Source organism: Perognathus longimembris, chromosome 6 (assembly GCF_023159225.1).
Source record: "Perognathus longimembris pacificus isolate PPM17 chromosome 6, ASM2315922v1, whole genome shotgun sequence".
Taxonomy (NCBI): Eukaryota; Metazoa; Chordata; class Mammalia; order Rodentia; family Heteromyidae; genus Perognathus; species Perognathus longimembris.
Window position 1 is genome coordinate 76111584 of NC_063166.1, and position 71680 is coordinate 76183263.

At 49.2% G+C, this 71680-nt stretch overlaps 1 protein-coding gene across 1 annotated transcript; it reads right to left on the reverse strand.

Annotated features, from left to right (window-relative positions):
* Positions 1-1862: 1862 nt before the first annotated feature.
* Positions 1863-59660, reverse strand: Rims4 (regulating synaptic membrane exocytosis 4). Its single transcript, XM_048349483.1, has 6 exons — positions 59319-59660; positions 21130-21268; positions 8853-8965; positions 8527-8628; positions 7904-8043; positions 1863-5159 (listed from the first exon to the last, which is right to left on the reverse strand). Exons 1-6 carry the CDS (start codon positions 59413-59415, stop codon positions 4941-4943), a joined length of 810 nt encoding a protein of 269 aa, XP_048205440.1. The 5' UTR covers positions 59416-59660; the 3' UTR covers positions 1863-4940.
* Between the last annotated feature and the right edge of the window lie 12020 nt (positions 59661-71680).

Genomic DNA, 71680 nt, shown 5'->3' on the forward strand with positions numbered 1-71680 from the left:
GAGAAACTAAGGTATGTGGAGGTGATCAGACTCCAGTCACCTTTAGAGGTACAAGTCCTCAAGTCCAAACTGCTTTAGGAAGATGTGGGCACGTCAGCTTAGGAAAAGTACTGCCCAGGTCCATGTCACGAGCTGGGCCACCACAGCTGAATCAAGTGGCTGTATTTCTTTTGAGGTGTTTCTACCTTGCAGGGAAATATACAGCTTCCAGCACTGGAGTCTGATGGCGACAGAAGCTCACACTGGAAGCCTGAGGCCAGAAATGGACCAAGCGGTCTACCTACCGTCTGCTCTTCATGGTGGACCATCACAGCATTATTGAAAAGACATTTCCTCTCTGCACAGCCTGTACTGCCTGGAACGGGTCCCCTCTCCTGCGAATCTGTCCCCACCCAGAAAGCTGATAGTTTGTCCCTAACCACGCCCACTTCCTGATGAAGAGGCCTGGCTGAAAGCCACTCCGGAGACCTGCACACCCATCCTGCTGTGGGCTAAACCTCATGAGGCAACCTGCCAACCACCAGCCATGTGACCCCACAATCCTCACCTGGGCTTCAGTTTCCGCATCAGTAATAGGACGATGTGGTTTGTTTGGAACTCTGCTCTCTCCTGGGTATCTCTAGCAGGGCTTTCCAGGACAGGCCTCTTCCTCCTAAGGGGTACTAACAAAGCCTCAGCTGGGGCATCCAGGGGCCCTCACCCCGGAAAACACCAGTATCCCTATGTCCCCAGGTAGACCTGTCTCGGCACCAAGCAAAAGCAAGCCAGGTTAGAAAAGCCAAAAACTTTAATTTTCAACATGAGCTACAAGGTCATGAACACGATGTGACCCACAATGCAATGCGACCCACTCCAACCCAGGGGGCCCCAGAAACCCTCCCTCCCTGAAGGCCCAGGGTGGGATCCTACTCCTGGAGAGGACCTAATGGAAAGGTGGGGTGGGTGGAAGGAGGCCCCGGCCTGAGGACCCTCCTGCCACCTTGCAGGAGGCAGTCTAGGGCAAGAGGGCGCCGAGGTAACGTGCAAGCCCTCTTCCAGCCTCCACTCGGCCCTCACAGGTACCCTGGGTAAAACGGGCAGCAGCAGCCGGGCCCTCGAGGGGGCTTCTCAGGTGAGCTTGTGGACACGACATGACACGTTCCATCCACAGAGGGCTGCTCTGTAGACATGGCCCTCCCAGAGGGCAGAGGAACCGTTACAGGGGCAGGAGGGGGACTCGGGCCCCTGGGCCGGCACAGCAGTGCTGCTCAATAAATAAATGCAGGTGGCCTTGCCTGATGCAACAGCTGTGCCTTGGGAGGGCGTGGGGCTCTGTGCCGCTTCTGAACCCCAAAAGCACACCAGGAGCTCCTGCCGTGAAGAACTGGGTGGGGAGGTGCAGGAAGCACGTGACCACCCTGCTGAACTGGGTCACCTTCCAGGCGGAAGAGCGATGGGCTCTGGGTTGCCGGAGACTCAAGTGGGGTCCTGGTGCAGCCACGCTGACGGGGCCTTTGCAAGTGCGTTCTTGTCCTGCACCTCCGCTTCCCGCTCCTGACAACAGGGCCGACAAGAACAGAACCCACACTCCCTCCACCTCCTTCCCGGGGGCTCCTGTGATGGTCAGGACACGGCCTGGCAAAAGCACGGGGAAACACAACGTGTGGGAAACACTGCTGGTGGCAGGGCCTCACTTCTGAAGGGGAGATGAGAATTTTCCTAGGTGGGGCCATACCCCAGACCGCCCCCCCCCACCCTCCACCTGTTCCTAGTTGAGTTGTGCCTCTAGGATGAGACTCCACCCACCTGTGATGCCCTAGAGCAAGTCCCACTGCCACAAACCACTGAGGAGACCCCAGCCCCCCTGGCAACTCTCCTCTCCAAGTCTCAACAGACACTGGTCTGGTAGATGGACCCAGGCAGGGCTGTGGAGCCCAGAAACACTGATGGTGGCAGAGAGAGAGGGCCCAGGCACAGAGAACGCACTGCAGGAAAGAAGCACAATGGAGCCCTTTGCTCTGCTCCCAGGGGCTCAAGTGCGGGAGGGCCTTGAGCACATCACTTCCTGCGCTGAGCTCTTAACCTCTCAGGGGGGTACAACTTGTTCTGCTCATACTTGGCGGGCGGGGGGGCGGGGAACTAGGAGACTCTAGCAGGCTCTGAAGAGATGAAAGAAGTACAAGATGCAGTTCTACTTGGCCCACCCCGGCTCCAGCTCAGTCAGATGCAAAGAGACTCAGGCTGGGGTGCCGCTGTATCCCCAGGTGACCCCAGGGTGGCTCTTCCCAGGCCTGGCATCTGTAAAATGGTAGTGGACTAAAGGTTCCCCAGTAAAGAACAAGTGCTCTGGGGGACAGAAAGTAGAGCAAGCCGGCCTCCACCCTCCCACACCAGCAGGATCTCTACCCAGGGACAAGAAAGAATCCCACCTAGAGACCCCAACCTCCCCTGGACCCTCTCTGCCCCTTTCCCAATGGTGGAATCTGGTTCGCAATGGGCCAAACAGCAGCAGAGAGAGGCTGAGCATAAAGGCTCCCCAAAGCCAGAGATGAAAATAATCGCTTCCCTCCCCGACACCCCTCCCTCGGTGAGGACAGAAATGGTTCCCACACCCAATGGTCACAGCCCCTTGGAAAGGGGGGCACATGCTTACGATGATGATACAAAGAATCAGGGCTCCAGCCCCCACCCCACCCCTCCAGGAGGTGAGGGAGATTTCACAGAACAAACACAAAAATCAGTGAGGGGATCCTCGGTGACCACCCCCGGGGTGTTGTTATTGCTTTGGAGCTCTCTCAGTCTCTGTCTCTCCGAGCTCTGCGCGGATGCAGACGGTCCAGGGAGGGCTCAGGCTGAGAGGACCACGTCAGAGCTGAGCTCCCCACCCCTGACCCTGCTTGGGATGCCCAGGCTCTGCCCCACCCCTGAACAACCATAGCAACGATGCTGGAGAGAGAAGGCACTCTCTCTCCTGGCCAGAAAGATTCCAATTAGTGAGTACTAAACAAGCAGCAGTCACATGGGTTAAAAAATAATAATAAGTAGGGGAGGTACTGACTATGGGCCTTGGATGGGAGCCTACTGGAGCCCTGCTCCCTCGTCCGGGCCCCGGGCATGGCGGAGCTCTGATGCCCAGCTGGCTGAGAAGAGCCCATCTCGACCTCCCCTTCCCTAGGTACCCAAGAGGCTGCATGGAGGTGACAAAACTCCATCAGAACATGTTAAAGGTCACCCAGGGCTTAACCAAGCTAAGGGACAGGGAGAATTTCTAAGGGGCAAGAATCCCTGGTGGACCAGGAATGAAGGGCCAGAACAGCCCGGGCCTCCTCTGTAGAAAAACGGCCCCCTCTAAAGCAGTCCAGGCCCCTCCTCCGGGCCCAGCAACCCTCAGAGGCGCCTTGTCAGGAAAATCAGGGCCAAGGATAACACATCAGAACACTGAGTATCACGGGGAGGTGGGGGGCTGGGGAGGGGTGTATAACCCTACAGGAAAGGGAGAAGGAAGGGGAGGAGGAAGGGCTAGCCTCCCCAGGCTGTCTGGTCCAGCCCGGGCCAGCCAGACATCTCCTGGAATGTATGGGGCTTCCTCTCCCCACCCCTGGCCTGGGACTTGGGAAAGACTACTTCTGAGCTAAGGATAGGCCCCAGGATGTGAACTCTAACTACCTAGCTAACCTGGACTACGCCCTACACAGCAGGGACTAGGTGAAGAGGATGGCAGGCTGTTGGTGCCTCCCAGGGGAGGTGGCAGAAATGTGCTTCTATAAAGAGGGGCCAGCCTGCCACCTCCTGCATGCAATAAGGGTTCCCACAGGCCCCGGCAAGGGGAGAGCCATGGGAAAGGCAGCTACCCAGGCCTCCCAATGCTCAGCTCTGCTTTCCCACTCCTTCCCCAACACCATCTCTCCTTGAGCCAAGGTGACTGAGGCCCAGGCAGTGGGTTCTGCCCTTAGTACAGAATGAGTTATTTAAAAAGACTAAAATGGGAGGGGGGGCTCTAATGGCCCCCCACTTCCCTTGGCCTGAAGGCCCAGGGATAGACAAATGACCTTTGACCTCATTCAAAAGGAGAGGCTCTCCCATTTGGAGAGCCTTACCTTGGCACCACCAATCCCAGCCTCAGTTTTCCTCAGCCTCCCCTGTGTACCCTAGTGTGCCCTCTATGCCCAGACAGTGAGCTCCCTGGGTGTGGGGTTCTGGAAACTCAGAGTCCCACACCTCTTTTCTACCAAAGCACAGGTGACAGTGTCCTCTCCAGTTCCCAGACCAGCAGAGCAAGGCACCCTGGGAGTCTACCAGCTTCAGACATCTCCTTTCCTTTGGTCCCTGCTGGCCCCTGGCTCCTACAGCCACCAGAAGAGGGGCAGGCAGGAGGGGATGGACAGATGGACTCAGACAGGCTGCGGCAAAGCTCCTTCCATGGGCAGGCAGAGGGAAGCCAGAGCTCCTCTTCAAGTAGGGGGCTCTGGACCCCCGGGAGCTGGCTCCGGATCCTTGCAAAGCTGCCCCATCAGCTCTAGGGCAGGAGTAGCTGCCTGAACCCGGTGCCGCAGGAAAGACACTTGCTGGTAATTGGCACCATGGAGATGGCCGGCTGGGTTCTGGACTTGGCTCCGGGCAGCAAGCTTCCGAGGAGGCGAGAGGGGGACGCGTGGAACGGTATTGGGGAGGGTGAGCGATGTGCTCACCCGCCTCAGTCTTTCTCCATGTACAGCCACATCCACCAGGTCTACACTGGCCAAGTCAAAAGTGCAGCCAACCCATCGGGAGAGGGAAGGTGTCAGGGGTACGAGGCAAAGGGGTGAGGAGGGGCCCAAGGGGGGCAGGTCTCCCCATTTCATTTCCCCACAGTGGGGGAGAACCCCATCCTCCTCTGTCCAGTGTGCCCCTGGGCCTGGGGTCCCAGGTAAGGGCTGGGCAGTCTCCAGGCCATCTTGGGGAGCCCTTCCCCATCCCTGGCACTAAGATCGCTCGCCACAGGGCCCTACGGTACTCTCGAGGGACAACTGGGATGCCTGCCGGAGCAGGGGACCTGTGGCTGGGTCCACCATGGAGGAGGTGGGGAAGAGCTTGTACCAGCCCACGGCCAGGGTGGTCAAGTCCAGCTCCTCCAGCAGCACGCGGGCCACACCCATGAACTGCTTCCTTTCCATCCGCCCGTAGTTTCCCCACACGATCACCTGCGAGGCAAGCAAGAGACACCGAGTTCAAAGCCTGTCCCTGTCTCCCACAACCCAAGGCCAGTCAGTACCTGAGGTCCCCTTGGCCAATTTGCCTGAATGCTGTAGAACCTACCTCCTTAAAATCACTCAAGTCCACTGGTATTCTTCCTGGCTCCTATGTGCCTATGCTAGCTGTGATGTCTGATTTGTATCTCCAGGCTTGTCCTCTTGATTCCATCCTCCATGCACCTTATCTTTGAGCCTAGCCCTAAATCAGGAGTCCCCTAACAGTTTCCCCATTGGTCCACTGCTTCTAAAAGCCCCCAACTGCATGAGGAACAAAGTTTCACCAAGTAGCTGACATGTTAAGCCTCCTTTCTCAATCTAATCAACCTTTTTCTGCAGGGCCATTCAATATCTTGGTTAAGACTTACCAGGAGACAGCCTGGCTGGCTGCAGGACCCTCATTTTCCATCTTGTGCCTCAGCTTCTAGCTCTGGCTCCCTTTACAAAGGTAGGCTGGCTCAGCCACTCGACAGGGCCTGTGGCTTAAAGCACGGCCCCCAGTCTCAGAATCTGACACAAGACTCTTAACGGACTCTGGCTCTTCTGTGTTTTCTTGGTTTTGAATATAACTCATGTAACTCAGCTCTTGAATTTCAGATCCTCCTTCCTGTCTCTGCCTCCCAAGTGCTGGAATTATAGGCACACACTACCATACCCAGCTCTCTGCCTGTTTTTTTCTTTTAATATGTATTTTCATTATATTTAAGTAGTTGTACAAAGGAGTTACCCTCCAACAAGTCAGTTTATGAATACAATGCATCCGGATCAATGTCAGCCCTTTCATCATTCGCCTACTTCCCTCCCAACCCAACACCTCCACTCAACCTTGCTCATCTCATGCATTGAATATGGTGATGTCACTTAGCCTCAGTGTTTATGGCTGTAAATGCAATGATATCAGCTCAGCTTATCTGAAAGGATCAAAGGAGGGAGAGGATGCCAAACTCCTGGTAGGCTGTCTGGTGCTCTTTATCCACAAAGGGGGCTGGCTAGGATCTACTGTAAGCCTCCCATGGACACAACTCTACATGGAATGAGCTCATGTCACAGCTGTCACTGTCTAAACTAAGGCTCAGAGAAGTGACATCATCAGCTCAGGCTACTCGGTTAAGTCCTCAGTGCTCCTCAGGTAGCTAGTGAGCAGCAGATTCTGGCATGTACACGTGTGTTTTCACTGGTGACATGGGCTAAACTGTGTCCCCCATAATTCATAAGCACCAAGGCCTCCAACTGTGACTGTATTTGGAGACTGGGCTTTTAAAGAGGTGATTATGTTAAAATGAGGCTATTAGGGTAGGCTCCAGTCAGATCTGATTGGTGTCCCCATACAAGGAGGAGATTGAGAGAGACAGACAGACAGACAGATGTGCCACACATGGCAGGTCTGTCCTGCATCTATCCATGTCCGTGTTCTGTTTCCAGGTCCCCTCCACATCCCAGCCAGGGATGTGTACCAAAGGCCAGAAACTTCCATCCAGCAGGCAGCACCAGCCCCTGGTGGTCTTCTGGCCATTTTCCCTGGTGTTGGACTACCTCCAGGCTAGCAGCTGTTTTCAGGAAGTTTTAATAGCAATAGAAATTAATTCACCACCACCACCCCCCGGCCCCGAGTGCACACATAGAACACATTCCACGAAATCATACTGACCTTATGAAGAGCGATAAACATCTCATTTTTAACGCCTTCCCGCCATGGGGGTGGGGATGGAACCCAGGGCCTCACGTACACTATTCTGAGAAAGCACTCCACCTGAGCCATATGCTCAAACACCCATTTAAAAAATGCTTCTTGAGATCTACTAAAGTTGACTTTACAAGTCACAGTGGTTCTCAAGCCACAGGCCAAAAATCTTTGCCCTAGGTAGAATCTGGGTTTCCCACATTCGGTCTCTGTGGTGGCAACTTTAACCCCCTGGCTCCACCCGCACTGCCTTTCCTGGGTTGAATGTAATGACAGAAGCAGGCAGAGGTGCCTAGGTAGCAAGTGAGAGCAGGCGCAGGGCTCCCGTGGGCTTCACCTGTTGGACCCACAATGTATCACTCTTCAGCTCCAGCCAGAGTGACCATCAACATCTTCGTGACAGCTGGAAACAGACCTTTCTCTGCAGTCCTCAACAGATTCCTGCCCTTACCCTGGGGGCCCAGGCCAAACCCCTTGCTCCAGACTTTGTTGATGACAATGATCATGACAGCTATTTGTAGAACATCACTGCAGGTCAAGCTTGTGGGAACTCTTTTTTTTTTTTTTTTTTTTGCCAGTCCTGGGGCTTGAACTCGGGGCCTGAGCACTGTCCCTGGCTCCTTTCTGCTCAGCACTCTACCACTTGAGCCACAGCGCCACTTCCAGCTTTTTCTGTTTATGTGGTGCTGAGGAACCGAACCCAAGGCTTCATGCATGCTAGGCAAACATTCTACCACTAAGCCACATTCCCAGCTCCAGTGGGAACTCTTCTTACACCAGCACACACACATTGCCATGTAATGCCATCAGGCAAATACTACCTGTGCCCCATTTTCGAGATGAAAAAGCAAAGGCTCAGGAGGGAGCTTGCTCACTCAGAAAGGGGCTTGCTCACAGTGGCACAGGAAGATGTGAGCTTCGCTTCCTCCAGGTGAGGCCCTCAGACCCCCCTACCTTGATGTCACACACACACACACACACACACACACACACACACACACACACTACCCCTTACCTGCAAGACTTTGCCCTGGGGACTCTCAGGAAACAGCAGCACCTGGTTGTACAGCGGGTCCAGCGACTTGCGAGCGACTTTGGTTTTCTTCTTGGCAATGCAGACGCCATTCTCCAATAGGTACGCCTTGATGTAGGCCGCTGGGGAGAGAGGCCGGCAGGCAATGTTCTAGGCTGGCCCTCAAATGGTGGACAAAGAGCACTACAGAGGGGGCTACCACCTACTGCCAGGGAAAGGAGGTCCCTGGGAAGGGGCCTGTGGCCAGTGTTAGGGGCCCATGGGGTGGGTGACAGGAGCGGCAGGGATGGGTAGGTCTGCTCCTCCTTCAGTCCTGCCTGCCTCCCCGCTCCCCCCGCTCACATACTCACTGCTGATAACCCACTGGACACATGCTAACTGGGTACCACTGACACACACGGCAGAAGCCCTGCCCTGCAGGTGCCAGGTCCAGCGGGGACCTGACACGGTTGACAGGCAGTCTCAGCTGGGATCCCAGACAAGCCCTAAACCAGCACTCTCACGGAAGACACTAGAGTTGGGGCAGAGGGTTCTTCCGCAGCTAGGCTGCATCCTCTCTCTTCCAGCCTCTACCCTGACCCTGCTGAGGGGAGGGAGCCCCTCACCTGGCAGTGTCTTGGATCCTGGCTTGGCTGTCAGTCCCCGAGCCTGGATGATGTCCACTTCTAGCTGACCATTGCGCTCCTGCAAGCCGATCTCCACGTCCCCTGAAAGAGGCGGCAGAGATGAGCGTGGAGGATGGCTCCTTCCCCTCTGTGAATGGGGGTGACAGCCCTTTCCCCAGCCCAAAGGAGACCAGAACCAAACTGAACCCCGAGCCTAGGTTCTGGCAAGGGCTTGGGAGTGTGGGCCAGGCTCTGCATCGGGAGCTCAGAAGAGAGGATGGGAGAGAGATGCAGGGCCTTCATCCATGTGTCCCTGGGGCACTTACCCATGGGGGTGGTGGCCAGGGTCTGGCGGCCCACAAACTGGGCTGGCCCCATGCTGCCCAGGAAGTCACTGAACTGGGCATCTGATGCCAGGCAGACTCCTCCATAGTTAAGGCTGAAAGATGAAAAGATAAAACAACACATGGGTTCCCAGGGGCCGACAGAGCTCTGACAGGCAGGCCCGGAGCGGCCTCTACTCCGTGGTGCTCCTGCCCGCACTTACCGGCAGCCTCTCCTCTCTAAGCCTCTGGTTTGCCTCCAGGGAGTGGGCAGACTGACCTAAACTTGGGGTGGCTGTAAGAATCCTGGGAGGTCGGGTTTGTCAACTGCTAGCTCACATGGCTCAGTGCCTTGATATTTCAAGTGTCGCCAAAGACTGGAGCTAATTAGAATCCTATCACATCCCGCCCTTGTGTCTAAGACCTCTGCACTCCACCACTGAACCAGAATATATGTTGACCACAAGGCCGAGAAAACCTCTGTGCACAAGGGTTTGGGGAACCAGGATGGCAGCTTCAGATTCCGAGGTGTGCTGTGCAATGCACACTCTCCTTCTTTTGTTAACAAGGCCTCGAATCTCCTTTGAGGACCCCCAAATCACACGTCACTGCAAGGGGGGGGAACAGACCTGGGCTGGCTGACAGCTCAGCTGGCCAATCAAGACATTCCTTCCCCTTGGCCAGGGACTGGCTCAGAGGCAGGAACAAGAATCTGGCCTGGAAACTGTGTGAAGTGTGGGGAGTGTGAAGCTCTAACTTCTCATTCCAGCGGGCCCCAAGACCTAGAACTGGGGCTTTTGGTGGAGCCCAAGGATGAAGCTATCAGATTGGTGGCATTGGGTGAGGTCCTGGATCAAGCCCTGCCTGAAGCAAGTTCTTTCATCTCCTCCTTTAGGTTACATAAGTCAATAACATCCATTACTATTATTTTGTGTAACCTAGTGTTCATTAGTTTCCCTCTCCCATTTTACCTCTAATCATCTCTTTCCAACCTCTATACCGGAAACAGTAATGCTTCCTTTTATAGGATCTCTTCTGAGTAGCGAATGAGAAGCACCAAGTAGCACATCCAACCAGACTTTAAGAGCAAGGTATTCACAACCTATTTTCTCATCTGGTCCTTATCTGACTGACTCAAGCTCATCCACCATTATTCAGAGAAAACCCACATTGGTCCAGCAAAATTGGTGAGCCTGACCTCTGGGCAGAGATGATGAATCCGAGGATAATGCCTGATCCAAGCCAGGCATTTCTACTCTCTGGGGAGTGAAAAGCAGGCCCCCAAAGACTAAAAGCTGAGCGAGGGATCCAGTACTGCCAAGAGATCCTATTTCTGTGTAAGTTGTTGGCAGAGCCAAAGACAGAAGCATAACTTGACACTTTCGAGACAAGTACTTTTCACTGTCATATCCTACAGCCCATGCCCAATCCAGGCCTGTCCCACCCCACGCACAGGGAGGCTGACATCCACTGCTTCACAGCCCAGATGACCCAGGAGGACGCAGAGACCGGAAGCTTCGGCTTCTTGGCCTTTTAGTTCCAAATGAAAGAAACAGACTTGTAAAGATAGGTACAAAGCCAGATGGTCCTGCTCCAAGCAAAGGCAGTACAAGCCTGATAGAGGCAGTCAGTGAGGGGGGGAAGAGGTGACTGGGGGGGGGTCTTCAGGCAGGTCTGTAGTCTCTGGTTACACTACTGGTGCTGGGGGGGGGGGTGTCATAAAAAATCCCAGACAGGATTGGGCTATCTGAAAGCAAAAGGTCTGTGTTACCCTTCTTGGTGGGTGGAGCTGAGGGAAAGGCACAGTGTTTTGCAGAAATGGCTAGCTAGGTGATCCTGGCAGAGTCTCTGAGGCTGTCTGTCCCTCTAGACCCCAGACAGAGGAGCATACACATGTTCTAGTGCACCCAAGAGAAAGAACCACAGAGGCCAGTTGTCTGAGCCTCTAGATGTGGGTGAACTCAGAGAAGCAAAGAACAAACAGTAACCATAGCCCAGCACTGGTATGAAGGGCCAGGCCTGAGCTCGCAAACCCTGCCTTCATGGGGCCAGCAGCACAGGACTAAGCCAACATCACTGACAGCTCCCCAGGTAGGATGGGTGTCAGAGCCATTCCAGTCACCTGGATCTTTGAGTGTTCCATGCCTTCCTGCGTGGGTCTCCATCCCACCCTCCCTGTAGGTCCTCTGGAGGTGCCCAGGACCCACTCTGGAAAGTGGATGTGAGCTTCAAACACCAGAGAGACAGAGACAGAGGGCTCAGCCTTTTGGGTTCCAGGGTGCAGAGGGAGCCCGGACTCTGAGGCAGAGCGAGGCCTCCTGCCACCCGCCCGAAATTGAAAGTTTCCTCCAACATCACCATTGTCTGCTCCCTAGTTCCTGGTGGGGTGTGAGCACACAATGGGGAACTGGCAGGCCTGGTAATTAGCAGTAATTGTTTCTAATATCTGGGCGGCTGCCTGATTTCCCATCCCAGGGTGCCTTGCCGACTGCCAAGGAACCAGGCTGGCGCCCCGGGGGCATATGATCGCATTCTCTGTGGGGCTGGAGACGGGGATCACGTACTCGGTCCCCACTGACCAGAGGTACAAAGGCAGCAGAGACTACCCCACTTCAGAAGCTTCCCCAGAGTAGGACCCAAAGGCAAAGGCAACAAAATCAGACCTGGTTCTATGCCTCGGTAGCTACTCAGTCAAGTTGCTACTGCTACTGCCCTTCAGTCAGTGTTCCTATCTGTCAAAAAGATTAGGTAGTAGCAGCCATCAAAATGGCCATTGCTTATGGCGCATCACTAGCTAATGTTTCAAAATTCCCTGCTGACAGGATCCATTAACCACAGTATGAAATTATGCTGAGTTGCAAAGTGTCACATAGTTGTCCTTTTGTGCAACAGGAGCTCACTCAAAAAGCAGGCTCCCAAAGACTGTCAAACCCTCCAGCTGTTCTCAACCTGGAAGAATAAGGGACAGTGATTGAGACTGGACCTTTGGCACAGTCTATAGCCTGGCTTCTAGTGCTGTGCAATCTGGGGCAGGTTCTCAACTTCTCTGAATTGCAGTTTCCCCCATCTAACGGATCGACATAGTCATTGTACTGCTGAACTGCTGGGGCTGATCCTTGAGATACCTCAGGGCTCAGCACAGAGCAGCTCCTGAGTGAATCAAGGTGGGCTGTCCTGAGATAGCCTCCTCTCTGTCTTGGTGTTTCCATGGCATTGCTGGTTCCGGCCCTGTTAGGAAGGCGGGCATCTGGATGACCAAGCCCATGACATCCGGGGCGGTGGGGAGGGGGGGCTGGCAGCAGCTGGGTCTTGCTGGGGATGAAAGCCACATGGGCAGAGGCAGAGCCCAGAAACAGGATTATACCGTGTTCTGCTGGCTTTTTATTTCGTATTAATGGTGAAATGAGATTTCCTGCATCTCAAATCTTGTTAGTTTTGTTTTGTGGGGCTAAAACCCATTTGTCTTTTATTATTAACCTTTGAGTGTGTGTGTATGGGAGGGGGGGGCTCCTGGCTTTCCTGTGTCCTTGATAGTTAAAGAAGTCATTGGATTACTTGCAGGTTCCAGGCCATTGTCTCTTCCAGATGGATCCCCAGTCTCACTGGCATCAGAAATGAAAAGGTCACACAATACTGGTGAATATGACAGGCTATGCGATTCTAAGAGGTCCCAGGTCTTTGGAAACGTTAGAGAAGGCACCGAAATGGAGGGACAAAGGGTGAACAAAGGCAGCAGTGGTACTCATTGGACACTATGCTCAAAACGGGTGAGGATGGGTGGGAAAAACTGGGAGAGAGCGAGGGAAGGAGCGACACTGTCCAGAAAGAAATGTACTCTTTATCCTCTGTACAACACCTCTATAAAAGCAATTAGAAAATTTCTAAAATTAATAAGAGGTCCCAGGAGTTCATGGGCTTCCTGTCTGTTTATTCACACCCCACCCCCACCCCCATGGCCACCTGTCCACTTGCCACACCTACAGTACCTCAAATTCTGCTGCTACACACGATCTGCGATCCCAAAACCTACTGTGCCATGAGGATCACAGCCCAGGGACCCCGTAAATAGGGCGGCGCTATCTCATACATGCCCAGACGGTCAAGAAATATGGCTCTTTAGCTTGAAATTCCCAAGTTTTGCTTGTGGGAGTGGCGGTGAGATACTGGCAAGTGGTGAGGGAGGGCAGAGACAAGCTCACCGCTGAACACAACACCTCATACTGAGCAGCTGGTAAACTGAGGGTGCATGGCTGTTTGGGTCGTGTGGATTCCCAGGTGGAAATGCTTTTCTGCACTTACCTAGTGTTTCTCATGGATGAAATTGCGCCTGACTGAGCAAATGTGAATTTCATGGTACGCTCAAATTGCTCCCGAATACTTCAATGGAGTCAGGGTAAATTCTAGCTTTCAAAACAAACACTACCGGGGCTGGGGATATGGCCTAGTGGCAAGAGAGCTTGCCTCGTATACATGAGGCCCTGGGTTCGATTCCCCAGCACCACATATAGAGAAAACGGCCAGAAGTGGCGCTGTGGCTCAAGTGGCAGAGTGCTGGCCTTGAGCAAAAAGGAAGCCAGGGACAGTGGTCAGGCCCTGAGTCCAAGGCCCAGGACTGGCAAAAACAAACAAACACTACAGCAGCACTGGGCACGTGCCAGGACCCACCGCGTCACGCCATCCTGATCCCCCCTCCACCGCAGCGTGGCTTGTGGGCATGGCGCTAGGGATTTGGCTTTTATTTACCAAAACCTTGTCATGAGTCAAGCACTCATAGTCTTGAGTCACCAATGTTAACTCATTTAATCCTCTCAAATCTATAGGTACTTACGAATTCCTGTTTTACAGAAGGGTAAACTAAGGCACAGAACTGTCAGTAATGCAATCAAGATCACTCTGCTAGGAAGTGGTAGACCCTGAGATTTGAACCCCAAAGGTCTGACTCAGAGTTCTGTTTTCCTTTTCCTTCCTTCCTTCCCTCCCTCTCTCTCTTTCGTTCTTTCCTTCCTTCCCTTCTTTCTTTCCTTCCCTCCCTCCCTCTTTCTTTCTCTTTCTCTTCCTCCCTCCCTCCCTCCCCCCTCTTTCTTTCTTTCTTCCTTCCTTTCTTTCTTTCTTCCTTCCTTCCTTTCTTTCTTTCTTTCTTTCTTCTGTATCAGTACTGGGACTTGAACACAGGGCCTGGGCACTGTCCCTTAGCTTTTTTGCTCAAGGCTGATGCTCTACTTCTTGTGCCACAGCTCTGCTTGCAGCTTTTTGTTGTTTAATTGGGGATAAGAATCACAGATTTTTTCTGCCAGGGCTAGGTTAAAGTGATCCTCAGATCTCAGCTTCCTGATCCACTAGGATTACAGGTATGAGCCACTGGTGCCCAGCCAGAGTCCACCTTCTTCCCCACTATAATACATCTGACCTTTGGCATCTCCAAGGTGTTGGTCCCAGGATGTCCCATGAACACCAAAACCCATGGATGGTCAAATCCTTTAAATAAGACAGCATAGTAGTTGCATATAACACATGCATATTCTCTTGTATACTTAAAAAAACTATGGTTAACTTAGAGTAGCTACCACAATATAAATCCCATGCAAATGGTTGTTTAAGTGCATGATTCAGGGAATAGGACAAGAAAAGAAAGGTATGCACAAGTTCAGTACACAGACAATTACTCTTCCAAGTATTTTCCATCTAAGGCTGGCTGAATCCATAGATGTGGGAGTCTGGTACTCAAAGGCCCTGTGCCTTGCATAGAATAGCAACCTGCAGTCTGAGCTTGCTCTGGGGTCAAGCGGCCTGGGTTCATATCTTGTCTCCACCACTCAGAAGTCCTGTGGATGCGCATTTCTCTCTGGGCCATCGTTTCCTTTTCGGTAAAACAGAATAACCGTAAGTTAATCCTCAGTGCTGCTCTAAGTATTAAAAGGAGATAAACTCCTTAGAACAGTCTGGCACAGTCAAATGCTCAACAAATACTAGTGCTTATAAAACAAGACAGAATAAATCCCTGTCTGCTGGCCCACAGCCGTCCTCTCCATGCCCTTTAGGCATGACTTCCGCTCCACAGTGGAGGTGGAAGGCAGGGGGAATGGTTCGGACCACCCACTAGCCTCCTGGCCCTCTGGTGATCAGGAAATAACCTGAGTGTGGGACGCTGTGGCCCTGCCATTGGCGCATAAGCTGATTTCCTGGGCTGTGGGCACAGTGACCCAGACACCCAGATCCTGGCTGCTGGTGACCCAGACATCGCAGGACAACAACAGGCAGAGAGAAACAGGTGGGCTCCAGGAACTAGCTCTGAGAACTGCTGGGTTGGCAGAGAGGATGTGAAGGCCCTGGATTTGGTGTGACAAAGCAGATCAGGGAGGGTAGGAAGGAGTGGAATATATATGTACATGCTTCTGTTTGTACACATCTACTCATCAAAACTTAGAAAGCACAAACTGGGAGTCAGCCAGGCAGGTACTGAACTCAGAGTCTAGAAGGACACACAGGTGACAATTATGATAGAGATGGAGAGGTGGGGGAAACCTGTGAAAGCTGCTGAACCAGCAAGAAAAACGATAGACCGGTGCCATTCCACTTCCCCTGCCCACACCCAGGGCAGACATTACTAATCAACTTCAGCAATCCCACCTAGACTTGGCTCCAGAATCTTTCTCAGCATAGCACTCTGGGGAGGTGCTATCAATTAACTGAAGTTGGCACATGAGCCGAAGTCTATGTGCCAGTTCTTAGCTGAGATCTGGAGGAGGAGTGAGTCAGAGGGTAAAGAGGGATTATGGCTAAAAGAGCGAAAACCAGACAGGAGGAGGCATGGGTGCAGAGCCTTGAGTCAGGGGAGGGTAGAAAATTCAGGGTGAAAGGTGGGAGCACATGACTGAGGACTGGGAGAGGTGGGGAGAGATCAGAGGTGACAAAACTATGGAGTCTGGACTTGCAAGTGTCTAGACAAGAGCAGGGGGTGGCTTCAACTAGAGTCACTGATGGATGGGGAAAGACGGATGGACTCAAGGGATGATTAAGAATAGAGTGCATGGACTGGGAATGTAGCTTGGTGGAGTACTTGCCTAGCATGCTTGAGGCACTATGTTCAATTCCTCTCTACCATGTAAATAAAATAAATTTTTTTTGAAAAAGAGAATGTGTGAGTCAATTGGACTGGGTTGGATAATGACCATAAGAAAGGGAAGTAATTCAGAAGCCCAGGTTTCAGCCTGAGCAACTGGTAGATGGGGTTTCTGTCCACTCACTGAGGTAGACTCTGCCGATTGGTCCCTCACCCCCTTACTAATCAGTACTTGTGACTTCTTCTAATGGCCAGCCCTTGCATTCCTTTGTCTATGTTTTTCTGGCCCCTGAAGTTCTTTAGTCCCATGGCCCATGTTGCTGCAGGAAAGATGAGATGAAGCAGAGAATGGCCACCTGTCAACAACTTACAAGAGCTGGAGTATAAGTACCTCTGCTCCCTCACCCACTGTGACAGAATTCCCAGGTTCATGTTCCACGCTAGTGTCATCCGTGGCTCCCTGTCAAAATGGAGCTGCCCACTGCAGAGCTGGCCTGGTGCGGTCCTGTCTCTCCCATGTGCTCTTCTGGCATTATTTTCCAGAATCATTTCCCAAGCAAACGATTTGTACCTTGAATACATGCTTCTAGTCCCAAGTAAACTCAAACTAGGGCAGATAATCAATAGGAGCATCTCAGGATGATGGGCAGGTATGGATGCGTGCGTGTGTGTGTGTGTGTGTGTGTGTGTGTGTGTGTGTGTGTGTGTGCTTGTATGTGTGTAGGGAGGTACTCATGCTCACATTGGAAGGGATTAGCCTCTGGGACATTTCTCAGCATACTTGAACACCCCCTGACCGCTGTCCGGGTGAAATGGCTTGCTCTGCTGGGGTGGGAGGTTGGCTGGTTGCCCTTCCATCCCTAACAAACAAAACTCCATTTTCCCCCCTTCCTTGCAGTACTAGGGCCTTGCACATGCTAGGCATGTGCTCTACCCTTTGAGCTACACCTCAACCCCTTTTTGCCTAAGTTCTTTTCCAGGCAGTACCTCTGGCCTAGGCTGCAATTCTCCTACTTGTACTTCCCTGGGTTGCTGGGAGATGACAGCACAGTCCACTGTGCCACCACTGTGCTGCCCCAAGGATTCAGAATTCCCCTGTAGCTTGGCAGATAATAGCTGCATGCCACTGTGCCTAACCGTTGCTTGAGGTAAGAGCCTCCTTAACTTTAATACCCAGGCTAGCCTCAAACCCCAGCCCTCCAATCTCTACCTCCTAAGTAGCTAGTATTATAGGCTTGACATATCACATTCAGCAAGAACCCCATTTTTTTCCAGCTTTTTCTCTTTATATAGTACTGAGGAATGGAACCCAGTACATGGCTAGGCAAGCACTCTACCACTAAGCCACATTCCCAGCCCATGAAGCCCAATTTTTGTTAAAGCAGAAAGGGGTTCGGGAAAAAAAAACACCTTTCCATCACCCCTAGAGGTAAAACCACAACTCGTCTAACATATTGAGGCCTGCAGAGGGAACCAAAGAAGGACTTTTGGTTCTTGATGGCATCGCCAAACCACCAAGCCATCCTGAAAGTATCTATCTCCAGGAATCTTCATACATGGCAACCATTCATTGAGAGAATGTGAGGAGGGCAATGATTGAGGGGAAATGCCTGCATCTGAGCCCCAGCTCAGTTACATGCTGTGTGACTCTGAGCAGGTTACCCTCTTTCAGTTCCCGACCTGTAAGATGGAGACAGAACATCCCCATCAGTACCAAGTTGTAAGAACTGAGTTGACACAGTTGGGAAAGCACGTGGGTCGGTGTCTGCACGCAGAGTTTTCTGGAACCACCACTATGATCACTTAGCCACATCTGAGGATCTTGGTAAAATGCAGGTTCTGACACAGAGAGTCGGGGGGGGGGGGCGGTCCGAGATGCTAGCTTTGGGACTGTGGTCCATACTTTGAACAGAGATGGCTGGAGCCAATGCCATTGTGGGTGAGAAGTCCGCAGCACCCTCGCTGCCACAGGCCTAAGCTGCACACACTCCCCCATCCCCAGGCTGGGATGGGAACAGAATCTCTGAAGTTTCACCGGCCTGTCCTCTACGCCTCTCACCCCTCTGCTAGCTGCTTGGTCAGCGTCCAGTAGGGAAGGGCTCTGCAGTGCCCTGCACAGTTGTCTGATCCACTGTGGGTACTCAATCGCATCTGGGGAAATGAAAATCCCTGGGAGAGCTGCCCTGTGCCCCTTGATGACCCAGTGCATGGCTGGGCAGCTGGGAACTGCAACCCCTTGGGGCTCTTCAAAGTGAGGCTGGCTCGCAGCATGCCCCCACTGGGCTGGCAGAAGTCCAGGGGGTGGGAAGAGGGGAGGACAGTTACGCTCCTTCTCATCTCAGAGCCTGGCATCTGGGTCCAAGCAGTGCCCAAAATATCTGCAGAGCAAGGAAAAGGCTGAGCACAGCTCAATGTCCCTGTGCCTTCTGCATCCAGGTGTTAGATGAGGCAGCAGCACCTGGCTGGCCTCCACCAGGCCCCACCCCCTTCCAGCACGGCCACATTGTCCTTGCTGCTGGACCCAGCCCCCTCCTTCTTCCTCAACTAAATTTAACACACTCCTCCAACCTTTTAATACCCACCATAACTAGTTTTCCCAGTACTCACTCTGTGACACACATCATAAACATGATTGTACCCAGGTGCTAATAGTACACACCTACAATCCTAGCTACTCATGAGGCTGAGATCTGAGGATCACTGTTCAAAGTTGGCCTGGGCAAGAACGTTTGTGAGAATCTTATCTCCAACTGATCACAGAATAAGCCAGAAGTGGTGCTGTGGCTCAAGTGGTAAAGGGCTAGCCTTGAGCAAAAAGCAGCTCAGGGACAGTGCCCAGGCCCAGAGTTCAAGCCCCAGGTCTGGTAAAACAACAACAACAAAACCCATGATTGTACTTGGAGAGGCTTGTGGAAACCTCTAGAATGCAACTGAGGCCAACCAGCAAAATACTTTACTCACAGAAGCTTAGTTAACAACAGATAGTATTAATAGAGAGTAATCCCAGTGTCTGACAAGTGCGGATTGCTGTTCTGTTTTCCTCATTATTAACTCATTACTCCTCATTGCTCATTTATGAGTGGTCAGCACCGTTACTATTCCCTTTCTGGACTTGGAGAGGATGTGACTTTCTCAAAGCCACATGGCTACCAAGAAGCAGAAATGACCCATAAGCCAGTACTGTCTGACTGCTGAGCCCTGTGGTTAGATTTTCTAACCCCTCCGAGTCCCCCTTTGAGGCCCAGTCTTGTGCAGACAGAGCCTCATTCATAGTTTCCTTGTAAGACCCTCCTCTGTTGCTCCCTGTGAGCAAGTTCTATGACCTCCTGAGCCTTCTCCTCTTCTGTGACAGGGGACCATGGCTTTGAATTGCCTGCTGCCACCCATAGCACCAAACTGCTGCTCATGACCTGGTCCTCCCAGCCTCTTGTGATGCCAGCACACTATTTACTAGACTCCCTGACACTCCAAAGAGGCCACAGATGTGTTCAAGGCAACCGGAGTGTCCGTGGCAGAGCCAAGAGTAGGACCAGAGCCTCCTGAGCACAAGGCATCAGTCTGTAGGCAGGGCCCCATGGCTCCCAAGGTGTTGGGGGGGCGGGGAGTCGGGGACCTTCCTCCAAGTTTGGCTGCCCTGCCAGGTATTCCAGGCTACAGGAAAATGCTGGCTGCCTTCTGTCTCCTCCTCCTCCTCTTCTTCCTTCCCACCTGCCCACCTCTTCACAAACCAGGTGGATAGAAGAGCAGCTCTGCCAAGGCCAGGCCATTCATAAGATGCCCAGGTGGAAGGGCTGAGGACCAAGGCCTTTAGCCAACAGGAGCCCCCAGTGAGCTGAGACAAAGGGCCAGATATGAAGGGCAGCCAAAGGGGAAGGCCAAGCCTAGTGTGCCAAGCCTGGCTGGCTGTTCAAGGACAGGTCACTGGCCAGGGTGACCTTCTGTGACAAGGAAGATACTCTAGCTCCTCTCCCACCGCACAGAGTTTTCAGGAGCCAAGTGTTGCTATTGAGAGCTGAAAACCGAGTGTAACAGAGGGACAGAATAATTTATCTTATTTAACTTTAGTGAATTTACATTTAAATAGCGAGTGCACCTGGTACCATCCATAAGGAGCCTGCAGCCTTTGGCTCCCAGGTTTCAGTCTCCTCATGTGCACGATTGTGATACCCCAAAGCCTCCTTCCTGCCTCAGAGGACAGAGAGGAGCATGAAACCACATGGTGTTGCAGGTTCCAGGTTAGGAGCATGCTGTGTGACCCAGGGCAAGCTCCTGAACCTCTCTGAGTATGTAAGTTGCTTTGGATCTGAGTTTCTCTGTCAGGGACTTGGAGTGGGGGAGCTTAGGGGAATTTAGGAATGAATGGTCTGTTGTTATGAAAGAAGAGTGTTGGTATGACTCTGTGTGTGTGTGTGTGTGTGTGTGTGTGTGTGTGTGTGTGTGTGAGTGTATTTACTGGGGAAGAAGCAGGCCCAAACCTTTCCCTCAAATTCTCTAAGAGGTCCATAAAGATGAGAAAACCCTGGCCTGGATGAATACTTTTTCCAGAGAGCTTCTCTCTGAAAAAAAGGAAAAAAAAATGGAGTTCTTGGGCTCCCTTCCAGTGACTCTAATTCGGTGGCTCGGGAGCTGGGCCCTGCCATCTGCATTTGTAAGGAGCTGGGGAGGGGAACCCTGGCCAGGAGCCAGGCGGCCACGGATGTCTTAGGATTTGATGATGTACATGAGATGCCTTTATCAAGCCCAGGTTTATGCTTTTAAAATACAACTGGGACTAAAAATGAAACCGAAAAGGAGAAAATAACCTTCTTTGTTTACTTACCCACATGGGTATACAGCACACACTCGCTGATCACAGTCTATAAATATTAACCCATGACCTTACAAATGCTTAATTAGAAATGCTTAGAAATGTGAAATCTGTAGCCCTCCCCAGGCGGGTGGCACTCTTACCCGATTTTATAGATAAGGAAGCTATAGTGTGGGGTCATGACCCATCCAGAGGCAGTCTAGAACTGAGTGCAAGCCAACAGGAATGAGACCCTGAACCCCCGTGCCCTCTTCCTCAGAGCTCCTGGCCTCGCTGCCTCCATTCTTGAAGACGAGCACTGCCCTGGAGCCCTAAGCCAGCATTCCCAGGCCTTTTGGGAGTATTCCTCAGTCCCTCCTTCCCCCAGTGGGCAAACCCAGAGGCCGGTGGGCGGGCGTGGGCCCTCCACTCACTTGCCCTCTGAGCCGTAGCTGTTCATGCTATCCTCGATGGACTCGTGGCTGGCCTGGCGCAACGTTCGGCTGGGCATCTCCACAGCCAGGCCCGTCTCCGTGCTTCTCTGTATGGCCCCCTTCAGCCTCCGATTGTCTCCTGCCGGGCAGAAAGGCCAAGAGAGACGGAGAGAGACACAGGGAAGGGGAGGACAGAGAGGCAGTCATAAGGTTAGTGTTTCAGCAGCTGGTAGTGGCCCAGTTATAGCCCCCAAACCCAGCCCACCCAACCTCTTCATCCTGCTGGGCTCACCCAAGCCCACCTGGGGCAGTCCTGTCCTGGTAAACAACTCAGTACCCACACAGTACCACCCGAGCTTTGTTAACTGATAGGTACATTCACATTTCCTCCTCTTCCTCTTTGGCTACGTTTTACCAAGCACCTAGTATGTGTTGCACTCTCTCAGGGCCTCTGCATGGAGCCAGACCAGGGCTTCTCAACATCAGCGTGACTGGCACTATGGGTGCCATGTTTCTTTGCCGTAGGCACTATCCTATGAGCAGCAGAGCTCCTAGCAGCTTGCCCGGCCTTTCCTCGCCACATGCTAGTAGCATCCCAGACAAGATATGGCAATTAGAAATATCCCAGGCATTGCCAAATATCCCCTAGAGGGCAAAAATCACCCCCAACTGGTTAACCCTGATTTAGACCACCAGCTCGGAAAACAAACGCTGAATATCTATCTCACTTTTGGATGAGTCACTCAGCCTCCATTTCTTCAACTGTACAGCAGAACAACAGCAGGCTCATTATAAGGAGAGATGGCCTTTGTCCTTATTTCCCTCCTGTTGCTGTCTTTCTCCCATCCCCAGCTCACTCCTCGCCTCTATCCTGTGTTGACTGGTGCTTACTGAGATGGTCTCTGATTGCTCTCGGCCCTGTCAGAACAGCAGCCCTGTCCCCGCCCACCTGCGCCCTGACACCCTGCTTTGGTTTTCCTCCGTCCCACACTGGTGACTTCCTCCACGAAGGTGAGCTCCATGAGCTCATGAGACTGGCACCATGAGCGGAGTCTATCTCATGGTAGGTGCTCAATGAACGACACCATCTTTGCCCTCACACCCACCATGAGGCATTGCTTCTTGTTTTCCTCTCCTCAGTACTGAGAATGAGGGTACAGAATGGTCGGGGGGGGGGGGTGTGCTGCAAATATAGCCTACTGGTATAGTGCTCGCCTACATACATGAAGCCCTGGGTTCGTTGGATTCCTCAGCATCACATCTATGGAAAAAGCCAGAAGTGACGCTGTGGCTCGAGTGGTAGAGTGCTAGCCTGGAGCAAAAAGAAGCTAGGGACAGTGCTCAGGCCCTCAAACTCCATGACTGGCAAAATCAAACAAGAAACAAAAACAGAATGGTCAGGGACTGGTCCTCACCCGGGGGTGGTGGTGGCAGGATATGGCCTTAGATGGTTTCCCTTGGACTCATAGTAGCTTTATTACCCTGCCTGTCCCACAGGGACTGGAGTCTCAGTAGGATCCATCTGGTAACAGGCTGGCAGGCCTCTAGAGCTTCATAGCTGCTTGCTGACTGACCCACTACAAGAAGGAGTCACTCATGACAAGCCCCATCCTCCTACTCCTGCTAAGTGGGCCACGACACAGCCCCCTGGTCCCCTCCTGGCTCAGCACAGGGTCACCTGCTCCACCCCCCCACCCCCCCACCCCGTCCTGAGAGTTACACAAACACGTGTAGAGATTCCGAAGCTGGTGCACACATTTCTGTCTCCCACATGTACCCACATTATATGGACACATGGACACTCACACATTCAGAAAAATGCACAGCAACATACCTGTCTCTGTGTCCCTTTTCACAAGTCTCCATCTATCAGTGTGTCTGACAGTCACTGGGCGTGCATGTCAAGGTGTGTATGCTGGATACACAACAAGCCCAAGCCCACCCACTGGAGAGACCACACAGAGAAACACACTGTGCACCGTGTATGTATGTGAGAAAGACAGAGATCTGGTGTTTCTGAACACATGTATATGTTGGGGGGGGGGGTGTTCCTGCTTCCACTCCATTCCGTTTGTTCTTTCCCTAACCCCCAAATGCAGCCACCTTCACCCCATTCCTATTCCTGTGCTGGTTCCTCTCTGTGTATGGCAGCTAGAGAGGCAAAGCCACAGAAACACACACGTGCACTCTCAGAATCAGACTCACACAGGAACACACACACAAGTATAGTGGGGTGGGGAGAGAGGGACACAAACAACCCTTCACACTGGGGCTTCAGACCCACGCACAGGCACCTGCAGGCAGGATGCAGACGCATGCCAGGGTGTGTGACCTCCACACTGAGCCGTGCTGAGCCCCTCGCCTCTGCCCACCTACCAAGTCTCTCCCAGAAGAGGGAGGAGCCCAGGCTGACAAAAGGCTCAGTCTCTAGGGGGCCAAGGAGGAGGCTGAGGTGTGCTTCACCGCTGCATCCTGCAGCCCTCCAAGGCCCATCCCACCCAGCTCCAGAGCCTGGTTCAGCAACAAAGGGAGCCTGGCTCTGTGGGAGGACAGCCCAAGCAGAGAGCAGCCCTACCTCAGGAGAGCACTGAGTGCCAGTGGGGTGAATGTCCGCACACTGGCCACCATGCCTGGCATACAGTGGTTGCTACACAGAGAGACCTGACACTCCCTGGACTCCCTGGGGAACGGATGCCCATACAGGTATGCCATCTTCCTCAGCCTGCAGTATCCCACCATGCCAAGGGCACCCACCACCTACCCTCAGCCACCAGGCCCTTCAGTGGATCATCTCTTGCTGACTGGATCACTCCATCCCAAACCGAGTGCTTACCCCACTCCCTGCCTCATAACCCGCGCATCCCAACACAGCCTTTCCCCAGCCTGGCTAGAAGGTATGTCCTCTGTGTTTCGTTCTTCCATACTTCCAGATTTCACAAACCTCAGACCTTTCCTCTGCCCTTCAGCCTTTCTGGCAAGGCTGATCCATCATCTGTCAATCACTCCTCACCCCTCCACCTCCGTCCATCCTCACCATGACACCACCCAGGCTGTCCCATCTCTTCCAACATGGCTCTAGGCTGTCTCCCCACCCGCCACCCCCCCAGCTTCCTACTCCCCTCCCAAGGGCCTGCTCTAACCAGCACAAGGGACCTGAGATTTTTTTTTTAAACTAGAGGATGTAATTTTAAACACGTTCAAAAAACTTTAAAATAATAATCTCGTAAAACCTGGAAACTTTGTTTTTGTAACTATAATATACATAGAAAATTTCATCGTTTGGATATGTAGTTCAATGAGCTTTGAAGAATATAGACTAAGATCTTTGATCTCAGCCTCCACCCCAGGGCCTGGCACTATCCCGCTTCCCCACACATTCACGTGCACCTTGTTAGGTGCAGGCCTCTCTAACATGCTGATCTCTGCTAGCAAACACGCTGGTGTGAGACAGGGTTGAAGGGGCCCCATCTCTGCTCCACAAGGTCCAGACTCAGTTGATTTGCTGTGGTGAGCAGTGGGCTGCCCCCACCTGGACTCCCTCCCTGCCGTGTCTGTAAGCTCCCCTTCACCCAGCAGGCTTAGTATCGAGTTAGAGGCTGCGCTGAGGTCTTCTCTTGGACTACTGAATCCATCTGGCGACCACACAAGTAGAGCTAGAGGGTCTGGAGATGTGTGAGTCCTGCTGTCCTGCCGCTGCCCTAACCCTTCACTAACTTGTGGGAGGAGGAGCTCCAAAGCAGCCCTGCTGGAGGGGCCAGGCCACCCTCTGTCAGCTATGAGATGACTCCCTCAGCATACTGGCAAGTTAAAAAAGCAGGTTGCAGGGCAGTATGTAAAACATAGTGCCATTTTCGTAAGGCTATAGATAGCTCTGTGTGTGTGTATGGGGGGAGAGAGAGAGAGAGAGAGAGAGAGAGAGAGAGAGAGAGAGAGAGAGAGCACACGCTTTATATTTATGCATATGCACAGAAAAAAATCTGAGACGATATGAACCAAACTGCTAATGGTGAATAATTGCAGGGAGAGAGTCTATTAGGGGAGGTGTGTGGGATCATTTTTTCTAACTTTTTAATATAAGTGTAAGACAAACAGAGGAGCATACAAACCTGAAGTACAGAGCTTGATGAATTTTTTTTAGCTTGATGAATTTTTTTTAAAAAATTCTTTTACCAAGAACTGAGCTTTTTAATTTAAAATGAACTAATAAATCACAACTCAGTGTTGCTTTTTAAGATTATTTTGTTTCAAAATGACACATTTCGTGATTAAGTGAAGTGTATATCTAATGTGGGTTTGATTTTCCGTGTAAATAAAAAACAAGTCATGGTGAGCAGCTCTCCTTTAACCTAGGAGTCCGGTTTTAATGACAAAGTCATTAAGTTGCCAGCAATTGAACATCAAAGGTAACCAGCCAAGAAGTCAGAAATATAAATTCTGAACTGCTTCTATCGATGGAAAGGCCCTTTGTGGAGTCATAGCATAAAACAGGGCATTTTTTTTTTACAGGGCATATTTTAAAATGCTGCTACTGAGGCTTGAACTCAAGACCTGGGCACTGTCCCTTAGCTTTTTCTGCTCAAGGCTGACACTACCACTTGAGCCAAACCTCTACTGCTGACTTTTTGGTAATCGGAGATAAGATTCTCAGGCTTTTCTGCCTGGGCTAGCTTGGAACGTCAATGCTAGGAGCTCAGCCTCCTGAGTAGCTAGGATTACAGGTGTGAGCCACCAGTGCCCACCCACCCACCCACAAGCCACTGTCTCTATGACTTAGGATTGAAGTGGTATCCACAGAGATCAGAAGGGTCACAGTCTTATCATCTGGCTTGTTTTCTATTTCACTGACAGCATCTTCTTTATCATAGTCCACCCAGACAGCTGTGTTAGAATCTGGACCTCAAGAGGCACTGCAGCTTTCTTCCAGAAATAAACCAGCTGGTTTCTATATAGGAATTTAATGATCGTTGTAGGAGAAAGTCCAGAGGAAAATGAAACCAAGAATTACAGAGGCCATGAAGTGCTCTAGAAGTTAAGTTTCACTATATTGTATTTTTCTGAAAACCTTCCTGTGTTATTAATTTTTTAAAGAGCCACTTCTGCTTATAGCTGCATCTTAACACAAATATGATGGAAACAATAGGAAATAAAATCTTTCTCATTCCCTAAGTATATCCCAAATCAGCAAAATTGTATTTATTTATGATATGTACAATGTTCAGGATAGCAAACAGATATAAAGTTCATAGCATGGGAAAGGGATGGTAGGAACAAAATAACAAAACTAACCACAGTCTTTCTCTTGTTTGTGGTTCCAAGCACATTGCAAGACAGTACCTCCTCCAGTGAACAAGATGAAGCAGGAGAAAAGAAATAGAGATGGGAAGAGAGCATGCTGATAGTTAACTCTCTACAAGCCACAGACCTTCTATTAACCTTTAAAATAAAAAAAGCAGCACAACCAGGTACCAGGGGGGCACGCCTGTAATCCTAGCTACTTGGGAGGCTGAGATTGAAGGCTGTGGCTCAAAGCCAGCTCAAGCAGGAAAGAATGAGAGACTCTTATCACCAAGTAACAACCAAAAAGCTAGAAGGAGAGCTATGGCAGAGTACCAGCCTTGAGCCAAAAAGCTAAGGGACAGCCTCCAGGCCTTGAATTCAAGCCCCAGTGCCAACACACACACACACACACACACACACACACACACACACACACACACACCACATTTCATTTTTGTTTCTTCCGTTTTTTACATAGAGACTCTAGTAGTTGTAAAAGCAGAAATAAAGTCAACATCTCAAAGGATCCATGAATCCATCCACGAGGACTTGGTGATTTAAATTCTCAAGACAGTAAAATGTTGGGGGTGGGCTGGCAGCCTGGAAACATGGGACACATCTTTACAGTGGACTGGTGATAAGTAAGGCTTGATGAATTTTTTATAGACTAAACATACTCAGGACACCCAGAAAAGAAATAGCATGACCCTTATCTCCATCTTCCCACCACAAGTTTGTTTGTGAGGAGAGCCACAATGCTGACCGCCAAAGTCGGCTTCCTAGCACTGCCTGGTTTTCAGTGTGTATAGAGTACAACTGTGCGGGGAGGGAGGCCGCTCCCTTGGTGCCACCTGAGATTCGTACACACTGGTGGAGTTGTAGCACGTTCAGTCCCGTTGCTATATTGTGTTCCTCTGTCTGACTATGCCACATCCTACTCATCCATTGTTCTGGTGACAGGCTTTAACTTGTTTTCTTCCAGTTCAAGGACATAATAAGGTTGCCATGGTTATTTTGGAGTAAGGCTTTTGGTGGACATCTGCACCTGAGTCTTTCAGAAACAAACCTAGGGACAGAACTGCTGGGTCACTGGGGGTAGGCATTTGTTTGGCTTTAGCTGATTTTATTAAATAGCCGCCAAGGTTTTATTTCTCTTTCACATGCTTCAATGTCATATGAATTTTTGACAGTTAGAAATTTATTCATTCTACCATGTAAATGAAAGTAAAACACAAATTCATGTCATGTTGTGATTTTATTTAAAACTTTACAACAGCTCTTCATCACCTGCCAAATTAAGTTTAATCATAGCACCCAACATCCGAGGCTTTCCACCCTTTTGGTTACCCTCCCCTCCGCACCTGCTACTAATTTTCCCCAATCTCCATGCTTCAGCCTGGCTGGGGACCTCACTGCCTCAGGTCTGGGCTCAGGAACTTTCGTTTTCTTGTGGTGCCAGTACCCAGGTTTCAATTCAGAGCCTGTGCACTGTCCCTTAGCTTTTCTCCTAAAGCCTGGCACCGTATCACTGAAGCCACAGCTCTGGCTTTTTGGTGATGAGTGTTGTGGACCTTCCTGCCCAGGCTAGCTTCAAATCACAATCCTCATATTTCAGCCCTCTGAGTAGCTAGGATTACAGGCATGAGCCACAGTGCCAGCCCCAGTAATTCACTTATCCTTTCTCATTCTCTCTATTTTCCTTTCCTTTTTTTCCTCTCAAAATTCTAGCTATCCTCCAGAGTTTCACTTGAAACAACACCTATAATTTGTCATTCTCTGCCTCAGTTTCCAACTGGGGAACAGGTACTAGCTCCAGGTTCCTAAGGTTGTCATGAGCATTAGATGTATCAGGTCATGTTATGATGTGTCCCTTCAGGACACCTTAGGAGAGCTGGGGCACACAGCAAACACTCAGCAAAGGTGGTTATTGTTGCTATGCCCCTGCCGCGCTGAGTATTTTGCATAGGCACCATCTCAATCCATTCTCACAGCAAACCATTTCACAGAGGAAGAAAAATGAAGATCTAGAAGGTTAAGTAAGGCTGGGCATGGTGTCTCACAACCATAAGCGCAGTCACTCAGTAGGCAGAGGGATAAAGTTCAAGGTCCAAGGCTGGCCAAGTCAAAAGCATGGGACCCTATACGAAAAACAAAATAAAAGAGACAGCCCAACTGGCAGAGCACTTGCCTAGCAAGGGCAAGGCCCTGAGTTCAAACTCTGCTACCTCAAGACATGCCTTAAGAAGGTTAAGTTAATGTTCCCAAGAATTAATACACACAACTGCTCAATTGCAAACCCAGGACTTTCTGACTCCAGAGATAGATATTTTTTCCCCTACTGTCTTACTTCAAACTTTAAAAAAATATTTTGATTTGTGTCAATTAATTGTAGAAAGATGTTTCGTTTTGACATGTCCACACACTGTACCTTGACCACACACCCCCTCCATTACTCTCCCTACTGCCCCTCCCCCTTTCCACATTAATCTCAACCAGCTTCACTCCTTCATTTTCACACAAATACATAAAGTATTTCTACCATATTTATCCTCCTTCATCCTCTCCCTCCCACTAGTGCCTACACCCCACACAGGAGATGTTTCATCTTCCTAGCATTCATTTTTTAGGTGTATGCTAATTTTTCAAAGAGGATCCCACCATGTTATTTCACACATGTATATACTGTACTTTAATGAGACTGGCCATCATTTGCTCTCACTTTCCCCATCCTCACTACTCCCCTATTATTCAACAGCTCTCGCTGATTTTGCCATCTTCATTCACAGATGCAGTGTACCTCAGAGTTGTTCATCCTCTAGCATTCTCTTTTCTTCCTCCTCCAGCCCCACACTTACAGATATGTTACACACACATACACACACAATCTTGTATGTGTTAAAGTATATGGTTATCTTTTGGGGTCTAGCTTCCACAGAAAGCAAGCACCCTAATTTCATCCCTCTTTAGGGCTGAATAAAACTCCACAGTGTAGATCCACCTCATTTTTCTTGGTCTACACATCCGTTGTAGGGCATCGGGTGGTTCCCATAGCTTGTCTATTGTGAGGAGTGATTCAATGAACATGGGTGTGTGAGAGCTTCTAAGAGTGGTATTGCTGGATCATATGGTAGGTTTATTTTTTGAGGAATCTCCATACTGATTTTCAGTTTTGTTCCACTAGTTTACATTCCTCCCAACAGAAAATCAGGGTTACTAATCAGCATTTATTATTGTTTGTGTTCTTGATGATGGCCATTCTGACTGGAATTAGATAAAATCTCAGTGTTGTTTGAATTGCATTTCCTTCATGGCCAGGGATGTTGGGCACTTCATGTATTTATTGACCATTTGTACTTTTTAAAAAGAAACACCTGCTCAGTTCATTTTTCCCATTTATTGATTCTTTGAGAGATTAGGTTTGTTTTTGTTGTTTTTCTTAACTGCCACGTAGATTCTAGTTATGAATCCCTTGTCAGATGAATGCAAAGATTTTCTGCCATTCTGTAGGAAGTCTCTTCGCTCTAGTGACTACTTTCTTTGCAGTATGGAAGCATTTTAGTTTCATGCAATCCCATTTGTCAATCATTGCTCTTATTTGCTGAGCTATTGGGAGTCCTATTTAGAAAGCTCCTGTCTATGCCAATATGTTCCAGTGTGTTCCCTAGTCTTTTCTGAGTTGTTTCAAAGTTCTAGGTCTTACACAAAGATCCTTGATCCATTTTGAATTGATAATAGTACAGGGTGAAAGATAGGATTCTCATTCCAATCTAATGAATGTAGCTATTCAGTTTTTCCAGAACTATTTGTTGAAGAGACTCTTTCCTCTAACTTAAGTTTTGGCCTCCTCCAAAGCCCTAAATGAGATGTTAAACTAAACTAATGTTAAAATGCTATCTCTTCCACAGTCTTTCCCCATGTGACACATTAGTTTCAGGGGCACTTGATCTTCATTTCACCTCTACTGGGGCACCTCACCTATTATACCTTGGGAACATAGTCCTGTCAGCCTCCTGTCCACACAACCTCATTCCTCATGACCTGTTCAGCACCTAGGACAGCACCCACACTGTTCACCTCACTAAACTTGAGTTTAATTGGATTAGCTTTTCGGATATGTCCCTAAGAGAGGCAGGAGGAAAAAAATCCACCACCACCACCAACAACAACAACAAAAAAACCCCACCACATTCTCAAGTAAAGAAACCAAGAAAAGTTTACTCAGTCATTTGTACCTGAATGAGTGTGGTTTAACATTCCTTTTCCTAAAAGTACCTGTTCACAAGCAGAACAATAAAACAATGACAATGAAAAATCATTAGAACAGATACAACTATTTTTAGTATTTGCCATGTGCCAAGTACTATTAGATATGCAATTCAACCCAACCATAACTCCGAGAGGCAAGAGCCGTATCCTAACTTTACAGCAAGGAAACAGGCTCTGAGCTGATGAACAGTATGTCCACAGTTACACCAGATGAGATGGTGAGGACAGGAATGTGGGTCTGTGTGGAAATGATTACTCACAAGAGACCCCAGAAATGGGGTAGGAGAGGACAGAACAAATACAACAGTTCCCCACTTGGGCATCTTCTTGAGATGAGTATCATCAACTTTATTTGGACAAGGAGCCTGAAGCTAAGAGACTTACTCCAGGTCCCCAGGCTTCAAGTCTCTAATCAAGTCCCTGACCAATTTCTAATCCCTTCTCTGTGGAACTTCCATCCACACAGCAGCCTGACATGTCCCCCCAGATACAAGAGCTCTGGTGACTGTGGTGTGTGGGGTGTGTGTATGTGTGTGTGTGTGCACATGTGCAAGCATGCACACATGCATCCATGAGCATGTGCACCAATACTGGGGCTTGAACTCAAGGCCTGAATTCTAGCTTTTTGGTGGTTAATTGGAGATAAGAGTCTCATAAATTTATCTGCCAAGGCTGGCTTCAAACTGTGAGTAGCTATGTTTATAGGCATGAGCCTCCAACACCCGGAGCTGATTGTATTATTCTACACCAGGAAGAGAGAAAGAGCAAGGCCTTTGGCACCCTTGCTCTTCCCACAGTGACTACTACCCTTCTCCTCTTCCCTCTCTATGGTCCACCTCACCCTGGCCTAGCTATTCCCAGCAACTTCAGCCTGCCATGCCTCCCTTATCCTGAATATTGCTGTGAAATACTGAAAACTGAGGATCTAAACCACTCAGGCCCAGAGCCCCAATGTTATCTCTGGCTGTATTTCCCAGTAAAGGCTGAGGAAGCATAAACGCAGATCCCTTCTGAAAGAACCCTTACACCCTTTCCTCCTCTTCTCCTTAGAGCTATCTGAATCTGCTTTCCCTTAAAATCAAAGATTTCATTTAGAGAGGACTCAGGGATCTTCCAAACCAACTCCTTCACTGTACAGAGGGTTCTTGAAGCTCCAGGGGGGACACAAGCCAATGACAACCATAAAAATTCAGGACTCCTGACTGTCAACCTCTGCTCCTGTTCAGTCCAGAGCTACTCACCAGCATTGCTATAGCATCTTCATAAAACTTGAACCCAAACACTTTGTTAGCTGTATGTGTGCAAGTTATTTCTCCCTGTTCCAATTTCCTACTTAAACAAGCATGGTGATGTCTGTAATCCAAACTGCTCAGAATGGTGAAGCAGGAAGATTCCTGAGCTCAAAACTAGAAAAACTAAAATCTCCCAAACCAACCAAACTAAAAGAGATGGGATTGTGGTTCAGTGGCAGAGTGCTTGCCTGGTATACATTAAGGCCTTAGGTTCAATCCCCAGCACTGCCACAGAAGCCAATCACATTTACAATGTACTCCATACATTTTCCTCCTCTATACTAACTGGTTTCCTCACCTCCAGCGTCCTTTCCTACCACCTCTATCCTCTGTGGTCCACAAGAGCTTCTGGCCTCAGTCCTGAGCCCATCATCTCTTTGGTTAAGAACCTTTGATGGCACCTCACTGCTAGAAGAATAAATCCCACAGACCATAATGCATGGCCTTTCTGGCCTGGCCCTAATTTATAGGTCCAGATTTATGCTTTTTCCCTCCTCTGTTTTCCCCAGTGTGCTCCACATTCTAATTCATCTTGAATAATTCCAGACATTCCATGTGATTGGCCACTCTCCCAATTTAGTACTAATCATTCTTCACACAAAAGTCTCAACCTTATCTCAAAAAGAATCAGCAGAAAACAGGGCTGGAGGCATGGCTCAGCAGTTATAGGGCCTGTCTGGCAAGTGTGAGGCCCTGAATTAAAACCCCAATAATAGTGTGTGTGTGTGTGTGTGTGTGTGAGAGAGAGAGAGAGAGAGAGAGAGAGAGAGAGAGAGAGAGAGAGAGAGAAAGAGAGTATGTATGTTGGGGGGAAGAAAAGGAGGGAGAGAAGGACACAATTATATAGTGTACAGGTATAAGTGCTCAGCTTAATGAATATTACACCATTCTTATTTATGAAACCAACAACCAGATCAAGAAACACTGCCAATAATGACCCAGAAGTTCCTCATGTCCACTTCCAGCCACCTCCCCTTCAAAAGCAGCATTCTCTCAGCTCCAAAGATCAGCCTGCATTGGCCTCTTTGTACTTTCAATGGACGGCACAGATTTCTTAGTGTCTATCAGGCTTGTTTCACTCAACATTGTGTCTGTGAGGTTTGTCTGCACTGATGGTTTCCCTGCAGTTCATTCATTCTCATGGCTGTGTGGTAGTACGTCTGAATAGCTTAAAACAATTTTCATCCATTCTATTGTTGAGCATTTGGGTAATCGCCATATGGAGATATTACAAATAGCTCTGCCAAAAACACATTCCTGTTTGTGTCTTCTGGTGACCATTTGTGCCTAGCTCTTCTAGGCAAAAATCTAGAAGTAGAAATTCTGGGTCACAAAATACACATTTAGAATGCTTTTTTCATTTCTGTTGGCACTTGGGTTTGAACCAAGAGCCTCATGCTTGTTATGCAAGTGCTCTACCACTTGAGCCCCATACTCCCAGCTCTTTTTGCTTTATTTTTCAGATAAGGTCTCTCATTTTTTTAACAGGACTACCCTCAGACCATGATCCTCCTACTTGTTCACCGAGTGGCTAGGATCAAAGGCATATGTCACCACACTGACTTATTGTGGAGATGGAGCCTCACTAACTTTTTGCCTGGGAAACTCTTGAAGCACAGTCCTCTCATCTTCAAATCACAGGGATGACAGGTCTGAGTCAACATAATCCATATAATATGGGTTAGAAGGCTTAATATATAGCGAATTTCCTCTACTGGACAAGAAACATTTTGGGAAAGAAGGACTGTGGAAAGATGGTGAATTTACTGTCTGCCTGGCTCAATCTGTATTCCCCAAATATAAGATCTGTTAAATCAAGGTATAGAGACCAGAAAACACCCAGGGCAGAAGAGGAAGCAGTGAAAACACTTTGGAACACAGCTGGCATTCAATAAATGCTAGTTATTATAATTAACCTCTTTAAGGGTCAACTGCTTACCAGTATGAGCTCTAATAAACTGTCAGTATTTCATCGATCCTAGGACAAATACTTTCTACCTTCACCAAAATCAAGATGTGAGTGACACAAATAGCAAGTCAGAGTTCTCTCCCAGAATGCTTTGGCTATCTGGTGGCACATCAAAGCTACAATGTAGTACTGAAGGCCTCTTGGCTGCTATTCAGCAGAGGCCATGGAACTGTCCATGGTGCTAACAGGTTGTGGAGGCCTGAGCAGAGGTAGGGCTCACGGGGACTGGAAATTTCAGAATAAGGAGTCACTCCCATCTCATGTATTTATAAACCACTGTCTTTTCCTATTTTCTGGCTGATGTGTGAAATTCTAGCTTTAATGAGTCACCTTTCCAGCTGTGTGCTGATGGCTCACACCTGTCACACCAGCTACTCAGGGGGCTGAGATCTGAGGATCACTATTCAAAGCCAGCCTGGGCAGGAAAGTCTGTGAGACTCTTATCTCCAATGAATCACCAGAACTCATAAAGCATTCGCCTTGAACAAAAGAGCTAAGGGACAGTGCCCAGGCTGAATTCAAGCTCCAGGATCAGCATTTTTTTAAAAAAATCACCTTTCCCAAGAGCCTCCTGCTTATTACAAAGTTCAACCAGAGCCTCCAGTGAAATAAGTCTTGTTTTTTTCTCACAGGGGAAGTTGAAGCCCAGGGTGAGTGATCATGCCCAAATGGAGTAGAGTCTTGATTCAATGCAGACCTGGAATAACCTTTGTCCAAGAGGGAAGAGGGAAGGATCTTAATGACATGGAGATTTTAATGACATGTATACAGAAGCAACAAAGGCAAAGGGTTTGAGAACAGTAGAGAGGTGAACCGTCAACCAGGTAATGTGTTTGAATGTGCTTTGCAACTCTAAGGGTTCTGTCCATGGAAGGAAGTGCTATTTTCATTTACCCAACAAAATATATATTTGCTGAGGGGTGTGTGTGTGTGTGTGTGTGTGTGTGTGTGTGTGTGTGTGTGTGTTACTTTCCTTGGTGATGAAGATCAGAGTAAAAAAGACATTATCCTTAAGGAGCTTAAAGGTAATGGAGGGAGAGGGAAGAAAAATGACACGGGTAAAAATTTCACTCATTCAACACTCTTTACTAATGACCTATTTGGCTGCAGAGCCTGAGCTGGAGACTCATAAGGTAGACTTTACTGAAACTTGCAGTCTAGCAGAAGAGGCAGACCAGTAAAGGGGAGCAATTCTAACACAAGGTGTTATAATTACAATGTAGCATAGTCTAAGAGCAGAGGTATATACTATGGAAGCTAATGAGGATAATTAATCCAGCATGGTAGTTAAAGGCCAGGTCTGGGTTGTATGTAGAACTATTTCAATGCCAAATTATAGATAATTGCACATAAAATACTATTTTGTTTTACATGCAAGTTCTACCTTCCAAGACAACTAAAGGTTATGTTGGCAAATGGGAAATGCATAGGAAAAAAGCAAAATTTCTGAAAGCAAAACATAACGAAGGCTGGCAAGTTCTAGAAGCATAATAAGTGCATTTGGGATAAAGCGGGGTCCTTTTCTTAACAGAGGTGGTCAGGGGAATGTCATCCTGCTATCACCAACATGGGAAGATTCTCTAGAGAAGAGGCATTACAGCGTGGGCCAGTGGCTCATGCTTACTCAGGAAGCAGAGATCTGAGCATGATGGTTCAAAGCCAGCTCAGGCAGGAAAGTTCGTGAGACTCTTTTTGTTGTTGTTGTTGCCAGTCCTCAGGCTTGAACTCAGGGTCTGGGCACTGTCCCTGAGCTTCTTTTTGCTCAAGGCTAGCACTCTACCTCTTAAGCCACAGTGCCACTTCTGGCTTTTTTTCTGTTCATGTGGTGCTGAGGGATAATGGAACCCAGGGCCTCATGCATGCTAGGCAAGCGCTCTACCACTAAGGCATATTCTCAGCCCTAGTGAGACTCTTATCTCCAATTAATCACAGCAAAAGCATGTAAAATGCTAGCCTCAAACAAATGGAGCTCAGGGCCAGAGTTCAAGCCTCAGGACCAGAAAAAAAAAAAAGAGGCATTTCAGCCATTACTAGAAAACTCTATTTGGACGGGGTCCCCACCAGTGATTGCCTTTCCCAAGAAAGCCATTGCTAGCAATACTTGGGACAAACTGAACATGCTCTGGAAGAAGAAGGCGAAAGGTACAGTCTCCATCCCCATCTGGCACTAGGAAGCTTCACAATACACACAGCACTCAAGACTTCCAGGATCGGCCCCCAACCTATACTACAGGAGCCTCGCGTCATGCACACCAGGTGCTCCATCTACACCGGGTGACTCATCATTCGCCACACACAGCCCACATATTTCCGTCTTGTTAAGAGCACGGGCTCCGGAGCCAGCATAACTGGGGGGGGGGGGGGCGGTGAGACTTGAAACATCCCTCTGCCACTTTCTGAGCAAAGTCATTGAACCTCTCTCAGCCTCCGCCTCCGTTGCCTTGTAAACAACAATAATAGAACCCATCACACATTGCCGTATTAATCAACCCTCACTGTGATTTATGACCAAGGCCAAAAAGCAGAAACAGCCCAAGTGTCTATGCATAGGTGAATGGATAACAAATTGTGATAGAGATAGCCAGAATATTATTCAGCTATAAAGAGGAATGAAGTACAACACCAACGAACCTCAACAAAACTATGCTAAGTGAAAGATCCCAGGCACAAAAACTCCATTCAGTAACTGTATTTATGTGAAATAAGCATATATACAAATTTGTGTAGGCAAAGCTACAGAGATAGAAAGCAGTCGGGTGGTTACCAAGGGCAGGAACGAAGGGAAATGGGAAAGTTACTACCAATGGGAATGGGGTTTCTTGGGAGGGAAGGGGGGATGGGAACAAAAATATTCTACAATCAGTTGTGATGATGGCTGCACAACTCTGGCTATACCAAACCACACAGAAGGGTACTTATAAACTGGCCAAGTGGTATGTGAATAATATCTCCATAACGCTCTTAAAGAGAGATTCCAAGCCTATCTCACGGCCTGGGCTCTCTCCTCTGCCCCCAGAACCCAGAGCGTTGTGCGCATTAGGCAAGTGTTCTACCGCTCTACCCGGCCCAGGCCTGGTCTTAACTCGTGTTCTCTACAGAAGGCCAAGGGGCGGTGTGATGGGGATTGGGAATGATCCTGCCGGGGAAGGAGAGGAGAGCAGAGGGCTCCGGCTCAGCCCGACATCAGCCCATGAAGCCTTCCACAAAGGCAGGATGAGCTCAATGTAGGCAGTTTGGGCCCCAGGCTTGTCATCTTTAGAGCACATGTGTACACTTGAAGCCACACCAAAGACCATGAGTGAAAACACACCAAGGGCAGACAGGGAATGGGGATGCAGGGCAGAGGGTGGGGCTGAGAGGGATGGTAGTCCTTTCTCCCACTCCTTCCCCCAGATAAGCCTTCTGTCTGTGCCTCAGTCTCCCTGTGATCAACTGAGGCATGGCTAGCTCCCTTTGAAGCATACCAGACACTGGAGAAGAGAAGGACAGTTAAAACCAGTTGGAACTCGCTGCACCCACCTGCAGCAGTACCCATGGGCACAGACCTACCACGGGTGTGCCATGCACAGCCTGAGGCTGCTAGGAATGTGGCCCTGGAGCAGACATCCACACCTCAATACCAGTCCCTCTCCAAACTGCTAGGCGGGATGGCACTCGGTGCCTCCCACAGCTTTCCACACATCTGCCGAATGTATCTGACATCTCCTTCTCTGGAGAGAAAACACTGTCTTTTATCTACAAACTGCTGAAACAAGTATCTCCTTTGATTTAGCCTTAGTGGAACTGCAAAGTAGCTGGGTTCCTTCCTGGGTATGAGGTGTGTGTGTGTGTGTGTCTGTGTGGCTGTGTGGCTGTGTGTGTGCGCACACACCTGTACTAGGGCTTAAACTCAGAGCCTGGGAGCTGTCTCTTACCTTCTCCACTCAAGGCTAGCACTCTACCATTTGAGCCACAGCTCTACTTCCAGCTTTTTGGTGATTAACTGGAGATAAGAGTCTCTCAGGGGCTGGAACATGGCCTAGTGGCAAGAGTGCTTGACTCACATACATGAAGCCCTGGGTTCAATTCTCTAGCACCACATATATAGAAAACGGCCAGAAGTGACCCTGTGGCTCAAGTGGTAGAGTGCTAGCCTTGAGCAAAAGGAAGCCAAGGATAGTGCTCAGGCCCTGAGTCCAAGGCCCAGGACTGGCCAAAAAAGAAAAAAAAAAGTTAGAGTATGGCCTAGTGGCAAGAGTGCTTGCCTCGTATATATGAAGCCTTGGGTTCGATTCCCCAGCACCACATAAACAGAAAAAGCCAGAAGTGGCACTGTGACTCAAGAGGTAGAGTGCTAGCCTTGAGCAAAAAGAAGCCAGGGACAGTGCTCAGGCCCTGAGTCCAAGTCCCAGGACTGACAAAAAAAAAGAAATGTACTCATTGCCTTACACATGAAATTGTAACCTCTCTGTACATCACTTTGACAATAAAGAAATAAATAAAGTTGTTTGTTTTTTTTTAAAAAGAGTCTCTCAGTTGTGTATGTCTGCACTGGCTTCAAAGCAGGATTCTCAGACCTCAGTCTCCTGAGTAGCTAGGATTAGAGGCCTGAGCCAAGGTGCCCAGCTGTCTGTGCCCAGCTGTCTGTGTCTTTCTACATGCAGATGGAAATGAAGACCTGGCTAGCCCTAGTAGACCTGTTCAGGTCCCTGTCATCAGGCGGTGCTCCACACTGAAACCATGGCGGAATGAATTCCAGCTTAGTGTCTCTCCAAGTGAATGTGCAAATGAATCACCAGGGTTCTTGTTACAATGCAGACTGTGATTCTTCAGTCCTGAGTGGGGCCAGAGAGCCGGCCTTTGGATATACAGACCTGTGCTGAGGGGGGAACTCAGAGTGTTACAACTCCCAGGTAAGGCCAGTGCTGCATATCTGTGGCCCACCTTCTGAGAAGCAAGCCTCTCTCTCTTTCATGAGTTCATCACTTTTCTTGCTCATGAAAGAAACTCCTTGAGAGCTGACAAAAGCTACTCACTCATCTCTCAGAAAAGAACCTGCCAGCACATACAATATGTTGCGGAAATCTGGGACCTTGCAATCCATGGCCTAAAAGCCATTCTGCACACAGAAACCTTAGGTTTAGTCGGAAAAAAAAGGATGCAATGAGGTAGACGGGAGAAAGCCTCAGCGGAGATTAAGAAACCCAGTTTCTGATTCCAGATTCACTATTGCCTTCCTTCCTGTGTGCCAGGTTTCTATCCTTCTCTGAGCTAGTTTTCTCCCACCATGAGGGGACTGGATTAGATGGTAAACAACAAACCGATGTGGTTTTTTTTTCTCTCTCTCCCCTCCCTCCCTTCCTCCCTCTCTTTCTCTTCCTTCCCCTTTTCTTTCTATTCCTTTCCCTCTCTCTCCTTCTCTTCCTATCCTCCCTCCCTCCCTTCCCCTCCCTCTCCTCTCTCTCTCTCGCTCTCGCTCTCTCTTCCTCTGCCAACTCTGTTAACTGTTGCCTGAAATAGCCCATGTTAAGAATTCTTAGACTATGTCTGCACTTGGCAGAAAAGGGTACCATGATTGATTGGTGATACCTGCCATGGGTCCCAGGAAAGGAGACCTTGATTGATTGGTGATGTCTGTCTACCCCAGAGAGCCTTCCAGCTATGTGACTTCCATAGCTCATTTAGAGTCACACCAGACTGGGGAAAGAGAAGTCTGTGCCTTCCCTCAAGGGGTCAGGGAGGGCTAATTCTTCAAACCATTTTGCCTTCTTAAACCTGCAGCCCTGCAGCCCACTTTGAGAAGAGGTAGTGGAGCCCTGCTTGGTAGAAGGACAGCGTGTCCTTGTGCTCCCATCCTTGGCTATTTTTAATTCCAAGGACAGAGGCTTAGGCAGAAGCTGAAATACAGAAAGGCCACCCAGCCTCCCAAGGGAAAGGACCACACTCCCTTCATTCCCAAGTTGTTTCACGGTAGGCTAGGCTTGTTGCCAAGGGAGATGGAGGGTATTCACTTCCCACGTGACTCCCATGACTCTGTCCCAAGCCTCTTTGGGCAGGCCAGTCACCCCTCCCTAGTACCCACTCCTCCCACCCCTTACTCCTCTGCTGGTCCTGACCCAGCCACATCCTACTTTGTTCTTTAGTGCATGGGGTCCACACACACATGTCAGCCCTTGTCCCAATACTGAGAACACAGCCCTAAACATGGCTGCTTAGGTCCTTGTCTTTAGCATGAGGTCCTTGTCCCCAAGTCCTTCCCGGTTATGATGAAAGGCAGTACACAGAACAAGGGCTCAATCTGGAGTGACAAGTGTGGGAAATGCTCAGAACAGAATCATACTGTGGTCTCTGACAGGCTCAGGGGTCCTTCACACCAGAGATGCTCCTAACTCCCCTTTCTATCCTGAGACCCTGAGGCCCACCGGGCACAGGGGAGGAGTCGCTAAGCTCCTCCAAAGCAGACAAAGTTGGGAGTTTGGGAGGCCCCCAAATCCCACCTCAGACTAGACAAGAATCATTTACTAGTGTACTCACTTATCGCTTGGAGCACCTTTTATATATCAAGGTCTGTCCTAGGTCCTGGATCTGCATGTGAAACAAAGGAAAGGAAACCCAACAGCTCTCCTGAAGTTCCATCCCAGGAGAGGTAAGCAAGTGTCAGATACAGCCAAGATACAAGGAGAGAATGGATGTCAGCTGAGGTGGGTGGAGGGGGGTCCACAGTAGCTTCATCACAACCTGGGAATTGAGAACTGAAGGAACAAACCAGGAGACACGGGGGAAGGTGCTCCTAACATGGGACCTAAAAGCACTGTGGCAGCCTATATTGTCTCCTATGTTTAATGAGCAACAAGTTGGCGGAATAGCAAAATGGCTGGTACAGAGAGAGCAAGAAGTTACATAAGATGAGGTGTAAGAGGTAGACGGGCTGAGCGCTTTTCAGGAGGCTGAGAGCTGAGGATCAAGGGAGGGAGGGAGGAGGGAAGTAGGGAGGGAAAGAAAAAGACAGAAACCATGACCTAAATTCTCTTCCCATTTGCCCAGAAAACCCTCAGCTTTTTCTTAGCAAAACCTTAGCACCCACCCCACCAGCACTATAAACAGCAAACAAGAGTGCCAATGTCCATCACTTAGTGAGAGCCTTCTCATAATGCATCCTATTCCAGCATAGCCGGTGCATACATTAGGCATTAATAAATAACTCTTGAGGGCAAGGAATGTGGCTTAGTGGTAGAGTGCTTGCCTAGCATGCATGAGGCTCTGGGTTCAATTCCTTGGTACCACATGAATATAAAAAAAAAAAAGTTTAAAAAAATTCGCAAGGGCTAGGAATATGGCCTAGTGGTAAAGTGCTCGCCTTGTATACCTGAAGCCCTGGGTTCGATTCCTCAACACCACATATATAGAAAAAGCTGGAAGTGGGGCTGTGGCTCAAGTGGTAGAGTGCTAGCCTTGAGCAAAAAGCCAGGGACAGTAACAAAACAAAAAAAAATCACAAAACAAACCAGAAACAAAAACCGCTTGAATGTTGAATCTACCATGCAAACATCTTCCACAGAGTAATACTAATATCCCGACTTGTTAGTCACTGTGAGTTGAGAGCCTTACTGCTGTCTCGAGCCCATTTCGCACATGACTCTCTGAAAAGTAAGTCATCAGCATCTCCAGCTAACACAGAAGGATGGAACACACAGTGAAATTACGTCATCCATTTAAAGACACAGCTCCTGGGATAGGACAAGAAAGAGGTGGGAAGGGAGGCAGAGGGAGAAGTTTAAATACGGATCTTTCCATATTTAAAATCTGTGATTCTGGCCCCCCACCCACCCACAAATTAGGCATTTTGTGGACCATGGAGATGTTCGGTCTTCTGGGGCACCACCAGGACTGTCAGGAGTGATGATGCAGGTGGCTCTGGGCATGGGAGGGATCTACTGCAGCCCAGCTGCCTACTGTGGAAGGAAGAGCCCCCAGAGACCACCACCCTCCTTCCTTCTCCTAGAGGCACCCAAGAGAGACTAAGCCCCCACTCAGCAGGGGATGCAAATAAGGACTGAGCTTTGGTCTCCAGATGGAGACCAGATCAGCTCACTGAATCCCAAATCTGGCTAGATCCCAGCATCCCCAGGGAGCGTGTGAGGCAATGGGTTTCCGGGCTCCACTGTGGTTTTGTAACTGATTGGTCTGGTTTACACTCAGGATTTGGTTCAGATGGAAAGGCACGTGCACAGCAAGCGGAGCATCATGGACCAGCGAACGGCTGAGCTCCCTCCTCATCCAAGACCACTGGACACCAGAAGCCTGGGAGCCACCAAAGGGCCACCGGTCCCGCTCCCAAGTCCCATGCCATCTGCTGAGTAACAGCAAAGGCTCCCTGGCCCGGCATGGCACCCTGGACCCCTAGGCTCCTTCCTCCAGGCTACCTCCTCCCCCAGCTCCTTTCTCCTCCTTCTCTGTCAGTGTTCCTCTGGAAAGCCTTCGACAGTTCCCAGAGCTTCCCAGTTCCCTCTGTGAGCTCCCAGACTAGAAGAGGGTGTCACCTGCAGACCTCTATGCCTGTGTCTACCTGTCCCTACCCAAATACCCACAACTTGATGATGTCTCATCCAGCCTGGGTGCCCAGCCACAAGGGCCTGGCCCAGCTAGGTACTCAGGAAGTACTTGCAAAGGTGGGAGCCTGCTTCATGCAGGATGCACAGAAAAGGGACGGAGAGACGCAGCCACTGCAGGAAGGAAGTAATCCAGGTCACCAGGTTGGGAGGAGACAGAACCTACAAACACTCCTCACCACTGTGCAGAAGAGGCTTGGGCTATTTATAGCTCACAAGCCTTCTGCTCCTTGCATTGAAATGCGGGGCTGGGCATGGAATAAAATCCTGGGGAGGGCTATCCGTTATTTATTTATTTTATTTTACAAGAGCAGGAGTGGAAAGGTAGGGATAAAGATGAACCAGAGCTATTAAGAGTAAGTTGCCTGTGCTTTTCTGGGCCTGCCTGGCCAAGTCTGCTGACTACAGTTCTAGACCTGATCCTAGAAATTAATGTCCTCATGGAGGCCAGCCTGTGAAGGTCATTTTAAGGTGAATTTTGAATAGTGGCTTCCGTTTACAAAATAGCATCACAGCATGACCCTGCTTTGGTTTAAAGGTGTTCCTGGGCACACATATGCACACATATGCACTCCTAGAAACAGCCCCAGTGGTTAAACATTCTTACTTCCAGCCTATAGGCTTGGAGGTTTGAGGCTTTTGGGTTTGCTTTTTTTTTTTTCCTTGTGTCTTTTCTCTGCATTCTCTCCAAATTTCTACCATGGTTAGATGTAGCACAGACTAGAGATATGAGACCCAAGGAAACAGCACTGCCATTTATTGCTGGCTATGTGGTCTTAGAAAGCTACTGAGTTTCCTCATCTGGACAACAGGACCAGGAACCATGAAGATGTGTGCTAGGACCATGCAACAGAACATGCATGAAATTTTAGCATAATATCTAGAGCACGGCATGCATGTGAGAAATGACAGCAAGTAAAACTGCACATGTGGCAAATACACAATTGTTTAAAGAAGTCAAAAATGGGCCAGGCGCCAGTGGCTCACAACTATAATTCTAGCTACTCAGGAGACTGAGATATGAGAATCATGGTTCAAAACCAGCCCAGGAAGAAAAGTCTATGAGACGCTCATCTTCAATTGGCCACCACAAAGCAAGAAGTGGAGCTGTAGCTAAAGTGGTAGAATGCTAACCTTGAGTAAAAGAAGCTCAGGGACAGCACCCAGGCCCTGAGTTCCAGCCCCAGAACCAATATACACACACACAAAAAAAGTTAAAATGAGGCTTGGGCATGGTAGTGCATGCCTGTAATCCCAGAAGTTACTCAGGAGGCAGCAGTAAGAGGACCACAATCTAAAGTGAGCCTGGACAAAAGTACAAGACCTTATGTGAGAAACAAACTACATGCAGCAAAATGACTGGTGTGTGGTTCAAGTGGTAGGCCACCTTCTTAGCAACCCCAAGGCCCTGAGTTCAAAACTCAATATCATCACATACACACACACAAAAAGGCCATACCAGTGGCTCATGCCTGTAATCCTACCTACTCAGGAGGTTGAGATCTGAGGATCAAAGTTTGAAGTCAGCCTGGGCAAAAAAAAAAGTCCCCATGAGACTCTTATCTCCAATTAACCCACTCAAAAACTGGAAAAGGCACTGTGGCTCAAGTGGTAGAGCGCTAGACTTGAGCACAGAGAGTCTCAGGGACAGCGCCCAGGTACTGAGTTCAAGCCCTGCAACTGACCAATAAGTAAAAATAAAAGATAAATGGCAACTCTGCTATTCCTGGGCATGAAAAATGCCCTGCCCTGGGGGTGGGGGGCGGGACTAGCTCACATCCTAGGGGGCTGAGAGGCTGCACTCCCACCCAACCTTCCTAATTATATGAATGACTTGAGATTGAAGGTGGGGGTTGGATGTTGAGTATTCTCCCTCAACAGAGGCCCGGGAGGTCTGAAGATCACAATGTAACTCTGGTATCCTAGAAGAGGCTGATCCTGGGCTAGCAATGGGGACCTTTCCCAGCCCCGTCTCCTGGCTCTTCTTTCTCCTTTTGCTCACTTCCTAGTATACCCACTTTGTTCCCAGGGCACATCAACAACGGACCTTGTGGGTCCCCAGGAATCTCCTCCCTGGCCCCAGATTTCCACTGGAATGTGGCATTTTTGTGCCAGGTAAACAGCTTTTCCTGAACCATGATGGTACCTGACACACCCTGATCGATGGAGCAGACCTCCTGCTCTGCTTGGCTTTGCCCCTGGGCAGAGGAAGGTCCTTGGCCTTTGGCACCCAGGACACTGGAGATGAGACTTTGCTAGTACCCCCTCCTAGAGAAGGTAGCAGGCTCTAGTTCAGCCCTTCTTATTTGCACATAAGAGACATCCAAGCCATGCGCCTGTACCCAGGCCCAGGCTGTGGCCCATCCGGGGCTGTCTTGCTCTCCATTCGAAGGATGACGCAAAGGCTGCTAATGCGTGGGCCCCCAGGCAGAAGTACAAATGAGCCTCTCATACTTATCCTAAATATTTAAGAGTTATCAATCAAGGCTATTAAATAAAATATGTCCTGTCCTTCTATTCTGAGAAATATGTCTTCATAATAACCTTGAAGGCCAGGACGGGTTCAAATTTAGAATCCTGAGTCCTGAGGCTGGCCATGGTATGAGGGAAGCGTGGGGCCTTGGCCACAGCCCACCCATGCCCTTCACTCCCACTCCCCGCGGTGACAGGCTCATTCTGCACTTCCCTCTGACCCACACTAAGAGCCCCTTCAAAGCCACTGGTCAGGACACCAGTGATGGACCGAGTCCACCCTCACGAGGAGGGGTAGAGGAAGGGATCTGGACAGACCATGGAAGCCAGCTCGGGGCCATTCAAACAGGGAGTTCCAGGGTCTCCTTGACCTAGCACGAAGAGTGGAGGTAGATGTATCCCATCCCTGCTCGGGCTCCTCCCTCCTGAGGGGAGACTTGGGGGCCAGAGGACCCAGGGATGCTGGCCATCCAAGATCAGGGCACTGCCTATTCACATGGAATGGCAGGACCAAGGTGGTGCAGGATGCTTTTCACGGGAGAGGTCATGGGAAAACTCACAAAAGCCTGATGTGGGTGGATTCTTTTAGCAAATATAAGCCCAATTTCCACCAAATCCTTTTCCAAATCAGCAGATTTGCCAACTGCTTGGGAGTGAGGTAAGCATGTTTCTTTTACTTTCTTCCCCTACCAGACCTCAGATTTAGGAGATTTAAATTTGAGGGGAGCTGCAGGCATCCACAGGCCCAACTCCACGCTGAACCCTTTTCAGAGTTAGAGACATAGAACTGGGGTCAAACCCTACAACCCCAACCTTTAACACCAGGGTGGTTCCCCTTATTAAAACAACTTTTTTTTTAAGACTTAAGACATTCACCTCTGGAGAGAAATTATGGGTTTCAAGAGTTCTTGACAAGCGCTCCGTTCCAGAAATGTAAAGCCAGTATTTTAAATTTGGTTCTTATTCACTGCTGGAAAGTATTAGAATGAAGATTACAAATTTAATAATGTAACACGGCAGGAACTGGCCCAGCCTCGTCTCTAGGAGAGTAATTTGTTCCTGCCTTGCAGCCGGCACTTCCCAGCCTCCCAACATCACCAGACCAGCCTGCGACACACTCACTCTTGACTTCGGCTGCCGGTGCACTTTGACCCACGCAGCCAGGCCAGGCAGCACATCACCACCACCCTGGCCTGACGGTCCCATGCTGGAATGGGTTAGGGCACTAAGGAGAGCTGCTCTGTCCACAGGGAGCCAGTCCTGGGCCTCTTGGCTCCCTGCTTTTCCTCTGAAGTCAAATAGGTCTTTTGTTTGTTTGTTCTGGTCCTGGGGCTTGAACTCTAGGCCTGAGGTCTGTCCCTGAGCTTCTTTTGCTCAAAGCTATCACTCTACCACTTGAGCCACAGTGCTATTTCCGGCTTTTCTTGAGTAGTTTACTGGAGATGAGAGTCTCACGGACTTTCCTGCCCAGGCTGGCTTCAAACTACGATGCTCAGATCTTAGCCTCCAGAGTAGCTAGGATGACACGCATGAGCCACCAGCATCCAGCTCAGAGAGGTCTTTAAAGTTTGAACCGGGAGCTGGTGACTCACACTAAAAAAATCAAGGCCCCTTCCTATCTCAGGGCTTCTGCACAGCTGCCAACAAGAACAGGAGCTAACATTTTTTGAGCACCAACTACATGCCAGGCACTGGGTGAGGGATCGATCCACAGGGGCCCTCTCACCCCAAGTCCCTATCCTGTGAGGTGGGTAGCACAGAGCAGTAAACAAAGTCAGACTCCAGAGGCAGGCAGTGCACTGGAGTCCTGCTCTGCGTTCCTGGACACTTTACTTAACCTTTGCGTCTTAGTTTCGTCATCTACAAAACAAGGACAGTGAGAGCAGCTTCCTCAGCGCAGTTAACAGAAGTGGAGCTCAGAATGCAGTACTAGGTGAGTAGGGTTATCATTATTCTCAGGCAGTGTACTGACTCTTGAGACCCTCCCTTTGATTCTTACCATGATGTGTCCACTGTGGAATATTTGGAAGATACAAAGTAGAATGCAAGAATAATACTATAATACTGACTAGTGTGCAGAAGTAAGTGTAGTTGGTATTTCCTTCTTCGTGTGTGTGGAGGGAGAAGAGACAGGGAGGTGAGGAGACATAAGAATTCAGGATTCAACCCTCCTCTCCCATGACTAGCCCCTATCTATGCTCTCAGCATTGTGGTCTCCTGCCCACTCTCTCCTGCCAGCATGTGGTCAATGTATTCATCTCTCAGGTCTCAGCTTAGCTGCCCCCTACCCTTCCCAGAGAAGTCAGTTCTCCCTGCTGTGGCCTTTCCTGCACTTGTTTTGCATGGTTCTTACCACAGCAGGCATGGAATTACTATCTGTTCCTTTGGGTTGTCTAGAGTCTGGCATTCCACCAGCAGACCAAAAATATCACCAGAGCAAAGGCTAGACTTGGCTTAGGTCAGTGGACTAAGGCCTGGCCCTCAGCTGCCACTGGAAGAAGAAAGGCAGAAATAAAATGCAGGGAAAGGAGAGAGAAGTTTGAGATCCAGCTCTGTCTACCTAAAAACTAGTGCCTCTAGTGGGATTGCAGACAATTCACAATGTCCCTGGCCAGAAGCACCCAGTGTGACAATAGAAAGGTAACTGAAGCTACAAGGCACGGATGTTAGAAAAGGGACAAGGCAAAGCATCATGGGAGTACCCAAGAAGAGCAACCTGCTCCACATGAGGAAGAGAGCTGTGCTATCTGAAGAGCTAGGGGGTTCCCCTGCCAAGAGATCAGCCCAAGAAGAGTCAGAGAGGGATAAAACTCAGACAAGACCGTCAACTAAGGAGAAGCTGGGATCTGTCAGGAGTAACAAATGCTTGTGGAAACTGCAAATGTGAAGATAAGTAATCTTGCCCTGTCCCAATCTCGTTTCCCTTATTCATCCTGTCACGTTCTCTCTAATACCATTTCCCAGAGGTCAAACATGCTGTGCTCCTTGCTGGAGTGAGCAATGCTGTCATACCCCATCCCATGCCCGCCTCCCCCCAAGTCCTGGCCCCATCTCCTCTTATAACCTGCCTATCTTGGTATAACCAGAAGTAATGTCACAACCAACTCCCAAGCCCACCTCGGCTGATGAGATGGTGATAAGCAGCTGGTGGGATGGCTGATATGTGCACTCTGTCCTAGTAAACCTCAAACTATGGCCCCCAGGGAAAACCCACATTACTGTCTGTTGCGTGTGTGTGTGTGTGTGTGTGTGTGTGTGTGTGTGTAATATACAATAAAGTTCTATTATGACATTTGTTTACATATTGCCTGCATGGCTGCATAGTACAGCCTGCAAAAATACCTGTTGGTTCAGCCCCTCACAGAAGACATGTGCCAAGCCCTTTTCTACACAGTCCTCAGAAGCCCCCTGTAAGACTCCTGACACCTTCATTCAGAGGTCACCTGCTGGATGACATGCTGATCCTGGCTTCCCTAATCTAATAGGTGTCATCCATCACCTTTATGCATTAGCTATTCAGCTGTTATGACTTACAGAAATGGCAAGCTTATTTGCCCTAATACTTATATTTATGTTTAGGGATCTACTCCTGGAGTAAGCTATACAAGGACAGTAGAGCAAGTGGCAGTGTGCCCATTTTACAGAGGATCCCTAATCTGAGACTGTTCGCATGCACACACACACACTGCTTCTCCAGCAAGCAGAGCCCTGTGAATTCTGGACCTTGCGCTATCAGAGGAATTCCTGCAGGTTACTTGTGGATTTACAGCCGTAGCCTTCTTCCAATGAGGAACACAAGGCTCAAAGAGGAGAACGATATTCCCAGGGTCTGCTGACTGACAAGCTGGCAGAAACAAGATCTGAAATCCAGGTTTTCATATGACAAATCCCAGGCTCATTCTATGACACATCAGCTGTCTCGTAAGCTATCACCGCCCTTCAGGCAGCATGCTGGGGCTCCTGCCCACCTCTGCAGACTCAGGGCCAAGTTTCCATGAGAATCAGTGGGATAGAGTAGGTAATATGCTTTGTCAGACACAAAGGGTTGACGTGTGCAAGGCACAAAGTCAAGACAGACAGACGCCTTCAGAGGGGTATCTGGAAAGGAGCTCACTAAAAAGGTCACCTACATACTCATGAAGGAAATGAAATGCAGCACAGAGCCTTGGAAAGACCACAGGGTGGATTCAGGGTCCAGAGACCTGCCCCATCCCTCACTGGCTGCGTGAACTTAGCCAGAGACTTGGTTTCTCCATCCTGACTCCAGTGATGATCATACCTATGGGAAGGGTCTGAGTAGAGGGAGAGCCTGGCCATGGCACAGCACTTCAGTGTCTCAGGAGACACCTGCTGTCTATACTGTAGCCAGACATCCCCACAGAATGGGTGGCTGGACCCAGCCAGACCCCTTAACCAGAGGACCCCCCGCCCTCTAGCTGGTATAAGTAACTTCTGTCCCATCTTTGGAGTGCTGCCCCTTGCTGATGAGATTGACCTGACCTGGAGGCACAGGAAGCTGATGCCACTGGCTCTTCACGCATCCCTGGAACCAAGCTGAGGCCAGATGAGCACGGTAGATGCTAAGTTCTCTCATGCAAGTCCCCCCTCCGACTGCTCCCCCACTCTGTCAGCATACAAAGCCCACAGCCAAGGCTAGCCCAGGGGAAGTAAGAAGGGAGAGTTCTGCCATCTTCTCTTCCTTTCTATTTGAAAGGACCACCAAGAGTCCAGAGAACAAGTTAAATCCTCCCTAGCTAGAGGCATCCACCCACATCCCCTCAGAGCCACGCTGCCAAGCTTGGGAGTCCCTGTGCTCCAAGTCAGTACGTCCAGCTTCTGTTGAAGTGGCATCTTCGTGAGGCCAGGTGATTCAGGGGAGGTTTGACCCTGAGAACTGGGTGGTCCCTGTAAGCATCTGGCCCTCTTTGTGTAGTACCCGTGCAGCTAAGAGATATGTCTCAAAACATGCTAAGGAACTAATTAATTTCTACTGCCAGGCATCAATTAATGACATCCTCCCACCTACTCCTAGGATGATCCAAGAGGCATTTCCCACTGGCACCAAGTGCTGGAGATTGAGGATGCAGACCTGAAGTCTCAAGTAGGGGCAGGGTTCATCCATCATGGCCACTTGGCAGGCCTGGGCTCAGGCCTTGCCCTGAGCTAAGAATCTGGAAACATGACTGCTGTTTCTGACTTTGCCATAGACTAAATGTGAGGTTTTGTGGAAACTGAAAGCCCTCTCTGGTCCTTGACTAAAATAGCCAAAGTTGGTTAACTCAGGGTGGCTTCTAACTCAAATGTTCTCAACTAACAAGAGCTAATGAATGCTTTTAACATACTTTTAGTGTACACCAGGCTCTCTATAATATTCTAAATTTCTAAATATTGACTCATTTAATCTTTATGACACCTTCGAGGCAGAAAAGGGCTGTTATGAGCTCTTCTGTAGACAAAGAAACTGTTTCAGAGAGGTTAAGTAACTTTCTCATGATTACACAGTCAGTAAAAGGGCAGAGTCAGGATTTAAGCCCAGGATACCTGCTGTTATCTCTATCATGTAGGATAATGTGTGAGCTTCCCAGCTGGGCACAAGGCTAGTCACCACCATAAGTGTTGACATGCATTTCACAAAAAGAAAATAAAAATTTGAAATCTTAAAGGCTGTGATGGTGGCTTGAGGGAAATGGACATCTCCTTGAGTGTCCTTTTGGTGGCATTTGGCTTTCTTTCCACGTCCACACAATATCTTCAGTGACAGCAGCAGGTGGAGTTGTGAGAGCTGCTTACGGTGCCCCTTCTGAGGAAGGGACAGGAGGGGCCAGTGCTAGGGTGCTCAGAACTCCCAGGACCTTGTGCTGAAGCATAGCACCTGTCCAGTAAGAGCAAGGCCCTGGGTTCAATACCCAGGGACACTCATTCACACACACACACACACACACACACACACACACACACATTGTAACATATGTCTATAATTTCCAAATACTTACTTTTTTTCCAGTCCTGGGGCTTGAACTCAGGGCCTGAGCACTGTCCTTGACTTCTTTTTGCTCAAGGCTAGTATACTACCACTGTGCCACAGTGCCACTTTGAGCTTTTTCTGTTTATGTGGTGCTGAGGAATCGAACCCAGGGATTCATGCATGCTAGGCAAGCGCTCTACCACTAAGCCACACTCCCAGCTCCCTCCAAGTACTTATTTTAAGACCAAAGACCAGCTAGCGACAAACTTTGACAGTCTAAGACTGTCAGGGATGCAATACGACCACATAGGGTGACAAGAGGTGTAGAGGAATCCAAAAGAGGAGGGCCCGCACAGGTGTGCTTTCTCTCTGGGACACTGCCTGCATCTACACACAGCTCTGCAGATAGGGATACTGAGGCTTGAAAGGCAACTTAAGTAGCTACAGAACCTCCCTTCCTCCCCACCTTGCTAGGTCTACCCATTCAAATTGACATAACTAGTAGTCACCACTCGCTGAAGCCCTATTATGTGCCAGGCATTAACACACAATCTCATTGTATATGTTATGGCATTTATTCCTCATCAACAATCCATTGAAGTGTTTATTCTTAGTATTAATGGTCCATTTGAAAGAAAACTGGACCCCAGAAAGATGAAGCAATTTGCTCAAGGTCACACAAGCTACAAGTGGCAGAAGTGGGAGAAAAATTCAGGTCTCTAGGATTTTGAAGGCATGTTCTTTCTGTCAGTCTGAGAAGCTACAAAGAGGGATGGGAAAGAGGGATGTAAAGAGGGATAGGAAAGGGCAGGAAGAATCTCGCTCCAACTAACGTGCCTTCCAGCTGCAGAAGGGAGGACAGCACAACCATCTATGCCTAAGGAACAACAGAGATAGGACTCAGGAACAGGAGTTGTTGGCCTCTGGTTTTCCCTAGCACAGGGCCTTTATCCCACTCTGGACCTGTCTTCCCACCTTATCATTGTCTATAGGCTGTGATGATCTACCCCTGCTTGCTTCTCTGATCTCACCTTCCCTCACCCACACCCTCTAACAATGCCAGTCTGCCTTCTACCTCCTAAAACTCAAATTCACACTAACCTCAGAGCCTTTGTGTAGCTATCCCCTCTGCCTTTCCCATTCCCCTCCCTCCATATTCCCACGCTGGCTCTTTGTCATTTAGGCTTCAACTCAAATGCCACCTCCTCAGTAAGCTTCCCATGACTATACTATTCCACCACTTTCATTTTCATTCTACTTAACACCAACTGAAATTACCTTTATTGTTGTTGTTGGTCATGGGGCTTGAACTTAAGGCCTGGGCACTGTCCCTGAGCTCTTTTTGCTCAAGGCCAGCACTGTACCACTTTGTGCCACAGCACCACTTCTGATTTTCTGGTGGTTAATTGGAGATAAGAGTCTTAGGCACTTTAATTGATTACCTGGCTATCGCGTCTCCCTCAACACAAAACGTGGTTCCACAGCAGCATATATCTCCCGTGCCTAGAACTTTAGCTGCTGAGTGGCTGATTAAATATTAAGTGAACCAAGAAATGCTAGAGAAGAAAATCTTTCTCAAAGGCTAGAACTCTGGGTCCTTCACACATGTCCTTGGCAAGCCAATCTGCCTCTTTGAGCCTCAGTTTCTCTCTTTGCCTAATGAAGAGAACAGACTAGACGCTCTCCCCGGGTCCTTCTAGGGCTGGCAGTCTTGAAAAGCTAGACCTGGAACCCACCCAGCTGGTCCACCCGGAGCAGGCAGCCAGCCAGGGTCCAGGCAGCAGATGCCCTTTGGCCGTCTCGAGCATGGCCCTGCCCAGGCACCCAGTCCCTCACTCCCCCACCGCACAAACTGTTAATGAAGTGCGCACAGCTAAATGCAGTTACAATTACGGGGGCTAAGAATAAGGCGCTGACATCAGCCTCGTCAGTTTCCGAGTGAATCAGAAGTGGGGGGGGGGGGGGAGAGGAAGAAGAAGTAGGGGGTGGCGCTCTGGAGCTGTCAAGTGGAAATAGCACAGCGTTAAATATAATCCAGCACTGGCCTACATCGGTCTGGAGAGGCAGGTGATGGCTGGGCCCCCAGGGCCAAGGCAGACAACTGAATTCTTCAAGGAGGCCAGGCAGCTGCAGGAGCTGCTGGCTGACCATGAGGCGGGTCATCCAGGAATGATGGCCAGGAAGGTAGAGAGCTGGTGAACCTGGGGAGGTGGGGGAGCCCTATAGGAACCTGAACAAGCCCCTGCATCTGGGGCTTCGTCAGGTGCTTGGTGACAGCACATGTACACCCCCTAAAGTTGGTACAGCCCTCTCCCACCTAGGAACCTGTGTGATGCCCAGAAGGTGGCCTCCAAACACTGCTGGGTTGGGATCGACACCACCCAAACTGCTCCGGCTGCCTGGCTTTCCTTTTCTGAGAAATGGGTAAATCTAGAGCGGCTTGCCCTCTCAGCTTACTACACATGTGATCATGCAAAGCCCAGGGCACTGCTGGGCAAGCCCCTGAGTCACTTCATTTTGACAGACACTCCTGCCAAGATCATTAACCCTTCTTTCCTGAAGAAGCTCGGGAAGGTTAAGGGACTTGCTTGAGACAAATTCAAGCGTTGTTGTCTTTCCACCACCGTAAGCGTGGAACGATGTGGATGGGGTTGGTGGCTCCGAGTGAAGAGAGACACCACACCCTTCTGAGCACACTCTCTGGAAGCGGCGCCAGCCCAGAAGTTTTTATAAGACATGCTGGCGATGGTTTCTAGGCAGGAGAAAGGCCCCAAACAGTCGAAAAGGGCAGCTGAGGGAGAAGCTTCCTTGCGTTCCTTCTCTCCTCTGCATGCCGCCCCCCTGATTCAGCCTCCAGCTAGAACAGGCTTTGCCTGTGGTGTGGACCTGGGGGTGGACGAGGAGGGAGGCAGCGCCTCATTCCCAAAGGGAAACAAGGCGGAGGGACCCTTCCTTCCCCCTTCCCCTCAAACTAAGCCAGGTGGCCCTTAGCAGCTGCAAACCAAGGGAGCTGGAGCCAGGAATCTGGGAGCGGGAGGATGGTGGAGGGGAAAGGCTCAAGGGAGGACTCTAAGGGATCAGAGCAGATTCGAGGGATCTGTGCATCTATGTACCGGGCAGGATCTATGTACCGGGCAGGGGTAAGTCCTTGATGCTCCCTGTTTTCCTGAGATAATACTTTCAGAATAATCTGATTTAAAAAAATAATGGTTTGGAGGGCAAGGAAGGAGAAAGCAATAAGAGAGTGTTATTCAGAGCACCACATAATGTATGCAAATCTGAAATACCAAATAAATAAAGTGGCTTGAAAACACAACCTCACCTTACCCTTCAACTTGAACTATGGAGATGACTGGCTTGATTCTCTACTCTGCTTCAGTTGTCCAAATCTAAAAGAGTTCTGGCCCGCTCCCAAAACATAAAGGGTGGAAACTGAGGTGGGGAGAGGAGCAGGGGCAGGAAAGGATGTAGCCTGCCCGGCAGGTGAGAGTGGGAATACAGGCTTCAAAGCCTCCACCTCCTGCCTTCAGGTGGCCCTGATCACAAAGGATATGCGAGGGCCCTCCCCCACCCAACCCAGGCCCTGTCTGGGTTGACAGGATCTCTCTGTTCCCACCATCTCCAGAGGAAGGGGAGGGAAGAGAAGGATTTGTTTCCCAGAAAAAGCTCAGGTCAAATTTCAAGGACAAAAGTTAGCACTTGGTGTGGGAAAGAAAACTCTGCCAAACGGTGTAAATTTTGGAGGGGGGGGATGGGATTCCAGTGGGATCATCCCAGGTGTCTGGGGGTGAGGGCAGGAACCGGAGCTCTAGTTATCCCCACCTGAATCTATGTAGAAAGATACGGGTTAGCTCAGAAGTAACTCAGGCCACCTCCATTTCCCCTCGGTCCAAAAGTGGGTTGGGGGTGGGGGCTGTGGTACTAGCTTGGGGGTCCCGTTTGCCATGCCTCCCCTATCAGATTTGATCTGAATAGAAGAGGGCAGTGCCATGAAGAGCTTTCTAGCCCAGAGATGTGGCTCAAACCGCTAGGAAGGGATGGGTAGCCAGCTGGTGTTGCCATGGCAACTTCCTCCCTGCGCTGGATCGAAGCATCCATCCTATGGGCAAATCAGAGCTGGCTGCTCCAGCTTCTCCGCCCTTCTCCTAGGCGGGCGGGAGGGAGGGGGGAGGGAGGGAGGAACTGGACGCCAAAGCCACTTGGCCGGGCTCAGGAACACTATCCTCAATTCCAGATCCTGATGTAACAACCCCTCTGGCATGTGCTGGAAACACAATACACTGCTGCTCCCCAGCTACACCCCAGGACAGTGTGGCAGGCCTGTCCATCTGTGCACGTGAACCGGTTAGGAAGAGCAGAGAAATGGGCAGCCAGACTGCCTCCCACCTTTGGTTGTTGTTCAAGTTCTCCAAATCCCCATCTTTAAACCACTTCAAAGGAGGAGCGTCTAGCCTTACCTTAATCACTAACAACAATGCAATAAAAATTACCCTATGAAAACGATAAAAGCTAACATTTTTTAAATCAGGCTTTTCCCTGCCCAAATCCACAGATTCTTCTTTATAGTCAGGCTCAGAAACAACGCTCACTTGGTAATAACACAGATCAAAGCTAACACGAGCTGAGACCTACCTTATACCAAGTACCAGACTAAGCCCTGTGCATAGCAAGCAGCATGATAATTAAAACCAGAGATGCCAGCTCCCTCGCTTCCGGTGAGTGACCTTGAACGAATTCCCATTCCTCTGCCTCAGTTTTCTCATGTAGAGATGGGGATGACAATATAACGGCAATATGTGGGAATGCTGTGAGGGAGAAATTAAGATAGAACCTTTAAAGTGCCTAGAAAGACATCTAGCACATGATAACCGTTTAGAAACACTGGCCCTGCAGAGTCCATTCTTCCTTCTACAAATGAGAAAAAACAGGATCGTACATCTAACTCTCCCTCACCCCATAACTCCCGAATTACAAACCCAGGCTAAGCAACAAAGACACAGGTACCTTAAGAAACAAAAACCCTGTCCTCAGGTGCCTGCTTCTCTAAAGCCCCTGCATCCTTGGGGAAGGGGCAAGGGGTAAGAAATGCATTCAAAGCACAAGAGGGAAGCTGCTCCTTTGGCAGGAATTCTAGCAACCTGCAGTGACCAACCTCCTGTCCATTGAAGGTGGCTAAAAAGATGCAGAAAAAGACAGTAGAGCTTTCTTTGCCCATTCCAGGGTCCCAGACTCTTAAGTTTAAAGCAAGAATGTGCTTTGTCCCACTGAAGGCTAATGACAAGAAGTCTCCTCTCTTCATTCCTTAGGAAACTTGCTGAAGGGTAGCATACACTCTTGAACATAGCTTTGGCCCTATCTGATGGATGGAAAGGAAGCATGCGATATGAATCTAGAAGCAGTAACAAAGGGAAGGGTCCCAGATAAGCCCAATGCCTGTCAGGGACACAGTTCTGAGACAGAGTCATCAGGGACAGACTGGCATAAAGAAGACCAGAAAAGAGGCAAGAGGCAGATGAAGGCAAGCCTGCCCTGACAGTTTGCCCACCAGCCAAAAGACTATTCCAACTGCTTTTAGAAATTAGTTCAGCACCACTCTAAAGAAATACAATACATCCAAAAGGCCTCTTTTAGAAGGAAATCAATGACTTTGAGAAGAACAAGAGAAATTAACCACCAAGACAACATCCCTTGCTTCTAAGTCTGACCAGACCCTTATTATTCTTCCAGAAATTAGACTTTCTCCCTCCCCTTCCCAAACGTGAGGCAATCAAGGAGCTTAGAAAGGCCCAAACTGAACTCTCAGCTCAGTTACCAGCCACTCCTGAGACCTCCTCATCTGGGAACCATTTTCTACACAGTAAAATTTGGCCTTTTCAAACAGCCACTTTTACAGAGATAGAACTACTGGTTTTGAAAGAGAACTGGAAATCTCAATTTCATCTCAGCTTTCTGCATGACACATTAGATGACCTTGGGTTACACACACACACACACACACACACACACACAGAGCCAGGTGCCAGTGGTTCACACCTGTAATCCTTGCTACTCAGGAATCTGACATCTGAGGATCATGGTAGAGTGCTAGCTGTGAGCAAAAAGAACTCAAGGACAGTGGCCAGGCCCTGAGTTCAAGCCATATGACTCACCCCCCCCCACACACACACCACATATATATATGCATATGTGCATATATATACATATATTCACCACACATCTGGTTTTAGTCATTCACACGCACAACACACAAGCACACACATGCACACAAATATTCCCTTCAACCTATCTGGGGGATAGAAAGACTGGATAAGATGATTTCTAGTTTCTTCCAAGTGAAACACAAATTTGAAGAAACCTACTGGAAAATAATTATCAGATGAACCTTTAAAACATATCACTAATATTCCATGAAGTCATCTGTTGACTTAGGTGAAAGGCAGACAATAACTTGTGGTTTGCAATAATAACCAGTGTCTGACCATGGCATGGATATGACATTGGGGGGGGAAACAACAAATCATGCCTGTCTCTAATGTTCCAACAAACCCATATACCTGCCCAGCTTGGCTCTTGAGACAAAAGTGGCCTGGTGAACTTCAGGCAAGCATCAGGCCACCAGGGGAGGGCAAAAAGCCTCCTTACCTGGGCTGCTGGGGCCTCCTGCCCAGGCTCCTTCTTTGCAGCCTTTCCCCAGACCCCAGGCCAGCCTAATTTCCTGTCTCCGAGTTTGCTCCAGTGGAGGCCACTGCATTAGAAAGCCCTCTATTCCTCCTCACCTTGCCTTATCCAGAATTATAAAGCAACCTCCCTGAGCCACATCATGGGGGAATTTCAGCTTCTGAAACCCATTGACTGGTTCTGTAAAATGGTGATTCCATAAAAATGTCATCTTTCCCTTGCACCCACCTCCAGGTCAACAGCATGAGAGACTGATTAGGGATCTGTCTCACCTCCCATAGACCCTGTGGAACTTTTTCTCCATTCCCCATTGGCTGCCTTCAGGTGAGCATCCATCACCCACCACACCATCCCATAATATCCCATCTCCCCCTTAGAGAGCAGGTGGACCAGACAAGGGTGCCAGTAGGCAGGGTCCTTGAATGCCCTAGACTTGGAGACTAGATGTGTACAGTTATGCATTTTCTAGACAGTCCGTTTTTTTTTTTAAATCAAAGTCTCCTAAGTGCCCGTGAACCCATCTTGATCCCCAACCCTGCACTCCTCTCGTTCTAGTCCCCTCACTGATTCAAATACTCTTAGGCTTCCGGCTCACAAAACACTTTTAACGCTGCCTTCCCATCACAGCCTTATAGCTGAGGAAACTGAGGTGAGGGGCAGCATAAACCTGCCCAAGGTCACTGCTTATAAGTAAAGAATGAAGACTCCCAAGCTCTGCACTCTTTGGGAAACTCTCCCCCAGGCCCTCCAGCTGCCCCCACCTGTTGTCCCAATTCCTTTCCTCACCCCAAAACCAAATCCATAGCTCTCCTTTCCCTCTGCCTGCTCCCAACCCCTTAAGAACAGGTTTTCCTTGCCCCTCTTGGTCCTGGGCTTTGTGCTAAGGTTTCCCAGGCTCGGCGGGATGGCAGCTGGGTTCAGTGCCCCCAGAAAGACCATTCCAGGGACAGGGGCCCCTGAGGTCAAGGGCACACACTGATGGGCACACAAATGTAAGGCACTGCCTTACCCCATCCTCCAGAAAGAGACGGAGGAAAGCGAACAGGCCATCCCCTGGTCGATTCCCTGTGGTCGGGGCCCCAGTCCTAGGGGAACTAGAAGTCTGGAGCCCCAGACAGTGCGGGAAGGGGCTTGGGGACGAGTGGGAACGCTCAAGGCCTTGGGCGCCTGGTGGGGTCTTGGGGAGCGAGCCTGTAGAAGCAACCCAGACAAAGATGGAGAGGTGCGCCACCTCCAGTGGCTGGGGTGAGGTGGGGGGGGGGAGGGGGAAGGCACGGCGGAACCCTAGGCGAAGGGACCAGGGTTTCAAGAGTGGGTACACACTGGAGACTCGGGGAATGGTGTCGGAGAGGATAGAAAACGAGTCATGGGGAGGGGCACCTGTAAGGCACAGGTGAGCAGGGAGAGTTGGGTTCAGGAAAGCCAAGGGCCCACCTGCGGGAAAGGGGTGAGGCAGAAGACCGGGTGGAAGGGGGTGGTCCCCGGGGAGAAGGCTGGGAGGGAGCGCCACCCAGACGCGCCGCCGGTCCCGCGAGAGGAGAAGGCGCCCCGGGCCGTCTCCCGGAAGGGGGTCAGGGGTGGTGGGGCGGCTGGCCACCTCTCGGGACGCCCGGAGCCCTGGAGGGGCCTGGCCCCCAGGACACTCCCAGAGGTCGGGGGTCGGGGGTGGGCCGGGCACTTGCCTGCGTCCTCGTCGTCGAAGGAGTTCATGCATGGGAAGTAGATGGCGAGCGCCTCGAAGGAGGCGGACAGGCTGAGGCGGCTCTGCGAGCGCTCCATGCCCGCGCCGGCGCCCGGTGCCTCGGCCGCGGCGGCCGCGGCGGCGGCGGGCGGCTTGGGCAGCTTGGCCGCCCCATTCTTGACGCGGAGTACGGCGCGCGGCGTGGTGGCGGCGGCCCGGGGCCGGCGGGGCTGGCGGGCGCGGCGGAGCCGGCGGGCGCTGCGCTGGCCGGCGCGTGGAGCCCGAGGCGCGCGGTGCTCCCGGCGGTGGCGGCGGCGACGGTGGTGGCGGCGGCGGCGGCGGCGGCGGTGGTGGTGGCGGTGGCGGCGGTGGCGGCGGCGGCGCAGCGCGCTCTGGCCCGAGGCGCCCCCCGCCGGCCGCTTGGGGCGGGCCGGTGCTGCGCGCAGCAGCCAATCGGGGCCGCCGCGGCGGGAAGGAGCGCTGCCGGAGGAGGGGGCGCCGCCGGCGGGGCGTGGGAGCCGGGAGGATGCGGGCTGAGCCCCCTCGCACCGTCCCTGGTCCTGCAGGTGCGCGCGCGTGCGCGCGGAGTGAGATGCGCGCGGCGGGTGTCGGTGTCGGTGTCGGTGTCGGTGGATGGCGTTCGCCCGCGGGTCCGGCGGCCGATCCTCCCCCCCCCCCCACACACACACCCTCGGCCCCAACCCCCACTCCTAATTCTGAGGCTCGCCTCAAATGCCGGCGTCCAGTCACCGACCCAGACAGCCCTCACCCGGGGACCCAGACACGCTCAGGGCGCGGACCGGGGGCTTCCGTTTCACGTGTGTACCACCAAGATAACATTCACCGTGCCATCGTGCCTGAACACACCCTCTTAGACACCGGACAGACAAATCCACGATGCACAGTCTCCACCACCCCCTACCCGCCCCCCCCCCCCCCCGCCATACACACGTGCACGCGCGCGCGCACACACACACACAGAAGCAGACACACCAGCAAACACCCTCCGACTGGCCCAAATGGACCTGCAAAATCACTGGGAGATAGGGGCAGGACACTCTCAGCACACAGCCCTCCCCTACAAGGTAGAAGCTCAGATCCCAGAAGCCCATAGAAGTTCGGACACGTGCACTCTCGTGCCCACACACTGGCTGGCAGATACCCTAGCTTTCTTGCACACGTGAGCACACACTTAGATGAACACACACAGCTCCAAACTAGCACTTACTCAGTGCCCTTCCGCCTTCAGCCACCTGATTGTCAGACACTGGGACAGTCACCCTCAGACACACACCGAACACAGCCAGAGACTCAGTCACTCCCAGTCACAGTGACATTCTGATGAGAGACCCCCCCCTCAGACTCAGGGTGCTGGGACACATTGTGGTAGGCACTTGCACACACTCTGTCAGATATACACCCCACCCCACCCCCAGCAAACACAGTTTTCACCCATTCTCAGACATCCAGAATCCAGGGTAAACAGAGACAACCACGAGAACACAGTGACTTTCCTTTCCAGTCGTTCGCAGCCATCTTTGTGAACCAACCAGACCAAATGATTTCAGGGTTTCAGTCGGTACCTGTTATGGCACTTTCTGGATAGGCTATAGGAAACGTTCCTGGATTTCTTTCCTCATCAGTGCCATGGGGACTGGATGGGTATTGGTTTTCTGTTGCTTCATAGCCAGGGAGGTGGCTAAACAAGTCATTTATAGTAGTGAACACTTCCATGTCTGGGCGGTTTTGACTGCATGTTCTTCTAAAGGTCTCACAAGCTATTGGCTAGGCAGAGCTGTATCTCCACAGCCTCTGGAGACAAGTCCGCTTCCAAGGTCATTCAGGTTGTTGGCAGGATTCAGTTCCTTGTGGTTGTAGAACTGAGTCCTTGTTTCCTGGCCGTTGGCTCTTATCCTAGAAGTAGTTCTCTGTCTTTGTACATGGCTGGTCCATCTTCAAGGGCAACATAAGGATGTCAATCCCTTCACATCCTTTTGAAGTGCTCTGCTTACTAGCTCCAAATTCACTTTGCTTGTAAAGGGCCCTGTGATTAGGATATCTCCTTTACCCTTCAGGTTATCATGTAACATAGCAATGGTGATACCATCCTAGTTAGTGTGTCCACCCACACTCAAGCCAAAAGGAGTCACATGAGTGTAGAGATCTCTGATCAACCCAACAAGGCTGCAACCACAATAGGTAGAACACCTAGCTCACTGCCTGGCCCAAGGCGATGCTCCTGAGCCCTCCTGCCTTCCCATGAGCCAGACCTAGACCTTGGGAGCAGCAAGGGGAACAAGTAAGAGTGCTCCCCATACAGCCATCCCCACTATGATAAAAAGAAAAGAAAACTCAATTTTTCTCAGTTATTCAGAGGTCTTGGAGTCATGTCTGTCTCTCTCACTCTCTCTCTTCTTTCTCTCACACAGTATATTCAGTCCATCAACAATTACTATGCACTATGCACTCTATACCTAAAATGTATCCAGAAACTGACAACTTCTTTTTGCCACTAACTCCCCATGACTCCATCTGATCCAGGGTCAAAGTCTAAGTACAATAAAGTCCTAACTACATTGGCTCTTCCACCTCTCCTTCTTCATCTCTAATGCATCCTTATGCCTCTCTTGGCTCCAAATCTAGAAAACTTGCTTTTCCCTCTGCCTGAAACATTCTTCCTTCTGGAACATCAGGGGGTCACTTTCAAGGAGCTCTGCTGAACTGTCCCTTTCCCAGTAAAGTGTCCCCTCACAACCCATTATAAAGGAGCAAATAACCACCCTGAAATACAAAACCCTCCATGCCCTACTATATTTTTATATAGCCCTTATCACTATCTGACCTATCTTACATATGCATGAGTGTGTAGACATACATACATATGTGCACTTTTCTTGTTCATTTACTTATTCTCTCTCTCTCTCTCACTGTCTCTCTATCTCTTTCTGTCTTTCTCTCTCCCTCCCTCCCTCCCCTTCCCCAGAACTTAGAATAGTGCCTGGCAAAATGTTGGTACCCCACCTTCTCCCCCATTTTACAGATGAAGAACTGAGGCTTGCAGAGGAGAATTTACTTGCTTAAGGTCATAGAGAAGGAGTGGGTTTGGAATCTGAGATTGCCAGTTCTAAAATCTGTGCCCTTTTCATGGCTCTGAAGGCTTCCTAAGAAGAGGGCAGGGTGAAAGCAGCACATGGGAGGAAAGTCAAGGGCAACAGGAGGCCAGGGACACAGGGCCTACAGCCAGGAAAGAAGTATCAGGGACCTCAAAGAAATATCCAAATGCCAGGCCTAAACCTTGAACATGGGCTGTGCATGGAGATTCAGGGTGCAAACCTGAGCCAGCCACGTCCAGTTCCAGCTTTGCCACTTATCAGCTGGGCCACTACTCTGAGCCATGTCGACACATTCCTTGTCCTTCCATTAGGAGTTGGGGATCTATATCCTCTCCTCCTTAAATCCAGGTCAGACTCAGTAACATACTTAGGCAGCCAGTAAAATGCAGAGAAAGTGATATGCGTATTTCTGAAGCTAGGTCAGAAATGCCCTACAGCTTACTTCTGGTATACTTGGGCTCCATACTCTGGGGAAAGCCAGTCCCCACCCACCCAAGATGCCTGGCCACGTGAAGAGGGCATGCTGGAGAGGCCCAAATGAGGTCCATGGAGCTACCAGCTCACAGCTAGCTTCCTGGGCAGGAGTGAGCCCAGCCTATGTGGACCTTGATGCAGCCCCTGCTGGCACCTGCCAGTAACTGCATGAGTGATGCTAAGCAAGCAAGACCTGCCCAGTCAGAGCCCTTCCCAAACACCCTTTCATGTGTGGGGATCATATTTTACGCCACAGTGCACTAGGGACTGAACCCAGGCCTCGTACATGTTAGGCAAGTGCTCTACCTCTTGAGCCTTGCCTCTAGCCCTTTTGAGTTTGAGATAGGCTCTTCCTAACTTTGCCTAGGAGGGCCTCAAACATGAGACCGTCCTGCTTCCTATTCCTAAGTAGCTAGGATGACAGGAATACTCCTTTACAACCCATTGAAGCAATTACCTTGAGTGAGGGGATTTACCTCTTCCAGCTTCAGTTTCTCCATTGGTAAAACAGGGACACTGTGGGATATCTCCATCAAATGATGTCATATATGTGGAGCCCATGGGAAGAATCAGTGATTACTACTAAGGACATGACAGATCCATCTGTCTGCGCCCAATACACAGAACTAGACAGACTGCGAATCTCATCTAACTCCCTCATTTGGAGAGAGGGAAACCGAGGTGCCAGAGATTGCAAGTGGGGCAAAACTGTTTCCCGGACAGAGCCCCCCCCCCCCCGACCCGGGTACCTCTTCACCAGGAAAGATTGGCAGGAGGTCCACAAGGCAACTGCAGAGGAGGCTGGCTGTGTGTAGAAGAGGAAAGATCCTCTGGCCAACAGTCTGGGCAGTACCCTTTTGTTATGATTTCTCTGTTCTGGATTAGCTTGTGGCTAAATTCTACCAGCAGGATCCAGGTCTGTAAGGTTAAATCTCTGACCCCTTATGAATGCATAGTGTCCCAATAGGAAATTTCACTTAGTACCTTAGTATGAAGAAAATGTCCTAAGAATTAGTTTGATGGTGGAAGGATAGTTGAGATTGTAGGTGGGGGAAGTGGTTGATGTGGACCCAGGAGAAAGAAGTTGGGAAACCAGAGATAAACGTTCCATTTGGGCTTTAGGGCCCACTGAGAAGGGTAGCAAGATCCAGGCAGGAGTAGTGGGTCTGAAGAGGTTATAATGCCTGGGTGAACTTGGCAAACCTCTTTGGGGGGGGGTCTCATTATTTTTATAAAGTAAGGATACTTAACCCTCACTTTGTACAAAGCCCTGGTGAAGATTAGATGTGTAGAAAGTGCTTGATATAGAGCAGAGAGTTAACTAGATCCCTCCATTGAATTAAAGTTTGAGATGTTGGCTATGTGCCAGTCTAGACCCAACTCTCAGAATTCAAGGCTGAATCGAAGAGACCTGGTTTCTGCCTTCCTAGAGGTTACAGTTTGACAACATTAAACAATTATGTTAATTGTTGCTTAATGACAACAGTATCTGATCGTTTCTTTATAACAATTATAATTGCCACTGTGATAAATGCCATAAAAGCATACAGTATAATATATTACTTTGTAGTGTGTGTGCCTACCTATAAGTGGGCAGGGACTTTAACTCCAACTGGAGAGAGGAGAGGCTTCCCCAGGGACGTGATATTTAAGCTGGAAATGTTACCTACTATGCTTCTGGCACTGTTCCTACATTCTGAGTCTATATCAACAAATTAAAAAGTCACTGTCCTCATGTCTGCATTTAAAAATGATCCCAATGGCTACTCTGAGGAGAATGGATGGGACTAGATTTAGAAGGTTGCCTTCCCTGTTCTTCTCAGATAAATCCGGATTGGAAGCCAAAAATCATGGCTGGTTTCCTGTTCCCTCCGTGGGGACAGATGACTGAGACAGAATGCCTCAGGGAAAGGGGGACCTGAGGAGGGTGGGGACTGGGGATTCTGAGGCCAGAGGGAAAGCTGTGGTGGAGACCTAGGTGGTGAGAAAGGTTATGGGAAGGGCTGGGCCTGAGGAAGTCTCAGAGCAGGATTAGGTGACAGAATGGGTACAAAGACACTGCTGAGCTTCTGGCCACCCAGAGAAAAGAGCTGTGGCTGGATCCCCTCTCCTCTAAGCTGGAGCACCGAAGGAAGGGTCCCTTGTTGTAAGACGCAGACTGTCATCTAAAAAGAGAAGTGACTGGGATATAGCTACACCCAAGGGGGTTCCTTTGCAGCTAGGTCAGCTAGTGAAAGACTAATCTTGTCTTTGTCCTATGTGCTGGTGTGTGTGTGTGTGTGTGTGTGTGTGTGTGTGTGTGTAACAACTACACTCACTTATGCCTGTCTCTGAATAGGTGGACATTTTTTCATTCCTATATCCTCATTTGTGAGGCAATGACCTTGTGTCTGACCATGTCTTTGAAAGATGTGTGTCCTTGTGTTCAGTGTGCCCAGTCTGGCTTTAAATGCACCCTGCATCCTGATCTTTGTGTTTGTCACTGTGGCTATGTGTATAACACTTCTGTTTATTTGTGTGTCTCTGAATAAATAGGCATTTCTGCATGCCTCATTAATGACTTGGTTTCTGAGCATGTTTTGAAAGGTGTGTGTCCTTGTGTTCAGTGTGTCCACTTTGGCTGTATGTGTCACAGTGTATGTATGTGTGTTTGTAGCAGGGAGAGGGACAAAAGAGAGGTTCTCTGTGCAAGTGGCCCAAGTGTACAAGTCTTTGTGTGGTTCTTCATGGATTAAAGTGGATATGCTCTTATTCTTCTATTAATGGCTTATCCTTCTCCATGTCTGCCTTGTCTCTAGGAGTATCAGTGTCTATATGGCTGTCACTGCAGTGTGTGGGCTCTATTTCTGTAGAGTTAAGTTATCTGATCTCATTTGCTTGTGATGTGCCTGCCCCTCTGTGACCTAGAATGTGTGTAAACACTGCACGTGTGACTTTGTCCATGTAGGCTGGGAACTGGAGAGGGACTCATATTTTCTTGATAGGTCTTTGCGTTCCAGTGGCTAACACATAACTTTGAGCCTCATGGGGATGTAGATGTTCAGATACTTCATCAACTCAAGGTCCTCTAACTACTTACCTAACCTCATTAATTTATCCATCCATCCATCTCAATTACACTTACAACTAGTTCCTGTGTAGTTATCTCTCTCAGACAAATTACTAAATTTCTTAGTGTCTCTGTGCTCCCGTTTATAAAATGGTGATAAAGGTAACTACCTGATAGGGCCTCGGGCATGGGATATAACTGACACAATGCATCCAAAATACCTAATGCGCTGTGTGACACAGAATAAGTGCTCGCCACATGGACACATTAACTATGACGATCACATCCTATCCTCAGTATATTTCAGCAAATTCTCTGTGCTTCACTGAACACCACCCCTGAGCTAGAAACTGATGAGGTTATTAAATATGTCTTCCGGTGCCTTCTCCTGTGACCTTGGGTAAGGCAAATGCCTTCCCTGGGTCCACAGAATGAGCAGAACACCCATTCTTAACAAGAGTCTGGATGTGCCTGCTCTTCAAAACCTGTGAAGAGCTGTGCGGAGCTGTGCATAGCAAGACAGGGGACAGACACCTCCGAGTGTCAGGATGATGGGGCGCTCTCCTGGGTTATTTAGAAATGCAGGCAGAGCAGGGACAAAGTTAGACCTGTTACACTGCAAAACTCAGTGTCACGTCTCCCACTGCCTCTTTCCTGCCGTGAGCAGTCTGCGGTCACCCTCTGGGGAAGCTCCAATGCGAAGCCAAAGGCACTGGCCGGATCTCAGCATTTAGTGAGAGGCTTTATGGCTAATACCAAAAGAGAAAGGAAAAGAACTAGTGAGAGATCTGATTTCTGCCCTAGTAGCCACTAATTTGGGTGAGAGACAGGGAAAGGGAGGGATGGTATATGGAGAGACTAGAAAAGACAGTTGGGACATGTAATAGAGAGATGCAAAGGGACAAGAAATGGAAGTAGAAATAAGAGAGAAAGAGGGAGAAAGTTGGAGAGAAGGAGGCAGCAGAGATAGAATCAGCCTTTACTGCAGACCTGGCAAGTACTGCTTCTTCTCCCAGGTCATCTCCAGCACACACTTGCACACATGCACACTCATACACACGTGCACACACTCACACACCAATATACATACATGCATATACATGTTCATGCATGCACACACATCCATACACTGACGCACAGGCTCCCACCCCGATACACACACGTGAACGAATACATGCACTTAGGCACATGCTCACACACACACATAGTCACACACTGGTATACATGTACACCCATATATTCTCATACACATACTCATTCTCTGATACATGTGGACACACTCACATGCTCATGTGTGCTCATACATGGATATGCATACCTACACATGTGTTCATACAGCCATACACATGCTCACAAGTATACCCAAATAAGCACTTAGACAAATATTCAAATGAGCACTGATAAACAGAGGCAAAGGCCCAGGCCTCAGGACAGGGTGGATCCTAACCATTGGGACGCTTCTGCACTTCTATATCATCTTGGGCAATACTATGTCATACCTCATTTGGGTGGCACCTTCCTCATTTGTTTTTGGGTTGTTTTTTTTTTTTTTTGCCAGTCCTGGGGCTTGAACTCAGGGCCTGAGCACTGTCCCTGGCTTCTTTTTGCTCAAGGCTAGCACTCTGCCACTTGAGCCACAGCGCCACTTCTGGCTTTTTCTATATATGTGGTGCTGAGGAATCGAACCCAGGTCTTCATGTATGCTAGGCAAGCACTCTTGCCACTAGGCCATGTTCCCAGCCCACCTTCCTCATTTGGAGAACACATCCACTGGACTGACTCAGTGGCTTCGAGTCTAAATAGGATAAGGGATATAAAAGAGATTTTGAAACAGGAGGAAAATTGAAGCTGATAGGACAGTTCGCAAGGAAAAATAAACAAGTAGAATGGTCAGGAAGATATGGAGCTGGGGAATGGAGAAGAGAATAATGAGAAATAATGACCACATTCAAGAGTAAAACATCATAAATCACAGGAAGTTTTTAAAGGCTTAAAAATGAATTTCCTTAATATATAAAAAGCTCTTACAAAACAATATTAAGAGGCTCTACCTAAAGACTATCAGGAAACTTATCTGAAAAAAAAATGTAACTGTCATAGAGCTAGTAAAAAGATACTCATCATTTCTCTTTAGAATTAATAAAATATCCATTAAAATGAAAGCAAGGCCTCATGTTCTACCCATCCATCTAAGGAGAAAGGAACTACTTAAAATAAACTGTACAGGAGAAGGGAGGGGAGAAATAGACACAGGCACACATTTTTGGTGGGAGTATATATTAATTGATGGAAACCTTGGAGATTAATCTGTTAGTTCCTATCAAAATATTTAAGGCAGCAATTTGCTGTTTCCTACAACAGTTTCACTTCTAGCAATTTATTGTGTTCTACATAGATACTTGCGTACAAAGTACGTAAGATATGTGCGTACAAAGTCAGTACAGACAAGAATGTATTATAACAATTTGTAATGGGGGGATGGAAAGCCAAGTAAATAACAAGCTAAGTATATCTAGAATTCTATACTTATTAAAAAGACCAACATAGATCCAAATTCACTGATATGCTATGCTAGATATATAATTAAATGAAAAGTAGTGTTGAAGCCAGGCACCAATGGCTCACACCTATAATCCTAGCTACTCAAGAGGATGAGATCTAAGGATCATGGTTCGTGGCCAACCACAGCAGGAAAGTTGGTGAGACTTTTACCTCCAATTAACCATCAAAAAGCTAGAAGTAGAACTGTGGCTCAAGTGGTAGAACACCAAACTTGAACCAAAAAAATCTCAGGGATAGTGCCAAGGCCCTGAGTTCAAGCCCCAGGAGAAGCACACACACACACACACACACACACACACACACGCGCGCGTGCGCACACACACAGAGTCATGTTGAACATTATAGATAGATAGATAGATAGATAGATAGAGATATGGAACATTATATCTACATATATGCGTACATATTCTCATCTGTGTCCCCCAAAGACATATATGTGGGTATTTAAATAATATTTTTTGAATAGGCACAGATTTTAGGAACAGTACGCATTTTTATTTTTTCTCCCCTTCCTTTTCCTCCCTCTCCCCTCCTGTCTCTCTGGATACTCACTGTTGGAGTGGTAAAAGGGCATTTCTAAGCACAGCTGGGAGTTCTGCGAATTGGCACTGCTTTTCTGGAGGGCAATTTGGCAGACTATTAAAAAAATGAAGACAGGTCCTCTTTTTGATCCAACAATTCTACTTCTAGGAATGTTTCCTAAGGAAATAACTAGAAGTGAATGCAGAAATGAATAGTAGCAACCTAACGTTTATCAGTGTTCATTCCATACTGGGCAACATGTTGCATGCTTTATCTTTAACTCATGTAGACTTGATGGCAGCACACAAAGATGAAATATTATGGGGAAACATGAGGAAACATGGGGAAACTGAGACTGAGATGTAAGTTGCTAAAGTTCAAGTAGCTGGCAAATTACAAGATGGAGCCAAACCCTGGTCTCTTTAACTCCAAAAATTATATACTTGGTACTCCAAACCAACTTGTTCTCCTGTGCTTTGAAACACTGTATAAGAAAGATGCTTTATCGGACTGGGAAGGTGGCGTAGTAGTAGAGTGCTTGCCTAGCATGCATGAAGCCCTAGGTTCGATTTTTCAGTACCACATAAACAGAAAAGGCCAGTAGTGATGCTGTGGCTCAAGTGGTAGAGTGCTAGCCTTGAGCAAAAGGAAGCTCAGGGACAGTGGGACAGTGCCCAAGACCCAGGACTGGACAGAGGGGGAGAGAGAGAGAGAGAGAGAGAGAGAGAGAGAGAGAGAGAGAGAGAGAGAGAGAGAGAGAGAGAGAGAGAGAGAGAGAGAGGGAGGGAGGGAGGGAGGGAGGGAGGGAGGGAGGGAGGGAGGGAGGGAAGAAGGAAGGAAGGAAGGAAGGAAGGAAGGAAGGAAGGAAGGAAGGAAGGAAGGAAGGAAGGAAGATGCTTTATCTAATAGGTGTGTGTGTGTGTGTGTGTGTGTGTGTGTCTGTGTCTGTGTCTGTGTCTGTGTGTGTCTGTGTCCTGATGAGCTTGAACTTGAGGCCTGGTTGCTGTCCCTTAGCTCTTTCACTCAAGGCCAGAGCTCTATCATTTTAACCACAGCTCTATTTGGACTTTTTTGCTGGTTGATTGGGGAGAAGAGTCTCAAGGACTTTCCTGCCCTGGTTGGATTTGAACTTTGATCCTCAGATCTCAGCCTCCTGAGTAACTAGGATTACAGGTATGAGCCACCTGTGCCTGATCTCTACCTACTACTGTTTAAAACAGCAAAAGTTGCCAGGTACCAATAACTCATGCCTGGGCTGGGAATATAGCCTAGTGGCAAGAGTGCTTGCCTCCTATACATGAAGCCCTGGGTTTGATTCCTCAGCAATACATATACAGAAAATGGCCAGAAGTGGCACTATGGCTCAAGTGGCAGAGGGATAGCCTTGAGCAAAAAAAAGCCAGGGACAGTGCTCAGGCCCTGAGTCCAAGCTCCAGGACTGGCCAAAAACAAACAAACAAAAAGAACAATGGCTCATGCCTGTAATCCTCACTACTCAGGAGGCTTAGATCTGAGGATTGTGGTTCAAAGCCAGCCTGGGCAAGAAAGTCCATAAGACATTTGTCTCCAATTAACTAAAAAAAAAAAAAGCAGTTAGTGTAAACCAACTGAACAACTCATGGGGGGAGAGGGAAAGGGGGAGGGGGAGGGAGGAATGAGGGAAGAGGTAACAAATAGTACAAGAAATGTACCCATGGCCTTATGTATGAAACTGTAACCTCTCTGTACATCACTTTGACAATAAATAAGGAATTATTAAAAAGACAAAACAGTTGAGAATATGGTCTAGTGATAAAGTCTTCGCCTCATATACATGAAGCCCTGGGTTCGATTCCTCAGCACCACATATATAGAAAAAGCCAGAAGTGGCACTGTGGCTCAAGAGGTAGAGTGCTAGCCTTGAGCAAAAAGAAGCCAGGGACAGTGCTCAGGCCCTGAGTTCAAGCCCCAGGACTGGCAAAAAAAAAAAAAAGAGCAGGAAATAGAGCTGTGGCTGAAGAGGCAAAAAGCTAATCTTGAGCCAAAAAAAAGCAACCCAGGAGCAGCACTGAGGCCCTGAGTTTAAGCCCCAGAAGGGGAATGAAAAAAATTAATATAGTTATATAGTTAATATATTATAGGAGGTTTGTACAGCAATATATATAGATACATATGTACCTATATTGTGCATTGTAGATTTATATCATTTATAGTTCTCTAAAAAGAAATGAGTGTGTGTGTGTGTGTGTGTGTGTGTGTGTGTGTGTAAAAATTCTGGCAGAAGGGCTAGGAATATGGCCTAGTGGCAAGAGTGCTTGCCTCACATACATGAGGCCCTGGGTTCGATTCCTCAGCACCACATATGTAGAAAAGGCCAGAAGTGGCGCTGTGACTCAAGTGGCAGAGTGCTAGCCTTGAGCAAAAAGAAGCCAGGGACAGTGCTCAGGCCCTGAGTCTAAGCCCCAGGACTGGCAAAACAAAAACAAAAACAAACAAAATTCTGGCAGAAAAACATAGAAGTGTTGGCAGTGATGGTGGCTAACTGCTATATAATTATAATATTTAAAGTAGTCTATGTTTTATAGTATTCTATAGTATTTATAAGTAAGTATATATTATTATACATATATTGTGTGTACTTTCTAGTATTCTATATTTATTTCT

Excerpts from the sequence above, each read along its gene's own strand:
- Rims4 (XM_048349483.1), bottom strand. The coding sequence starts at position 59,415 with ATGGAGCGCTCGCAGAGCCGCCTCAGCCTGTCCGCCTCCTTCGAGGCG. Across the intron at positions 8,044-8,526 it reads AGGATCCAAGACACTGCCAG|CGGCCTACATCAAGGCGTAC; the intron begins GTGAGGGGCTCC and ends CTCTCTCCCCAG. Across the intron at positions 5,160-7,903 it reads CCCAGGGCAAAGTCTTGCAG|GTGATCGTGTGGGGAAACTA; the intron begins GTAAGGGGTAGT and ends CTTGCCTCGCAG.